Here is a 69,745-nt window from a genome sequence, read left to right as displayed (position 1 = left end):
AGACAGTCTGGATCTTAATAGAATAAGTTATTGCACGCACTGCGCGCGGTGTAGCAGCGACTCGAAACTTGTTAAACATCCTTTCGGTGGGTAGTGTCACCGATGCGCCAAGGTAAACGCGGCGCGGCGTCTATTTTGTGAGAATCGACCGGATGTTATAACGTACGTGCGTGGAATACTCGAGACCAGACGGCCCAAGCTAGACGATATTGCGGTGAAAACGGAATGACTTATGGCCAGAAGAGATGCTTTCCTTTTTTTCTCCACGCCATGTATCATTCGATATTTCGATATTTCGGCGGTACGCATTACCGAGAAAATTCTGGAGTAAATTAATGGACCTACTGCGAATGGCAATTTAAGGATAGAGGGTCTCATTTTTTTTGTTGACTTTGACGCTAGAACCAGCGGCAGCTAAAACATAAAATTTCCCTCAGAAGCATTGAAGCGAAAAAAAAAGCTTTGTATATGAAACGTATCGTTTAATATATTATTATTATATATTAAATATTATTTAATATTATTATTATTCAATATTAATATATTATTATTTTATATATTTTAATTATATAAAAACATATCGTTTTTTTTTGACGACAAAATTTTATTTCATTCAAGAGTTAATACAGTTTTAATCTATAATATAGTTTAACGATAAGGACACTGAATGTCAATATATTTAACTAGAACATAGGTTGTGTTATAATAAGTTAAATTATTGTCACTAGATGGCAATTTAATGTTTATTAAATTTGAAAAAAGAAATGACATTACTTATAAATACCCCTGATCGTTTGAATCTCTAAACATACACTGTTTTACGTGTATAAAAATTATAAACTACTCGTTTCTGACCGCTTTGATGGATCAAATATTGTCAAATATTGTAAAGAGAAAATTCTTTGCCACATATCATCATGTCATCAAAAATATATTATATACCGAATCGTTGTACGAATGATAATTTATAACGGAGATCTTCCTCGACAGACACCATTCCCTACTTACATAATATACGAAAAATATCTTTTGTATACAAATTTTCTGGGTAAGAAAGACAATTTTGTCACAAATATTGTAAAGAAACACCTTCGTATCCTTTCCTTCCGGACAGTTCCAGTACAGTTCCAGTTCGTGGTTCCAAGGACAGTTTAATGAGCCACATGATTGCTCAGGGTTAAAGGATCAAGAGAGGTAAACTGCAAAGGTAGTATAAACTAAGCCAACTTGATTAATGTTCGAGTGCCATCCAATTCATTGAAATTCATTAGAAACGATCTTCCGCTCCATAAACGCGAGAGAATTAAAACACGAGTCACCCACGCTAGAAAATCGAGTATCATTCCATGATTGCACAGGCGGAGAATACGAAACGAGCGGCTTTTCACTATTCGATTGGAGAATTTTATAGTTCGTATTTTTTCTAAATACGACTAAAAGGAAGAGCAAAATCTAAGCGATTTCTTTTTCCAAAAAAACGGGAAAAAGTACGAATGAATAGAGCATGTGCAAAATATTTGTCACTACGAGTGTAGAATCTTACAGTTACTTTCTAAACACAACTAAAAGTGAAATCAAAACAACTGTTTTTTCTAAAAAAAATATTTATGTATATATAATATTAAATATTAATATATTAAATATTAAATATTAATATATATATAGTCTTCAAATTTATATTTAATATTTAATATTATATATATAAATATTTATTATATATATATATATATATATATCAAAAAAAGTAGGAATTAACAGAACATCTATAAATTAAATTAAAAAAAAAAATTAATAAAATTTGTCACAAGGAAAATCTTACAATTACAAGTTCGTTTGTATCTTTTTCAATACGACTAAAAAAAAAAAAAAACCGAAGCAACTGCTTTCTCCGAAAAAGAAATATAAAGGCACTAATTAATAGAGCGTCTGCAAAAATTTATCACAACGAGTGCAAAATCTTAGAGTTACAAGCTTACTAAACACGACTAAAGGTGTTTACCAAAGCAACTGCCTTCTCTAATATATATATATAAAAGTACGAATGAATAAAAATCTACAAAAATTCGCCACACCGAGCAACTAATTTATAACGCGCGCGTCCAAAGAGCGTGTCTGGCTTTTGAACTACATTTTGTTAAAACTCACAGCCATATCGCAGTGAAATTGAAAGCAAAATGGGCGAAAAAGAGGGAAACGACGAGGAGTAAGAGCGAGGGGATAAAAAGGGGGAGGGGGAAAAAAAAGAAAAAAGGAAAGGATAACAAAGAGAGGGTGGCGATTGGCCAGGGGCGTCGAATCGAATAGTTCGAAAATTTCATTGGGGGTTCCTCTGCGGCCGTGCAAACAACGACGAAGCAGGCGGGCCGCTTCCTTTCGCTGGCAAAACGCAATATGCCTGGCAGCCCGGCGCGAACAACTCGCTCGGAGCATGTTCGACAACAGAGATCCAATTTCGGGGCGGCGGCGTAACGCGCGGCACACGCGGCCGATTTCAAAGCCTATCGATCGACGACGAGCGTGTGGGTGGCGACGATTCAATTTTCTCGCCGGCGACACTTCGCGACACGGCTCAATAAAGCGGCAGGGTTAATCGCTGTAATGCGGATTGCGCGCGTTAGCCTGGCACGCGCGTGTTAAACGAGCCCTCACGAACACGCACGCGGCCTCAAATTTCCAACTGCATTGGAAAGCAGCCTTCGCCGCCACTATCATTCTGTCGATCGATTGTCTATCGATTTTTCCTTCCCTCAGCTTTCGAAACGGCCCCGTTTTCAGAGACTCGGCGTGGTGAATTGTGAAAGTGACGGCTGGCGAAATTATCGTTGGAGATGTTTTTCGGGAAACGAGTGGAATACTGCTTTTAATAAATAATTGAAGTAGAAACGACGATAATTCGCAAACAGCAATGTTACAGCAGGGCAGGTTGAAGAACAGTTAAATTACAATCCCATTTCTGAAGTCGAAATTTCAATTTCGACTCGGAGATATTTCGACGTTTTTTCACAGCACGAACGTTAGAACGTTATATAAAACCATCAATAGTATTGTGTTTAAAGCGTCAATTAAGACACGGAACGAACGATCGAGCGATTTGATTGGAAAGGCAGCCAGAAATTGCGGTATTCCGGTCACGTGACGAATGAATTGCCTTGATATTCGCGTCCGCCTAACGTAAACGACTTCGTTGATTTTAATTCGATTCCTCGGACAGGCCGACGGCCAATATCCCGGTTATACGCGATCCGAAATAATTTGAAACTACGCGTGACGTTTTCATCGTCAGTGGCGGCTTCTCCGCCTGTTTCATATTTGCCTCGCCTCGAACAACGAACAAACGAACAACGTCCCGCGCTTATAGCTGCTATCAGGCAATATTTAATTAACGAAATTGACGGTCGAAAAGGTCGAACAAGTCTGTCAAACATTTGCACGTCAATATTCGCGCGAAACATATTGACGGAACAATGAAATCTACTCCAGCCGGAGGATATTAACAAATAGAACGTCGTGTCCCCTCGTTGAAACCAGATCTGTCCCAACGAACAGATACAACGGACCGTTCATTAGCAAATTGACACAAGATACACGTGATAATCGCGGTTTAATTTCTACGCGCGACACGAGCCCAACGTTCGTCAGGAGAGAACGATCGTCAGGTCGATCGAGTCAAAGAATCGAAAGGCAAACGAGACTGTAGGAGTGCTTGACGTTCAAATATTATACACGAGATCCGCCTGCGAATGTTCAAACGAACCTCAACTTTGGTACTTTAGACGTTGTTAACGACATTGTTAACGACTATCTCGAAGAACTCTTTGCTCTGTGTGAACTTAGTAACTGCTGGTCATGACGATCGTAACGTTAAATCGGTCCAAGGCCAGTTGGCACGTTTCTCAACCGGGATTACTGCTTTCGTTAAAGGATCACCCTGACTGAGGATACGTCTTACTCAGGCTTACTCCGAGACGCGTAACTTTCGATTTGAATGGCCCGCTTCCGCCTTGAATGCCCTTCGACGAACGGTCGATCTCTCGGAAAATTGAGATTATCGTTTCGGTGGTTGGCCTGTTGGCTCTTTGTAAACTCGAAACCGTTTCTCCCTCGGTTGCAAGAAGCTGTGGAAAATTTACCAGGATCACCGAGAAATTGCTTTGCTACTTTCGTTATTAATAGCTTTTAGTTAGCGAATAGTTTACCAATTTGACGAGAATTATGATCAGGAAATCAGAATCTTGGACTGCTTCTCTCAAACACTAGTCAGTTTTACCATAAATGAGTGTCGTATCGATCTTTTCTTGCGTTGTGTATTCTATTATGATTTAGTGACAAATTTCGATACACTGATCCGGATTTCAAGCTACTAAAAGAGATTATCATTGAAGATATGATAAATAGTAAACATCTTCATTTAAATTTTCAAGGTCATGTTCTTAACATATATAAATGTATTTTTCACCAGCTACACCATACAATAAAAAGACTATATATCGTTATACGAAGAAAACATCAGTAATCTTGAAAAGTCCTTGGAAAAAATATTCTTACCAGTTATTGGCCCTTCTATGCTATATTTTTGTGTCATCACAATTCGAAAAAATATTTAGGTAGTCTCACTTAAATCTTGTAAAGAAACAATTTTAAAACAGATAAAGTTGATCTCCGTTTAAAAAATCCGACCAATTTGAACCAACGTAATAATTATTACTGATTATTACTAAAAAGAATATATATAGTTATACGAAAAAAACATCAGTAATCTTAAAAAGTCCTTGGAAAAAATATTCTTATCAGTTATTGGCCCTTCTGTGCTATATTTTTGTGTCATCACAATTCGAAAAGATATTTAGGTAGTCTCACTTAAATCTTGTAAAGAAACAATTTTAAAACAAATAAAGTTGATCTCCGTTTAAAAAATCCGACCAATTTGAACCAACGTAATAATTATTACCGATTATTACTAAAAAGAATATAGTTATACGAAGAAAACATCAGTAATCTTGGAAAAAATATTCTTACCAGTTATTGGCCTTTCTATACTATATTTTTGTGTCATCACAATTCGAAAAGATATTTAGGTGGCCTACTTAAATCCTGTATAAGAGATGTAAAGAAACAATTTTAAAACAGATAAAGTTGATCTCCGTTTAAAAAATCCGACCAATTTGAACTAACGTAATAATTATTACTAATCAATAAATAATCGAATCACTATTTGTTAATTTGCAATATTATACTCTCGTATAACGATTCGGATCGTGAACAAACGCGAGCGCATTGTACTGATAATGTTAATACCACAGATCAGTATTAGAGACCTCGACTCTATCGAGGAAAGGGGGACGATTTTCCCGAAATGAATATCATATCCCCCCGACGAGATATATACATATATATCTTACATCTTCATCGTTCAATTCCGAGATACAAGCGCAAGTTGAACGAGGGAACTTTTATTTGTTCAATCATATTATGCCCCACGAATCGAACGACGTCGATTTCCTCGTAATCGTTTCCCGCGCAACGACAGCCCGATCTTTCGGTGCTCGAAAGGAAAAAGTTACAGGCACACCGCGACAGACACGCCGATTCCCTCGACGATACAATTGTCCGGAGGATCGCCGAGGGATCCTCTTATCATTTTCTCATTTACAAAAGGCCGCTACGACGAGGTCTCTCGATGCTCGATGTCAAAGAGAAAACGGACAACGAAATGACTAATTGACCCCGTGGATCAAGGTAAATTTTCCCGAGCGACTATAGCTTTTTGCAGTTAGAACGTTCGCCTCTGAAACGGCAGGAATTATTACGTGAATCTCCGCCTCGAATTAACCGGAGAGACACGTTCGAGAACGTTTGCCCGGGAAGTGAAATCTGAGAAAGCGAAATAATTTCACCGTCGGTGAAAGTCGCTTCGCCATTTTTCGCACGTCGCCGTTTCAACTTTCAACTCGCTGCGAGAGAGTATTTTTCAACCTGAGATTACGTCGAAATCGTCGATGAATCCATAAAACCACGTGTCCAAAAAGCATCGGCGATTGATGCTTTTAAAGGAGATGTCGGCATCTTTTTCGTTTTTTTGTTTTTTTTTTTTTTTTTTTTTCTTTTGTCCCCTTTCTCACCGGGTACTTAAACTCGATGATTCAAAACGATGGTTTCCATCGGAGAGGAAAGTTCTTGGGAATTCGAAGCTTCGAACAGGGATTAAAGTTTTCGAGGATATTAACCCAGATATGCCTATCACGCTTCCAATGGTACTTTGGATTTATTTCCCGATTTCTCAGCGTACGCCAAGTCCAACGTCGTCCCCTTAAATGATGGATAGATGAATCTTCGAGAAAGCAACGGGACAGCAATGAAAAGCTTGATTAACGCGTTTGAGTCAGAACTTGACGATGTTTACAGAGACATGTTTTTAAAAAGATATTATTTGAAAGTTAAGTACGGTAATGAAATTTAAATTAAACCCTCGAATCCTAAAATTTTACATTCTCTGAATCTTTCAATTTCAAGTCACAAAGAGATTTTCAAACGACTGAAAATTATAATTCGATGAAAAGTTATTCAAAAAACATGCAACAATTGAAATTAATGGCTTTGTCGTGAAGGATTTCGTGAAGAAAAAATCCGAGTTGATTAATTTCTACTTAAATTGAGTTAAGCGCTGCGAAATGAGAACGAGATTGAGGAAACATCTTTTTAAAAAGAATCCTATTCGAAACGATAATAAAATTTAAATTTAATTAATCCTAGAGTTTTAGGTTATCTCGATCTAAAATTGTTTCAATTTGAGTTTATAAAGGGATTCTCAAGAGAATTTCAAACGACTGGAAAATATAATTCGACGAAAGAACACGCGACAATTGAAATTAATGGCTTGCCATAAAAAAATTCGACTATAATCAAGTTAATTGATTTCTATTTAAATTGAAACAACGTTCTGGACCCATATTCATTAGCTCCGTCGCACGTGCATACCAGGACAAATATTTAATTCTCCACCAATAGCTGAATCCGTGAGAGGCAATCAAAATCATGGCACGTACAGTACATATCGTTAATTTGTCAAAGGTTCCATCTCGAATTTAGTCAAACTTCACGTGGGAACGTTCCGCGTTGCAAAGCGAAGATCGGGCAAAAAGCGAAAGAGATATCTATTTTAGACGTTTCTGGATCGACCACTTAGCGATCCTTCGTTGGCCAATCCTTCTTATTAACAATGGCGCGTGCTCCAAACAAGCCAAGAAGTTCTTAAGTCAAAGAGAATCCAGAGTTTAAAGCGGTTTATTCTCGAGGCAACTTCGAGGCAATCTTTAGCTTAATAATTAGCACGATAATAGTACAATTTGAAGTTAATCTCACTGGCAAGAATAAAAATAAGACTCCACCTTTTATCGTTGTTTAAATCTTTGATGCAAATACAAGTCTCGAAAGATTAAGAAGGAGAAATTGGAATGAAGTTTGCACAGTGTATTTTTACGAATTTAAAAAATAAAATATTTTGTAAAATGTACGTCTATTTATTCTCTGCACTTTCGTTTCTTTGGTCGTGTTAGACTAGAACTCTTTTCAACGCTAACGAGTCACTTTTTCTTCTTTGATACAAATTTGATACAAAATTGATCGTACTAAATTGAAGCTTGTTTCAACATTAACGAGTCATCTTTTCTCCCATTTCTTTGATACGAGTTTCATACTCTAGTCGTGCTAGACTAGAGCTCTCTTTAACATTAAAGAATTTTTCTTTGACAAAATTTACACACCGTCCAACACTTGCTACGTGAATGCAGAAAATACCGAAACCTAAGAAGTAAATACAGATTAAACCAAAACATCGCTCTAACCTGCCAGAAACAACAAAAAAACGTTATCAACTACCTGAAGAAGACCCAATTACTAAACCAGATATAAAGAGAAAATTCCAGCACGTCCCAAAAGACGTTCTCGTAGTCGATGCGACTCTAAACCCCCATATAAAAAAAAAAAAAAGGGAAAAAGAAAAAATTTATACTCTAGTCGTGCTAGATTGGACCTCTTTTTAATATAATAACGAATCATCTTTCTTTCCACTTTTTCGATACAAATTTCATCGTGCCAGACTAGCTATGCTCTTCCTAACATTAACGAGTCACCGTTCCTTCCATACAAATTTTACACTTTACTCGCACGTCGATCAGACCCCTTTCTAACATCAAGGAGCCGTGCTTTCCTCGATACGAATTTTACACTTTAGTACTAATCGAATCGACCAACATTGACGTTAATTAAAACGTTAACGTTTTCTTCGATCGGTTGTCACTCTCGTGTTTCCCCGGCGACTGTCCGTCACGAACGGGATCAACTGGACAAGTGCGTATCGCGGTAGAATCAAAGACTACGCAAACAAACGTGCGCAGCACGTGGTAATTCGCGCGTCACTTATCGGTGACGTGCTTCCCTGCAGCACGTGGGAATCACGGTCGGACACACACGCTTTATGCGGCCGCGACTCCACACAGGAAAGGATAACATTGCAACGCAGAACCACGGACGCTTCCGGCGACCGGCTGCCGCATAACGGCGTCATTGATCAACGATGCGCGTTTCATTTGGCCCCGATAGACGAACGCGAAATTCCCCACGTTGGAAGTCACACTCGTTCGCGTTTATTATGCAGCAGGCTGCGACTCGATCCATTCAGGTGCGAATCGAGTGGAATTGCGGTCGAGCGTCGGTCGGAAGGCGTTCGTGCATACTATTCACGCGATTACCTATTAATCGGCCCCCCCCCCTTGAAATTGAAAAATTCCCTCGCCTCTTTCTCTAAAACAGAAGATTTACATTATTGGAAAAATTAGAAATTCTTGATTGGTTGAAATGACAAGGTGATTAGTTAACTCTATCTCTTTGCTTGTAAATCTAGCAGATGAATGATGCCTGGCAATGAAAATGAATCTGGCAGTTTTAGTTTGGATAGCTGAAGCTATATGTACCAGAATTAGAAAGAGAACCGGAGAGTTATTTTATCAATAACAATGTTTTAACGGATCATTGTGTTGAATTTAAGAGAAGGAGAATTTGGGAAACATTATTATAAAAATAAGCGCGAGGAAACACGTTATCAAACAGACAAATTCTGAAGCTAAACAAGTTTCGACCGACAAAGAAATTGGCAAACAATGCCGATGGAACATAATGTTATGCGATTCTGAGAGCGATTAGATTTTAGTTGAAGTTACTCTGTATATAAAATGAAAAAAATTTACGTTCCTGTTACGTTTTGAAATGAAATAAAATGCATATTATTTCCTACTGTATATTGTTATAAATTTCACGATTATACGATCGTCTTTTCAATGCGAATTGAATTGATTGAAACATCGTTGCTCTACGATTCACTTAGCCAAAGCTAATAAGAAGGTGAGTCTTGTCGTTTGGGGGAAAAAAAAAGTATTGCACTCTGTCGTTTAACGTCGGAAGGAAGGAAGGAAGGAAGATTTCTCGCGGAGAAGACAGGCAAATCTGAAAGTCTGATGACAGGACAGGGGGAACGGGGGCTAAAGAAGAAGTTGCTAAATTGCGAATCATTGTAGTGAGTTTTTGCGTTACTTTTCCAGAGTATCTCGCCTTAAAAAAAAAAAAAAAAAAAAAAGGAAGAAAGATTATGTCGTCGCAGCTGAGCGTTGAGCAAACGCGTGCGAGAAATAAGACGAAGCCCCTGAAAATCTGAAGGCACGACGGCGGAGAGGAAAGAGCAAGGGTCGCAGGCGTTTTCAAACTACCGGGACACGAGCTTTGCCAATTTGCATTCTTCACGGTTGTTAAAATCTCTGCCGCTCTGTTCTCTATTTTCTTTGCCTCTCTTCCTCCTAAACGAGCGAGATTTAACGCGACAAGCAACGATTAAAATCCGGGGCTACAAAGTGTACAAAAGAGCAGACGATAGAGAACAAACTTCGAACTTTTTGGAACGTTTGAAAGCGAATTTTTTTTTTTTACTGTAATTTCTCAGTTGTCCTTCCCCCCCCCCCCCCCCCAAAAAAAAAGAAAAAAAGAAAAAACGATTGACCTGTTTAGAGTTCAGATCGGAGGGAACGATAATACTCTCCGTAGTACGATAATAGGACGGCAATAGGAGACATTCTGCACATTCCGTACGCGCTTACGTCGCGCCGCGAGATTGTATCAGTATAAAAACTTAGCTCTTGTAATGTGTCAATAGATGTAGCACTTCTCGTCTTTTGCATAACTCCCAGTGAGAAACAAGAATTTTGTTTATTTCTACATCGGCGAAGACGATGACAATGATAAATTATTATAAATTTAAGCTGATACAACTTCGTGAGAAAAAAGTTCATGTAACAATCTTATTTTGAAGCGTGAAGTTTTTACTTTGACAATGTTTGTTCTGTATGTGTTCACATTGGACACGTTCATCTCGGAAATTGTGAAAATTCAGACGTGTGCAAAAAAGGTTGAAAATTTCTTTCGTGATTAAGTGTATCACGGTCTTGAAGATTGAAATTTTCTCTTTGCAACGAGACCTTGAAACATGCTGTACGATTTCTCCTCGTCATTTTATTAAACTTGGAACATTAGGGTTAGAAACGACGAAAACGTTAGGAACTTCCTAACTGTAATGTTCGACGTTTAATAATAAAATCGGTGAAAAAGGAATCGTACAACAAAGAATCATTCTAGAAGAGAGACTTCAATCTTAAAAACGACGATGGATCTAGTTGCAAAGGAATTTCTTTATGTGTTTACTCGCTACACGATGTAAACTCATTTTCGAAAAGCACGACTTCGAAAAAACGAAATCGTTACGATTTCTTTTATTTCTATACAAAGTCACGTCACGATTTACAGTTTACGTTTCATCGTCATTATTACGCGTCACAGTTTCATCATCATTATACGCTTCACTGTACATTCAAGCATTACCAATACTGTAATTACAACGCAGCAGCAATGAAATTTGAAAATGTTACACGCCGTCCCTATTTCCAACGGTGATTCCGTTCCCGACGAAATTTTCAAAAGCCCGCACAGAGTTACAAGAAGTTCCGCCACCGTGCGAAGATGCGCATACGTCTTCTTTAAGGAAATGCAACGAAAACTTGGCCCGAATAAATTGTGATTAAGCAGCCTTTTAAGCGACGAAGTTCAACCGGCTCCGTTCGCGGCGAGTGGATCTTTTTTCCTGCTCGCGGCGTTACTTTAACGCGAAATATGCGAGAAAGTTATGAAAATAGGCGGAGATTGTGGCTCGGCGAAAGTGGCTCGGTCCGCGTTACAACGAGAGAAAAAGATTCCTCGCTCTCGTACCAACGATCCCTTGATGCACGCATCACAGTGTAATTAATTACTTAGCTCGGCCACTAATTAAAAAGTTTTCTTTCTTGGCTGCAGCCACGTCACCGTCTCTGGATCCTTTGACGAGCTCGATGCGTCGGCAACGTCCCAACTTTTCGTTCTCGTTCCTGTTTGTTACAAAATTTACAATATCTCTTCGAGAGAAGGAAGAAAAGTTGGCGAAATCGACATTCCGCGTCCTTCAGAAGGAACTTCTGAACGGGAGACGTAACAAAGAGAGCGAAACTCTGGATAATATCGAATTAACGCCAATCACTCGCTCGATCCTTCGGGGATCCGAAATTTCAGCAGGCCTCTCCGATGCTCTTGTCTCTGACTGACAACTCGCGTAGAATCTGGAAATTTGACTATCAAAATCCCTAAAAGTTCGTACACTCGACGGCCAATAACTCCATCGGAGTCCTTCGAAACTCCGTCGTCGAAACTTCCATCTCGCGTGGGAAGTTTGCCGCGCAGGGGGAGGGAAGGGAAAAATCGAAACTTAAGAAAGGAAATGAGGGAGGAAGGGCGAGGTGGACGAAGGAGTCCCCGAAGGAGAGACTCGTGCAGACCACGCGAACCTACTCGAAACTCAATTTTCCTTATGCGCTTTGTAGCTTCCTCCGGTGAATAAGGCAACCCCTTAGGAGACGGAATCACGCGCAGCGCGAATTCCTTGCGCCCGTACAAACGAACAAAATGGTAACAAGAGGTGAACGCCTGTAATATCGGTAGCACGCCCATGAAAACACGAAGGTGGTATCCGAGGTGGTTCGTTCAGCGCAGCGTCGCCGTGAAATTAACCGGTCTGACGTGATTGGCCCACGCCCTGACGTTCTTTCTAAGAAATAACAAACGTTCTCGTAATTGTAAATTACAATTACGTGAAAGAACGAACACAAAGAGAAATGAAAAATGAAAATTGCTGGTGCTCGATGCCTCGAAAGAAGAAGGAGAAAAATACGAGTCACATTGAAATCATTGACAGAGAATTATCCGACACTGTTTTCACCGACAATATTTCATAGACTCCAGATTTGCCCGACAACAGTTTTAGCCGACGACAATATTAATATATGATAATGATACTGACTGATGACATTATTATGATATTTGTTATTACTTACATTATTATGTATTATTATTATATATATACATTATTACATATCATGGTTAAGTTTAGTTATATTTTATTTTTAGTTTATAATATATTCTGCAATAACAGAACCATCATTTTCTGGATATGGCCGAGACACTTTTGTATAATTAACTATTTTCATTAACAATAAGAATGATTATAACTCTATTCGATATACTAGTAGCAACAAGGACCATAGCCGAACGCAAATTGAGGCAACGTCTGTGGCTATATGCAATTGTTTAATGTCGTTGTCGGTCAATATCATTGTCGATAAAAACTGTTGTCGAGCAAAGTCACTGTCGAGCAAATCTGCAATCGACCAAACATTGTCGGTGAAAACAACGTCGGAGAAATCTGTATCGATTTCGATGGGACCCGAAAAATACTGTTAAAAGAATAATCGATTCTTATGACGGCAAAGGAACGTGCAGCCAGCAAAAGTAGAAAAGGATTATAATTACGCTCTTCGACGTTGGCTGGGAGAGACGGTGACAGCTCTTTTTTCTTCGTTCCTTTTCCCCTGGCACGTCAACCTGGAAGTCTTCTTTACTACCACGGCAACGAGGCATTCCGCAGCAAGACACCGTTGTCTAATTCCTATTGGGAGAGAATCATCCTCTGGAGACAAAGGAGCCGCGGATGATGATGTGTCTGACCGATCGTTCGGTAGGATAATCTGGCTACCATTCTCAGAAATGAGAAATCCTCGACGAGGAACGAGAATTCAGTGGCAGATTTGGAATTGGAAATAGTCTCAGTGGAGTCATAGCCTCCTCATTTTTTATTCTTCCCAACTTTCGTGATCTCGTATTCCTACGACGGTTCGTCCGATTCGTAGATCTTGCGTTCGCGCAAGAAAAAAGCTCGAGAATCATTGGAATTGTTGAAAGTAGAGTTGGCTATGGAAGAAGAAAAACTGAAACGAATTGACTTGCATCGAACTGACGCACGATCGAGTGTTTGAACTAGTAAATCTCGATTGTATCAACAAGGGAGTAATAGACAAGGGAGTAATAGACAGTAGTAACAGACGGTACTTGCCCAGACAGCTGCAAGATGCGTACTAATGGCCTTGTTGCCGCCAGCACGCGCTTCGACTCTAAGTAGTATAGACCTGACTTAGTCAGACGCAGGACTTCAGAATAGCTCCTTGGTCGATTAATCAGGCCTACGATAACAATTAGCTATTGCGCGTTCACGAGATAGAGTTCCGTCTTGACACACGTGCAACAGCTCTGTACAGTCGCTAAAAGAACAGCGCTCTGTATATATTACTCGCCGCGCTTGTCGAAAGAATTTCCAAGAAATTCATCTTCCCGCGATTGAGGAACAAGTACCACTTGGGAGAAAGGAACGATATTAACGCGTTAAATATTTATCGAGTTAGCTCGACTTGCCGCATACTCATTGGTTCGGCTGAGCCACCAAGATGATAAATCGGCTTGCCGATGGATGAGCGTTCGTCACGTAAATAATGTTTCGCAACACGTCGGTGGACGCTCGAGGCGTCTTACGCATGCCTCGAAAAATTGCGATCTTTTTCAAAAACTCTTTGAAACTCTGTCGATAAACTCTGTCGAGGTCGAGGGTGGTAGAAATGGATCATCCCGAGGCGAACGAAGCGGCAGGAAATTCTCAGGAGAGTCTCTCCTGCCCGCGGAGTCGTCGCAAATCGTGTTTCTTTATTGGCACTCCGAGGACTTCAACTGATCGTCATTCCGCGCGAACGCGTTCGTGATTACGCTGAGACGTCCTCGGGGGAAGGAAACTGCTTTTTATTCCCCCACAGTTTTCGTAGAAACCAATGAGCCTCGCTTTACCGTCTTTTCTAGAAAAGTATATTCCCCGTACGCTTGATCGTACGAAGGGGGGGGGGGGGTAAAATATTAATCCTTCGATAAAATCCTACGACGACGAATCGACGTAAAAAAAGAAGCTCCCGAGAATTCTACGATAACCCGATGAAAAGTCAAAGTACCATCCCACTTTTTTGCCGCGCGAGAGAAAGAAAAGAAGAAGAAAACCTTCCCTCAGTAACGTATCTCACGGTTGATAAAACATCGCGTATTACCATGTGAAGTTTGATCGATCTTCCACCGGTAACCTTCGGCGTAGCCGACTTTTTAATAACTCTCAGCCGGTCCATTTGCCCTCTGTACGTCGCGCCGCACGAGAGGATCTATCTTGAACGGTCGAAAGACCGGAGGGGAAGAGAAGACGAGGATAAAAAGGTCGGGAAAAGAATCCGTAACCCGCAACGTCGTTCAGCGAGGATAGAGGCCCTCGAAGGTTTTATTGGCTCTGCTCGTCAAGCACCTGTCAGTCGCTCAAACACGGGTCGTAATTACGAGCACGCCTCATCGAGATCTTCCCTTCTGAAACAGATCTTGTCTCCGTTCTTTCTCTCTTTCGCCATTTCCCCTTCCGACTGAAGGCTGAAAGACTCCGTAGCCCCGTAGTCGAGATCGCTTTCAAACTGCGATCGCTATCGTCGACCTCTATTTTCATCGTCAGACAAGTGCTTCTAAATTTTTCCAATATTTCATTACGTTTCACTTTGAAATTTACCGTTCATTACCCGCCTTCGCCTCTTGCTCGGCCGCGCCGCACGACTTTATCGGATAGATACTCTCTCCTTCTCCTCTTTTCATCGGCGAACCGTCCGCTTTAAGTCGTCGAGTGTCGTGCGTTCGATCCGATCGCTTATTACCGTACTTCGCCTCGCCGCGAGGATGATCGCTTTTGTTCGTCGCCCGTCGCTTTCCGTGAATTTGTTTAGAGGAAGAGATCCGAAGGGCTCCTCAAAGGGCTTCTCTCTGTTTTACTCGTCGTGACTCGTGCTTCGATACAGAACGATACTTCAGTCATTTCTTGAAATTACCTCGCGTACGCATCGCTGTTCCTCTCCGTTCGATTCGAAGCAACGTAACAAATAGCTATTTATTCTTGTTATTTCGTGAACGGGGCCCACCGTTATAACGCGATTTAATGTAATGTAATGCAGCATTTGGTTACAATTTATTTATACAATCTCCATGACGTTGAGTCGGATCCGGCCGGGAAATCGCGTTTCGATCATTTTTCAAGCGGGACTCTAAAAGTCCAGCCTATAAACGAGGGATGTCTGTTCGCAGCAACATAAATTCGGCTATTATCGAAAATCCCTCCGGCGTATTCGCATGGCCTGTGATCGGGTCGCATATGCTCGCGGATATACAGAACGCGTGCATCGCGATGCACCGGACGCATCCCCAAAAAGAAACGCTTTGTATCGTTTGACGTTTACAATCCTCCGGCTGTAATCACGTTAAACGACAACGACAGCTTCTCGTGCGTTCTTCAGCCCTCGAAATTGATATATTATTACGATAACGGCAACACCTCGTCTGCTTCAATGTCTGTCAACACATCGAATTCGTACGGATTAAAGAGTTAAAGGATCGAGGTGATCTACCATCCGAATGAAAAGTGCATTCACCAGGTGAAACTTTACAGCGAGAGTAAATATTATTTATTTAAAATATACACAAGGATGGAGAAAACTCTTTGAATTTACCGCACGCTCCGTTTAACCTCTTGCGCGGGAATCGCGTACCACGCAATTTTTTTCCCCAAATTGCAACATTTCCTCAACTTTAAGTATATTTAAGTGTAACCCAGGCAAAATAAATGATGATTTATTACTTCATAATCATTTCTATCCAGTGATGCCATACCGACGAGTTCAAAAGAAGAAGAAAACGACGAATTATTGTACCGCGGTTCGGTCACTCGTTATGGTCCGCAAGTGGTTAACCTCTTGCGCTCGAATCACGTGCCACGCGACTTTTTGTCCCAAAATTGCAACATTTCCTCAGCTTTAAGTATATTTAAGTGTAACCCAGGCGAAACAAATGATGATTTATTACTTCATAATCATTTCTATCAAGTGATATAATACCGACGAGTTCAAAAGAAGAAGAAAACGACGAATTATTGTACCGCGGTTCGGTCACTCGTTACGGTCCGCGAACCAGTTGCCAGCGCAAGGGTTTGAAACTGCCGGGGGGGAAAAAAAAAAAGAAGAAGAAGAAGAAAGAAAGAAAGATTTAAAGCGCGTTTTCAGCAAAAATACCTCGCGTTGGCGCTGATTCTGGTAAACAGGAAAACGCGTGAACGCGAGAATTTCGATGAGATTTCGCCACGCTCCGCGAGAGAGTTCAGCCGCCTTTCCGTGTAATATCCGGCCGAAGTTTCGCCGAAACGCTTAATAATTTCGCGATAGCGCATCGCGATGTGTCGGCCAGCGACGACGGTCGAGAAGTTTTCGCCCCACCGGTAATGCATACCGGGGAAGCAAAGAAGCCGCGGGGAAACTTTCCTGCCCGGCGATTGCCCCGGAGAACAATTTTTATCCCGCGTCTCTCCGGCTGCGGGACACGGTCTGCTCGGTCTCCAGCCACATAAATTATCAACAGTTTCGTACGTATAATCTGTTTACAAGGCTGGCTCGCCTTGTACCGGTAACGACCGGCATTTTTAAACCGTCTCCAGCCGGTTCTTTGTCTCCTGTCCCGCGTTTCGAACGCTCGCAGCGATCTCCGGGCACGATAAAGGACGACACGAGTCGAACAACGCCCAGTGGCTCTCGATGGCCACCGGTTAGATCAGCGACGTTGCCGTTAATTACTGTGCGCAAGTTCGCAAAATATACTGTCACCTACAGTGGGGTGCAAAATTGAGAAAAATATTTTTTATTGTTAAACAAAGTATAAAAACATGAAAATAAACTTGACTGATCTGATTCTTTTATAGTTTTAGAAAACTGAAGCTATTTTTGTAACTTTTAAAACTAGGTTTCTTCCTGATTGAAAAAAATTAATAAACATAGATTCATATATACGCATATGCACATATATATTGTGGGGGTGTAGAACGGGAGATGGTGTTGGCCCATTGCACAAACTTTCGGGGATTATGAATCAATGTATGTATAAAGAACATTTGCCAAATTGTATGCAAGATATGCCCTTCGCTAGAAGAAATCGTTTTTCAACATGATCCGGACCCGAAACATACAGCGAAAAGTGTAACTAATTAGCTGACTATTCAACCATTTTCGATCTTAGATTGACCTGCACGAAGCCCCAATCTAAACCCCATCGAAAATCTATGGGGTATATTGAAAAAAAAATTCACGCATACAAATCTCCTAGCTCAGTAATGGAACTACATGTTCGTGTTATAAAACAGTGGAATCAAATGCCATCTGATTTCTGCTCAAGACTGTTTGAAAGTATGCCAAGACGTATTAGAGCTATTATCTAAGCAAATGATTTATGGACAAAATATTAAGGTATGATGAAGCTTGTAAATCTGACTATGAAAAAATTCTGGTGCAAAATTGATTCTACGTTTTTTAATTTTTTCAGCCAGGAAGAAAGTTAAAAGTTAAAAAATAGCTTCAGTTTCCTAAAACTATAAAGAATCAGATCAAGTCAAGTTTATTTTCACGTTTTTATACTTTATTTAACAATAAGAAATATTCTTCTGAAAAATTTTTGTTCTCGATTTTGTATGTATAAACAGTCGGACGCTGAAAGTTGTTGAATTCGCGACGTTTCAATTTTACAAGGCCAAGTGACAGGTGATCGATTGCCCGACGGATTGATTTATTCTTGTCAATTCATCTCGACGAGGAAAGCGCGGGAAATTCGTAAGGAGGATGCGATATCGCGAAAATTAATTTTCCTCCACGATGAGGAAGGTTAATGGTTTGATAAAGCGTTCCTCAAGAAGAGCTAATTACAGCCCGAAGCTACGAAGGTGCAAAAACGGACGCGGGGTGTTTAATGAACAACGAACAATCCAGAAAAGCTATTTATTAAGCAGGGAAATGAGCGTCAAAATTATTTACGTCTCGAGATCTACGCGATACCCGGTTTATTGTTCCGCGGCGGTGTGTATATTCGTGAGTGATGAATCGACTTTGCAATTGCAATGCAGCCAACCGTTCCTGCCCTTCTCTGCCAGATTGCAAGTTGATTTAATTCGCGTTGAACGTTGTTTCCATGCCTCATCGAGATGTTCTCGCATGAAGAAGGGACGTTAAACGTATCACGAACGTATCTCCACCCTGCTCGTGCGAGTCGACGAGAGGAAACGTAACGAAGGGTGCGGTTTAACCCCTCTTGAAATCGAGATTTGACAAAGCACCGGGGTTTCCTTGGTCCCACGAGGTCCGACAGCGCTGTCGTCAGAAGCAGCAGACACTTCACAGCTATCCTCTTAGTTAGCTGCAAAATTAATCGATGATAGTCTCGCGTAACGATACACGGTAATCGACCGCCATCAAATATTCAGTAAACCGAGCCTTTTGCGCCGCGAGGATGAATTTCTGGGTAGATCGGTGTCGTGGGATTTCTGTGCTATCGAACGTTTATCGAGAAGGGTGAATCGAGCGAGATGTTTTGATAAACAACTGTTCGCTTATTAATAGCATGATGTATTTAACGGATCGGCGCTGCTCGACAAGAGATTTAAGCAGGACACTTGAAGATCAGGCTGGAAACGAAATTCAGTGAATCTTCGACAGATATTTCGAAATTATTTAGAAAAGATGTTTTCGCATAAGATCCTGATAATTCCAAAGAGAAACAGGGACCTGTCATTTTCACAGACTTAGCCGGTTCCACCGCTAAAAACCTGGGCTTTCAACGAAAAGCAGTCTTTAGCAGCGAGAACATCCGCACTTTTCCTACCTCGCGGCAGAGCCACGAACCATCCTTAGACTCCGCGGACAGGGCTTACGTTGATTCCACGACGTTCCCATTTCACGTGATTTTTCGACGCTGATTCCCCCTGAGAGCTCTTACACCAGCCGGCACGGCGACGACGACGACGACGAGGTACGCGACGGTCTCCTGCAAGCCTGCAACAGTCGCGAACGATTATCGATCACCATCGAGAGGCGACCGGGAGTATAGATTAGTTTGAAACTCGAATCAATTACACGGAGGACGAGGAGGAGGCGGCGGCTCGGTCGGCCAGCCAAGCTCGGTACACCAAATCTAATTAGTAATGCCGATTTAGCAAACCCTAATTGCGCGCCAACATATCACCCGCAATTTATGCGACGCCCGTGTTATGAATCACTCCCGGTCTGACCCTCCTCTCTCCTCCCTCCCTCCCTCCCACCCTTGGTGTTTTCCTGTCGGCTTGCAAACCGACAACCCTTTCGCTCGCGCGTGTGCACGTTACCTGCGTGCAAGCGCGCCGCCTTTCTCTACGCCGCCGATTTCATATCAATTTCCATACTTATCGCGGCGGCATCGTGACCGCGACTGCACCGCGCTGCGAAATCTCTCGCTGATGGCGTTGGAAGCTGTCGCCGCGCCGATTCGATTAATGCTTCGCATTTCAAGCATGCTGATGCCTGGTATCGTTCGCCTGTGATCCGTTCTCTCGCGATCACGCAGCTCCCGGCAAATGATTAAACTGCATCGCGATCGGGGGAGGGGAATTGCCTCTTGCGGCGGATTCTCTGCGTTTGTGCATTTTCCGGGTTGTTTCCCTGTTGACAACGAGCGAATCATTTCAGAAATATCTTGCTGTTAAATTTTTCGTTGTCATTTTTTTTTTTTTTCTCGCCTAAATGCCAATTTTGCAACTGGCGTAGCAGATACGGTTACTGCTACGTGGTTTGCTTGCACTGCCTGTCGATGTTTATGTATCGTAGCTATGATATCTTTCACTTTGAAATTTATATATTTCTAATTGTTTTTTTTTATCTTTAAGATAAATTCTACTGTTCGAGTTACATTCTACCTTTCACTCTTTCCCATCTGTTTCGTTAAAAAGACTTGTACATCGCCAAAAATGCAAAAAATGTATGAACAATATTCTTAAAACATAAATTTATGTAAAAGAAAAATATTCGTGAAAAATCTGAGCGTCAAGAGGTTAACCCGTACTATCAGGGAAGCAATTCTATTAATTCTGTCCAATTCGTCGTCAAATAACGTGCGAGCCTTCCATCAACGGCCAACGTCCGATGAAGCGTCCGATGGCACAGGTGTTCCGTCGGGCAAACAAATTAATCGTTAAAATCGAATGCGTACGATCAGCGGGCGAAACTAACTCGTCGAAACGAACTGTCATTACCTCAGTCTATTAACACGACCACGCAAACCTTTTAATACCGGCGTTGATTTTCCAATCGTTTTGTTCCACGGTTATAAAAGTCATTAAGCTGTGTATCGAAAAACGGTATTGTAAACGGTTTGAAATTTGCGGGGCTGATGGCACGAGAGAAAGCCGACCGCCAGTCAGAAAAATTTGATCGAAATCTTCATCGAATTTTCCTCCTCCGAGGAGAAAACGATCGCGGGTAGCCCATTTGAACTACAAAATCCTTCGAATTGCGCTCCAACAATTTAGAAATTAACGATCGTCGACCGTATCATTCTAATAACGATCATCATTACACCGGGCCGGTGTTATTATGAAAATTACAGCCCACGATGACCGTTCTATCGTCGACAATTAAATCGCGAGTAATCAAGTTACTTGCACGCGAAACAGGGAAACAACAATCGCCGGGCACGCGGTGGTGCCGGTTAATTTATTTCAATTTATTTGCCAGACGTAATAATCGAGCGGACATCGGAGTCGATCGACTTGCACAGTTACCTGGCGATCGAATGTTAAACGGTCGGCGGTCCACTGACAAATTCAAATTGATGACTGTAACAGGGGCCATTTTTCGGTTTATTAACTTTCGTCGGTTGTTTAATTGAAAGAAGTGATTAATCGACGGCGAAAGCTATCGACGTACGGTTACTGGCAGAAAATGTTGAAAATTTGCTCGTGACTTGGCCACGTGTAATCGAATCCGCGTGTGTAGCTACGTATCGATTTGTCGCGTTATTGGCAGAACGAGGACCGAGACTTCCAATCGGAATAAAGAGGTATAGGGATAGAGGGAGGGGCGGGAGGGGGGAGGTAGGAAAAAAGGATTAAAATTAATCGTTACCGCAACCCAATTTCGGTTTATTAATTTCCTTTCACTAGCCGCTATCCGAGAGAGATGATTAATCGTTTTCCATTCGATGGCTAATTAATTGAAAGCTTTAATCTATCGGTGTCGTGTATCTCGTCGTTAAACGCGTCTCGTTATACGTTAAACCTAGATTGTTATTGCAAATTAGACGATTTATCGACTGAACGTACACCTCCTCGTTGCCTTCGTGCGCGTCGATCGCGATCGAGTCGATCAAAATTACGGATTACCCTCGGCGCCCCCTCCCCTCTCTCACTTAGACCGTCGTTTCCGCGCTGGAAACGAAGAAACAATGAAAGTAACGATAAAAGTTAACGATTCGATTAGATCCGAGAATCGGAACTGTGCCAGGCCGGCTGATTAAATCGCGAACAGACTGAAGTTTGCGTTTGGTAATTGCAAAATGACTTCGTCCCGGCTCTCTCCGCCCGTCTCGACTTCGCGTAATTAGTCGCCCCCGCCGAGTGTCGATAATTCAGTTTCTCGGCTCTTTTAAAATGCCGCCATTTTATCGCAATAGACTCGCTCGGCGCCCAGTTTCCTCCCCCATTCGTTCGACGAATAATATTATTATTTGTAGAAAATCGATGACAATATCTTCCAATTCTTCCGGCGAACACGATGGAATACGCTTTCGATGGAGGAGGGGGAAGGGCAAATCGTGGAAAATACCACTCCGCTTCTCCGGAGAGCTGCCATAATTTCGAATAATCGAAAAGTTCGCCGGCGAAGGGGAAGGGAAGTTCTGGCAACTCAATTCGCCTGGGCGATTCTTCGCCGAACGATTCGTGGCCGGCTCCACGCTTCAGCCGTGAAGGAACTGGCTGCTTGTTTATGCATTCGCAACGCGAATGGGAGCTACGATGTCTGCGCGATGGCATCCGGTCCCGTTGGAATCCACGCGTACGATTAATTCGTTCAAAGACGAGAACGTTGATCCGAAGGAAAAATGGGAGGGATGGCCGACGTTATAACGTCGCCTCCACTTTCACGAGCACGGGGCTAAAACTTTCACGAGCATCGTTGCAAAGTGACAGGAAGTAATTTCGTAGTTTGCAACATTGCTGCAGATCGCTCCAGAGCGTTTCCAGTTGTTCCCGCGAGTTCTCAAACAGTTTCAACAACGTTGAAAAGGACGTTTAATGGAAATTCGTAGAACATTGCGTTGTTCCTCGATCGTCGCTCCTTCTTTGTCTTTTTTTTTTTTTTTTCTTTTTCTCCGGCGGCGGAACGCGCCAAACACACGATTATGATTCTACGTGAGCCGTGTGTGCGGTCCGAGTTTGACGTAGTCTCTCGTCTCATATATCTAACGCGCGCATATCGCGTTGAGCGTATAATCGTCTTACATTAAACTGGGTGTCTGACCACACGCGGTCGTAAACTACTTAACCGCGCGCCTACAGTAGACGCGGCGACATTATCTACGACCGACTCGCTATAACGTTCCCGTTGTTACCTGTTGTCGCACAAATTACTGCAAATGCTTCCGCCCGAAGTAACTTCGAATTTCAATTACATTCGACGTTATTTACAAATAACACTCCAACCTTGGAGCAACGAACAATCGGTATTTAATCGTCGTGCGCGATCAACTTCTCGGACGAGCGATTGACAAACGATCGTAGAAATAACTAGATTAATGCAGCAGATGGATAATTATCAGAATATTCGGGAATTGTTGCGTAAGCGTGGTATCAACCATAGAACTGCAGTCAATTCGGTCACTTTGACGCGAGCCGGCACGACAATGCATCTGAAATTTATGTCACCCATTGGCTTAGCGACTGTTTGACCAACGATGAGCAACGGCTAATTTCGTTAGACGTTCGTGCACGGTTCAAAAGGCTTCCTCAGTGAATATATTCATTGGACAAACTGTGTGCGACATAGCGTTTCTTATTAATATCGGGAGGCCAGTCGTCGTAAAAGGAATAAGGACGACGTTTCGTATCTTCCGTTTCGATTAATTCTAATCTAAACCAATCTTGAACGTTTTTGTTGAAAGATTGAAATCAGCAGGAAATCCCGCTCTGCTGGGACTGCAAATTGAAATCTCAAATGGAAAACACTCGCGTGGACGCGGGTTTTAAATGTAAACCACGGAACGACGCTGTTCACCGCGAAATAAAAGTTGGCATACTTGCGCCAGGCGACTATTTCGTTGCACTTTATTATGTTTCCTTTTTTTCTTTTTTTTTTTTAACTTTAACGATACGTGTACATTTTCTTTTACTTCCCCTCCATAAAGCTGGACGACCGCTTAATGTACGGAAGATATTTAGGACTTTCCGCGCGCGAAGAACGAAATTACAGAGACAGATTGCAGGATTGTTGAAAAAGAAACGCGCGAGAGAAAGCTCGTTCAAAGCAAGAACCGTCGCGCGTCAAACGCAATTTCAACTTTAAGCTCTCTCGTAATTCAAAATCTAATGCTTTTGAAATGATTGTATCTTGATTATTCGTCCAACAAAATTACGTGCAACAGTTGTTTTACTTAAAGCCAGAAATTATTATTTAAATCGTATTTAAAATACTTCAAAATACTTCATTGTATCCAAGATACTTCACACGCTACAAACAAAGTACTCGTTTAGCGCTCTTATCAAATGGTATTAAACTTTCCTTTCTCCGTTCCGTTATTTTTTTATTTCAAGTCGAAGGAACCGTATCCACAACTCACCAATTAACTTTAGTTGATGATTTGGTTTGGAACCCCGCGATGAAGAATAACAAAACAGCGGTGTTTAACAGCGCTGTTTATCCCGGCGATGGGTCTTGAATTCAGCCACAGGCTCGAAGCGAAGTTTCGCCTGAAGATTCTTCGTGCGGAACTTTTGTAGTATCATCGGGCCGTAAAACTTATCGGGGTCGAGTATCTTTCGATGAAACGAGGCTTCCGTCGCAGTTAACAAGAGACAATTCCACGGTGACCACTCCTCGCCGTTTCGAAATCTCGCGAGTCTCAACTCCTCCAGGTTATCGTTGTCAGAGACGGCCGATTTCCCGTGCCAAATGTCGTTCACCAGATGGTAAACGATTTTCGCGTCGATGACAAACGCCGGGCTCGTGTAGCAACGGGCTCTAGCCTCGCGACGTCTGACGTCGCGAAGAAGCGCTCGATAGGGCTCGTAGACGAGCCGAGGCGCCGCTCGAGCTCTCACGTAGAGACAGTAATTGCACGAAGATGAACGGAAGCGTTCCTCGCGTGGAAATTTCTCGACGGGCAATAGCCTGCCGCAGCTCCTGCAGATGGTTTTACAACCAGACCGGAATCCACTCTGGACCATCCTGGAATTCTCCCGCTCGAGGTTACTCAAGGACACCCTTGCCAGCCTCAAAAATGCCATCCTCAGTCCACTCCTCAGCCAATTCAACTTACTCCCCTCCACGTTGCAAGCCAGCAGATCTATCTCCTGGTTCAACAAACGTATCAGTTCGTCGGATTCCCTGCACGTATGAGGCTCGACGTCTTCCCTCAATTTGGACAACGTGTCAATTCGTTCCTTCGCCGTCGTGTCTACCCTCGACAACTGCTCGAACGTGTCCCTGAAGGATCTAGCGCGTTGTACAAGCGGCGTGATCACAACGGTCGACTCCCCGCGACGATCATTTCGCCAGATGACAGGCTTGCATAACTCGTCCAAGAATCTCCTGTACGATTTCTCCTTAATCGCGTATTTGACGGTGGTTTTCGTGGAATCGATGGCTCGCAGCAGCTCGACTTCTTTCGACAAGATTAGACTGCACAACGCGATCCTCGACGACCGGAACAACTGTTCGCTCGCACTCTTCGTCTCGTGGATACGCCAGCGGTCCAGTAGATTGTACAGCAACTCGAACTCCGCCCGAGTATTCGGCGACGTGCGGTTTAGTATCACGAAATCCCGGCTGCGATAGGATCTCGCTACAGGCGCTGGCTGTATTTGCTGCCGGTTCGTGTTCTTAGCACAGGCTGAAACGCCGCCCGACGAGATCGTGGTTTGCCGGCCGCGGTGAGCTCTGCGGGCAACGTCCAATAGACGTTTGAACAGGTGTTCCTCAGGAGATTTTGTTCGTCGCCGGGAGTTTACGCCACGAAGTTGCGATACACCGGCCCGGTGTATACGAGGATGTGTTCTTCGTGGACAGGTTCGATTCGGGAGAATCCAAAGGATTTTGGGGAGCCAGACGGTTTGGGCAAAGTTCGTGGATCGAGGGCTGTAGGGCTGTTGGCGCTAAGCGCGCCAAGTGCCAAAGTGGTACTTCGAAGGTAGTATCGTAAAACCGATGCAAATTGATCGAAGCAATAATAGAAGGGGATTGGAGAGGTTTAAAATTTCTCTCGTATCACGTTAAATTGTCGTAGGTCGCGCGAGAAAGTTTCGGAACAGAGAAATTCTGTGCCCCTGTGCCAGTTTCCCTTTGACCTACTTATGCAACGCGGACAAATTGCGTAACATCGAGTTTTAACTCTCTCCTCGTAACCGATGCCAGGACGATTAATTAATAAAAGCGTCGTGCTCGTCTGTCTCAACTCTAGTCACCAAGAGTATGGGGGGAAAAAACCTCTCCATTCCTCCGTTATCCGAATAGCTATCGTAACTTTCGTCATTTGTTACTTCACCTGTAAAACCTCTGTATCTTTACGACGCTCTCTAGAATCTTCCCATCCGAAGGATCCTCGACTCTTGATTCCCTCTCGTTCGAGGTCTCCTTGAGTCTCTGTTTCTTGAAGTTTCTAAAACTCTGTACGACTCCGTCAACGTTGGAACACGTCTGCACTCCAACGTCACGCTCCGTATTCGTAAACTTGTCGATCGTGAAATTCGTCTGTGCTTTTTGGTCGTTTTCGCGATTGTTTTTGCCAGTCTGCGTGCACGCATTTCGATAAATGGCTCCAGTGAGTTTGTTCCTCCAACCCACCAAGTGTGATCCTGCTTCAGCCTCTGGGGTCTCCATTTGAACTTTGGTTGGTTGTCATCGGTGATACAGCGACACGGTTCATTGGACTAACTACGGAGGGGAAAAAGATAACCGGCGGCTGAAAGCTAGCCTCGGGATAATGGTAATGCGGGCAATAAAGGAAATTACTATGCCAAGGTTTAAAGAAATCACCCAGAGGATTGCATCGCCCGCTCTTTTACAATTCGCCAAACGAGCGTTGTCGGACACCACGACAGGAGAAGCGACTCGAAATTGACTACGCAGATTTAGATAATCGTCCAAGTTGTTTTCGCGAACCGCGTGTCTTCTTACCTCCGCCCTTGTTTTGCACGATAACTATCGTCTAGCTTTTACATTCCTCGATCCTCGTCTCCTCGGAATAATCACCGTTTGTAAGCTTCTTCTCAATTTTAGAGCTAGAGACTGAGAACTTTGGCGAAGGATCCTATCTCTTGTTGTGTTCTTTGACGAGTGATAAGTGAAACCATTGTTACCTAGAAAAAGATACGAGATCAATTATTATAAAATAGTACGAGTATCTTTGTCTCGCTTTTCCTAGAAGTTTTCCACTGATCCCAGGAATGTCAAGAGATTCTTGATTTCTTCATTTTGTCCTCTTTTCTTCAACGTGGAATCATTGTTATCTGAAAAGAGTAACAGTAAAGATATCGGTTCAATCATAAAATTCATGATTGAAAGATCTTCATCTTTAAGTCGCAGCGACGTGTACTCCAATTTCGGTTGCTGTAACTGAGCCTAATCGTAGGATTTACGAATAGGATACACGAAATCCATAATTTAGCAAATGCAATTCGGAATTGTCGGTTACAAGTGCATGGCAAACCAAAGGTCATGTGATGCTGCGTAAACAACGAACAGTGACATTAGAGGCCACGTGGCGCATTGTAAACATAACCACGTGCCATTAGCAGGCCTGTAGCGTAATGTAAATGCACCGGTGTGACATTAGAAATCACGAAGCGCAAACAGCTCTCTGGTGAACCTGGCAGCCCCATAAAGTACTATAAACACGATCGGGCGCCCTATTAAAGCCAGTTTAAACATCCTAACTTTATTGCTTTCGATCGACGGCTATGTACAAAATTTAATTAATGCTGTGAAAAAATTTGACAGAGTTGCGAGCAAATGGTACAATTTTCAAGTTGTACAGCTTCGTTGTGACAACGTCTTCGTCAAAGAAATGGTAAGCATGCTTCAAGCAGCACGGTTGTTTCATTTGTATTTAATTTTTTGAAAGGAATGAAAAACCTTGTTTCCCATTAAGGAATGAAAGGATAATATTCCGTGGCAAGAATAGCTTCCAAGCCATTAGCAAGTTTTGAACATCGTGGTCGGATGTGCTTTCTTGCCTGTTAGTTTTCGGCCTGTAATGGCCCGATAAAAAAATCATAAGCGTGCAAACCTAGGTAACTATGGTAATTGCGCCAAGCAAACGGCGTAAATATTACAGCGTCAATCATCGACGCATGGCGTGTATCGCGTCATAAATTTAGCCATAAATGCGGTTGTTATCGGTGATCGCTTAGTGTAGCATAAATTTCACCGTGAACGAATATGTACTGGCACAAATTCGATCATAAATAAGTGTATTGCCAACGTAAATTTCACTGCGAATAAGTTGATCGATTAGAAAACCGTCGACGAAAGCGCAAACGTATGTAACTCGCGAGGTTCGTCAATATATTACGCGCGATTGGTCAATTAAAACCATAATTAAACCGATGATTTATTTATAAAAATTTAAGCTCTTAGATTGAAGAAATAAATACTAAAAGAACAAATTTCCATTCATTGAATATATTTTATATTTTTGAGTATGAAAATTACTTGAGGAGAAAAATTTAATTTTTTTCTTTCTCACGAATAAAGAAAAATAAAGGAGGATATTTCAATGTATAATGCTTTGACGGTTTTTCAAATTATAAACGTAAGATGATACTTAATTTCTTTTACTATCCTGTCGAAAGTCGGCTAGAGTTTTAGCGTCCGCGAGAAAGAGAGGAATGCATCCTTCAAGATTTTATGGCTGATGGAATATATAATTATTCCGGTGTGCAAGGAAATGCACGGACGAGAATGCGGAGAACCGTAAAACTTGTGCACCAGCGCGCGTTGCACGGTCGATACATTAAATGCATCACGTGTAATTCACTCTTTCAAACAAGAAAAACACACATGCATACGCGTAGTTTATTTCTAGTTTTTTTTTTTTTTTTTTTTTTTTTTTTTTTTTTTGCTCTCCTTATTTCGTCCAACAAAATTTTAACTGAGCCATTACAAAGTGTTAGATCGTTTCTCTATCAGTCCTTATTCTACTTTTTCGTCTCCTTTTCATTTCACTCGCGGAATCTTTTGAAAATCCTGAAATGAAATGACGTTCAAGAAAAAGAACAAATTTAATTTGAAAGTTGATTCAATTCTACGTACATGTGATTGTAACGCGATATAGATTTTCGATTGGACGAGCTGTAATTTAATTAGCATTCGTAAAACGTGGAATAACGCGAAGAATTCATTTTGCACGTGTAAACTGGCTCACCTGCCCCGTGAGCTAAGTGTTTACATTTTGCTTATTAAACGTTCGTGGCCGACTGAACACAGAAATTTAATTTCTGTTTAATTGGATCGCCAGCAGCTGACTACATTTGCACACGAAACATTCATGATTCTGCGAGAAGACGACGAAGTCAAAAATGCATGAATCGCAGCAGTCAAGCAAATGCTAGTAAACATCTTCTTCCGATTATTTTTTTTGTCTCCCGAATTTTGTTCCTTCTTTCTCATCTTTTCTCCAATTTATCAAAATACCGAATTACAATGTACTCTTTGTCGACTTGCTTGTTCGTTGCAAATTCATTTATTTTCGTCGTCTTCCCGACTTGTATCTATTTCAAGAAAATGTCTGGAAAACGTTAACTTCTCTCCGTGTGAAAATTTCGAGCCAAGCAGAAACGTCTGAAAGTATTTCAAGATTGTGAGACCACCAGAGGAAAACTTCCCGTGAATTATTGCGCACGATTTTTCAAAATTTTTCAAGAGAAGCAACGCGCTCGCCTGCGTTATGAATTATTTAACGAAAAAACGAAAACAAGGGTTGCTAAGATACGACACGAACGCAAAAATATTCCAGTAAATCGACCAAAGTGGTGAAGAAATGCAAAAAGGGAATCGCCAATGTAACCGCCTCGTCTAGCTGCGAGCACGCCCGCCCTCGATCCCCGAGTGGATGGTTTTTCATCCCTCTATCGGGATTAACGTTCCTTTTTCCTTCTCGAAATCAAATATAAATAATTCTAAAATAATATTCCAGTACTCAGAAACGAGCGCTGAAATTTCGTTGAAATTTTAAAAGAGTCCCGCATCGACAATGAAACAATATTAATGAGCCAAATCGAACGATGAACACACTTTATAAGTTTAGGAAAAATATTAAAAAAACATAAATATCGTGGAAATATTATTGAATATCTCGATTATTTCAACACTGATGGAAAAAATTGGTAGCAACAAAAGGCGAAAATAAACGAAGCGAATACAAATAAGTAGCAGAAATGATAATTAAAGTCCGGGTTCCACTGGTAATACCAATCGAAAAATGGAGAAATCGATTCGCAAATGTAATTGCAACACGCTGCAATTATCTCAGAGCGCGTGTGTAACAAACGATACTTCCCATTAAAATCAACGTATGATAAATCAGTAATCAATTTTTTAAATTAGCTTCATTGCATATAGACGCATTACAGAAACGTATTTGACTAACTCGTGACGTGCGAATTTTGAAAAATTTTAAAGCGAATGCGTGCAATTCATAAAGAACTGAAGCTTCTTTTCAACCGAACTGATATTGATGTAATCGTAAAGGTTATTACACAACGTTCTAATTTACTTACTTCGTTCTCCTTGTTTTATACGTATAAATTTACCATCTATTCACTAACTATTTATCAGATGCATCTGATCTCGAGATTATTCATCGTTCGTTTTGTCGTGATTTGTCGTCGTCGCCGAGAAATTTATCGTCGTTCGTCCCGTTCAGCAATAAATTGGCCAACGACGCAAAGTGTTGCGACGCGTACACTAACGACCAAGAGGCGAAACGACGGCAGTAGCAACGGCGTGCCTTGAAATAACGCGTGCTATTAGATTTATCGAAACGACATCGTATCACAGGAAAAGAAACGAGAAACCAGTTCCGGAAACTGTCAGACAGAAAGGAAAGAACGGTGCTTTTAATGCGCCGCAATCCATATAAGAGACTTCTGCACCACCTGAAAGGTCAAAGCCTTAAATCCAGCGTTGCCAATGGCAACTTGCTTGGTCGATTGGTCAAAAGCACTTTCTACTCCATTATTTTCCGATTTTATATATCTCATATGCCAAAAATCCTATTGATCGCGTTCTTGCGCCAAATGCAACAAATGAAATTTAAATGAAGATCGTCAATCTTGTACAAAAAGAAAGAGGTAATTATTCTTTGTAAGAACGAATTGAATGCATTCAAGTAGAAAGTGACATTGTAATTTGAAAGAATAAAATATTTACGAATAAGTAAATAGAAAATTATGCAAGGCAAGATGCATCACGTGAAGAGGTAATCATCCACTTTGATCGCTGGTTTGTATATCGCTTTGTCCTCAACTTTATGAAACTTTTCTCGAAACTCCTTCTCGAACTGTCTCAGATGCCTGCAATGAATTCAATCAATACGTTATTTTACTCTCGAAACTGTATGCGTACGTACTTAAATTGGTTTTTCGCCAACTGATGAAACAACAGGATCTTCTCGATAAGTGGCTTCGAATATACGTCCGCGAGATTCTTGATCCTGCAATGAACGTCAGCCTCCTCCTCGGTCAAAAGCATGCAATTCCACGGTGACCATTCCTCGTTCACGTCGTATCGAACGATTCGCAATAGAAACAGATCTCTGTTTTCGCTAACGACCGACTGGCCATGCCAAATATTGTTCACCAAATGGTACATGTCCTGCTTTTGCATCATAAACGCAATGGCCGAGGGCGATCTTCTTTTTATTTCCTCGCGGCGCACACAGTCTAATAGAAATACGCAAGGATCGTAGTTCACATGTCTGATATTTCGTTCACGCAGCCAAGTACACCCTTAAACCAGTAAAAGAAGATTTAAGACACGTTGTTTCATTTGAATATTTCGATAAAAATGCCAAACTAGATCAATCAGTACCAACGCAAGTAGATAGCCTTTTCATCCTTCCGTGAGTAGTGAATCGACGAATAGGAAGCAATTTCAAACAACTGTGACATAATTTCGTCATAGGTTCAATCGGTTCTCGCAATTTTTCATCGTCTACGTTCTTACAAAAGTCTCTATCGTTGTTCGCGCAACAGCACGAGTGTGATGTCCGTAAAAACTTCAAGTAACTGTCTACATCGTCAAAGAGAAGAAAGGAAGAAGTTTTATTAGCAATTCTTCTGCCAACTTGCAGCGTCCAAGCCAAAATCTCCTATATTATGTTTTTTCTTACAAACTATCCTTTCCCGGAAGTAGCCCAGCGACATGCCTTTCATCTCTCTTGCCAAGTAGGTCAGCTCCTCGTCCAATAATCGTATCAGATGAAACGCAGACACGCAGTTGTGCATCGCCAATGATTTCTTCAGCATCGTGAGCATCTCTATACGTTCCCCGCGAGTGACATTATAATTCATTAACGAATCGTAAATCATCTTCAATTCCCTTGCCTTCTGGTTTCGCATCGTGTCCATTTTCAATAGCTTGTTCTTGTAACCATTCCACAAAATAGGCTTACAATTCACCGTAACAAATTTCACGAGTTTCTGCTTCCTGTAGCTTTTTCTCAACGCCTGTCTTTTCTCGTCGATTACGTTCAACATTTCTATGGTTTTCTCCAAGGTTCTACAATTTTCTGCGCATCTCGCGGGTCTAAAGAAACGTAGCTTCGCACATTCGAGGTGATCGCGTCTCCATTTTTCGACCAAATCATATAGCAAATCGAAATCTAGCCGAGTTTTGGGATTGATTCTTCGAAGGATCTCCTGTTGATGCCTCTTCCTGAAACGTGAATCGAACAAATACACTTTCGAGCAATTGAATGCATTTTATATGTTTTAGATGTTACATACCTGTATAACATTATCTTTTCTGCTTCGTACAACTTACAGCCTTTGACCAACTCTCGATATTGCCTCGCGTATTCTTTGATATACTTCAGTAATTTGTATACTCTATAGTTCCTTTGGATAATTCGTGCCTTTCCGTCGTAATCCAATCGTTTCATCATTTCTTCGTATGTTTCATAGGGTTTTGATGTTATATATTTGTCCGATTCACTCGATATAAAACAATCTGATCTAAACGAAAAAAAAAAAAATATAAATTAATGAAGAAGAATGATAAAAGCAATTTACGATTAACAAAACAAAATTCGTAGGTGGACAAATGATCCGTAATACTAAAATTGCAAGGATCTTTTTTAATCTAAATACAAGAAAACCATGTGTACCGCCACATTTGTGTTGGATGATCGCATGGTGTTTGCGTACATACATCTGACCAAGAAATATATTGCACTTCTTTGCTGCACTTTTCTATATCTGGCTTTTTTGGTGGGTCTGTTTGCGATTCGGCATTTAAATACTCTGTTTGGGTAAATTTGTGCTTCCATCCTCCCAAATAAGGTTTCTTTATTCTTCGATCTTCCACTTCCATGGAACCACAGCAAACCATTTTGAAAGTTTTTACATATTAATAAATCAGAATGTTTTAAATAAAAAATATTCGCATAATTGTAACAATTTGGTTTGAGGCAATAATAGGTTAAGCATTGAACATAGGTTCAAATTAAACAAATCTTGTATTCATTTTTTTATTAATTTACATATATATATATATGTATAACATAATGTATAATGTCATTTATTAAATATACAACTATTTCAGATTATCATTTTTATTAGACATACATCACTTTCTCACATAAATTTTGTAATTTACAAGTATTTTATCTTTCAATCATTAATTTTACATGGAAATTCAATGTTTCAGTTTAGTGTTGCAATATTCTTTTGTTTCTATACAATACAGAATTTAATAATATATAAATCATGTTTTCCTAAAATGTATGGAATATAATATTTGTAGACATAAACAACTTAGATCTCGTTTGATTAATGAACTTACGAATTATTATAAAAAAGATTGTTATCAGAACGTGTATTACATAGCTGAAGCTTGCAATATATATTCAAAATGTTGCAGACGTCACTAACAAGAACTGTTAACAATTTCATTGATAAGATGTGTTACTATACAACATTTCGAGACTATACATCCTATACTTCTGTTATTTACATTTCATAATGATCTGTAAATTTCACAAACCTCATCTTCAAACGATCGTCGCATTCACTCTTAACATCCACATGAACTTACTTAAAGCATACGATTTATGATAAACTATATACAAATATAATTTTCATTTTTTATAGAAATTTATGCACAAAATATGTACGATAAATAATATATATCTGTACAATGAAGGATGTACTGTTAATAAAAGAAAAAAAGAGAGATTGTATTAAACATTGAAGATTGTATTAGACAAAAAAAAGATATCCAAAGTCAACAACACAAAAATATTTTTTGCACGTTTAAAGCTAGAATAAATAATATGTAATTTATAATATGAAATCATGGCCATTGCAAATAATTTAGATCAATTTTATCAATGGGAAATGTTGATGACATGAGAAATCAAATACTGGAGGTTCTTTGGAATCCTTTTTATGCCCATCAGCGAGTAACTTTAGAACCACAAAATTTGTTTTCGCCACTTTCAATAAATCATTGATCTGTAAATTAAACGATAAAATGTGTAAGACATGTTTAATAGAAACATAGAAATCAAAAGTATTTATTAAGTATTATTTAAAAATATTTACCTCATTCACAGTACTAGCGTTCGGTAAATAAAGAGACAATGCTCGTTCTAACATATTTCTAGCTTGATGAAAATGACGGCAACCGGCTAAGTACAGCATTTCACTAGTAACCTTTTCCTAGGAAAATAGAAGTTAAGAAAAAATGCTGCTAAAAGAAAAGAAAAAGGGGATCACTATACTCACGTTTCTTTTATGCATCTGTGCATTTGTCATATCTAGGAATTCTTGATAATGTACCGGAGGTGGAGTCAGTAACGAAGAAAACGGCAATAACCTGTGTTCATATCGAACTCGTTCTGAATCAAATGGCGACTCAGGAAGTAATATTTTACCATCCATACGGAAACCAACTAAAGCCTTTGAAATAAATTTTATATATGAAATAAAATCATTTTAGAAATAATTTTTTACAAGAAACCAAAGATATCATTTACTTTGTAATACCCTCCACATATATTTTGCATTGCTTGATACATTAATATTTCTAAATTATATGGCCTTGATGTTGATTTTTTCTTCTTATTTCTCGCACTTTTCTTACTGCCTCTACCTTTATGTGTATCATTATGTACATCTTGTTCCATTAAGAATGTATTGGCCCTTGTAATAGCTGATACAAGCCATCCATAGAGAAATTCATATAGGTACCAGAATATATAGTGATATTCATGCACCGAATATAATTCCAATTCAAAGCCACTTAACAAATACATGACCATAACTCGTAACGTATGATACAAAATCCACGTCCCAAAACAAGCTAAATGTGATCTAGGTGTATCACTTTTCAGTGACAAGGCATGTAAGAATCCATCAACTCTTTCAGCCTGCCAAAATTACAAATATATGTCAGTTTGAAGTTATAAAATGTTCAAATATAAAATATAAATTAATCTTTAGAACTTACTTCATCCTGTAATATCGCAAAATCGTCTAATAAGTGTGCTAATTTATCTCTCTGTCTTGCCCTATTATGGCCAGTAAGTTGTAGTAAACTACCAAAGAGGCCTACACAATGAGATAAGAAACTATCAACATATTCCTTAGCTTGATGATTTTGGAGTAACGTGCTCTTTGGCATTAGTACTGGAGGCGCTATGAAATTCCGCGCTGCATCTTTCAAAACATCAGCAAAATTTTGGACACCAAATACCCGATTTGTTGTAGGTAAATAAACTATTTGCAACATTGATCGGGATAATATACATGGACTTTGTCGTGAAAATTCTAAAAAAAAGTCCTAAAAAGAAATCAGTGTACTTGGAATTTATATCAAAAATTTCTAGTAACCTATAGATTTTTTCTTACCAGAGCTGCATGAAACCCATTCTGATTAGTGATCATAGTAACTGTTCGAAATCTATTCAACAACTCATCTAAATACTTTAAAGCTTCTATTCTTGGTTTTATTTTTGTATACCGTGGAAATGTTGGTGGTAATAATCTTTGATTTACCATAGGGTCAAACCCCATAATATTTGGATAATTTGCTACAATCATTACATAATACTTGATTTATACAGGTAAGCCATGAATTTTGAAAAACTTACATATTTCATCAGCTTTCTCTCCACTGTTTACTGTTTTAATCATTATTTGAATCATGTAAGAACATCTTGATAACAATGTATGACACTCATTTAAATTTTGTTGCAGTTGTTCTTTTTTTCCCATTAATGATAAAATTTGATAAAATATCTTAGTAAATCTAATTCTGGCATAGAGTGCTAATCTATCACCATACTGAAAGAAATAATAATGATTTCAATAATTTATATCTTTAATCGTTTTAAAAAAATCCAACATATTTTTAAACATACACCTACTTCTTTCTCAGATACTACATGAATTGGTTTTATTCTACTTTTCCTAGGTAATTCATCTTCTACTTCTTTCAACATGGATATGATTTTTTGTTCTGTAATATCCTGTTGCAATCTATAACCATAAGTGACACTCTGGAAATCTTCTTCCTCAAAAACTAATGCTTTATTTATGCAATCTTTAATTATTTCAATTATCTTATATACAGCATAACAAAAGGTTCTCAGAGGTTTATCCACTATTAGACTGGGCTGATGAAGATATAAGTTAGTGAAAACCGTTTGGGCCAAACTGTGACCTTCAAGCCAAGACACTATGCACGCATAAGTTGAATCTATTATTCCTATAACTTCTGACTGAGTCAAATTGTCCAATTTCAATAGACAAGAGTCAACAGCTTGTGTAAAAGTACATGGTTTGTTGTTGCCTCTATTACATAGCATGCCAACATCCATTTTTGGATCCATCATTTCAATTGCAGACATGGCTTCAAATAATCCAAACAATTCATCTCGCAACAGTTCACCCAATTCCAGCTCTAAATAAACATAACAATAAAATATTTTCCATTGTATAAAATATTATTTTAGTCAATCATTATAAGTCAGAGTTCCAGTAAATAATGATACTTGAATGCCAACAATATTTTATTAAACAAAAGTATAAGATTATTTGAATAAAACGAGTTATATGCAAATTAAAATTAAATCGTCTCAATTACAATAAGACAAAAAATATAAGGGAGGAAAAAGAAATAAAAAGAGAACTTGCAAAGCAAGCATTTCCAAAGAAAATAAGTTTTTAAATAAGCACCTGTAATGGCATCGAAAAATTCTTGGGTAATATCCACCCAATTGTAAGTAACTTGGTCGAATCTGTAATGTAAATAGATGTAAAAATTAAAAAATATCACCGAAAGTTACATATTATGTTATACGTTAGGTTATTTTTCCAAAGCTTAATTGTAAACTTAATATTCTTATTTCAATATTTTCATGTAATTACAAGTTGATTATCAGTGATTTTTCATATTATACTTAATCTATCACAACTCACTGTGATTCTTTATCTTCGCCCATGTCAACCAAATTCTGTTCTTCTACCATGGTCGCCATTCTTACGGACTGACCTGTCACATTTAACGGCACTGCCAACAGTAGAAGACTATATCAAAAGTTAACCCCGGCTTCCTTATGTTATGTCAAAGCAGTCATTCACAGAATATTTAGATTATTGAAAACGTCTAAAACCATGAATTATTTTACATTTATCAGTTAAAATATATTTAAAAGAGTCATACCTAGATATACAATGAAAAATACCATTCAGATAAAATGGTTTTAAGAACACTTATATTCAAATATATTTTAAATTTATGACAATTTCGGTTGACCAAAGCGACCTTCACAAAATCAAAGTTATGATAGTAAATTAATGTTTCTCCTTGTATTTATTTACTTTAATTAATTTTATTCCAAATGGATGATAACGTATGGAGAAATAAAATTCAATATGTTTTAAATATATTCTCTGGCAATTTATGCGAATACTGATATATTATTTTCAGAAACTTTTACATGAACTAAAAATATTTTGACAAATGCAACTCGAATTACAACAATTTCATATCTTGTTACGATCAATGAGACCTGATTTGGAAAAGATTATAGACAATTTTACTTCGTTAAAGAATAAATAATTTTTGATTAAATTTTAGTAAATGAAAATATTTCTTCTATGTGAATGATTAAAATTCATTTAAAGTAATTTTAATATAAATATTTATATTAAAGTAATTTAATTTTATATATATATATGTCAAAATCTATATCATATTCTATGATTTTGGTCTTATAGATAGTCCTTGGACAAAAATAATTGTTAAAGTAACAAGTATGGTTAGTGCTGTATAATGCTATAAAAAGTTTATTCGCTGTTACCGTCGAAATATTGTCATTGTACAAAATTTTCTTGTTAACACAAAATTCCAAATTTTACGGAATCTACGAATTCAATTAATTATAAATTTTTATAGGCTACAATAAGTTAAATTTAATTTCTTTATTTAAGTAGGCCATTAGTGTCGTTTTTAACATCACAATATTAAAGTCCCTAGGGTGATATTGCTCTGAATGAGTTACATAAGAACTACCCTTAACAATCTTTTTGCATTTTCTACAGGTGTGTTACATATTTCAGCGTAGTCGTGCATTTTCTGCTGAATTATACAGCATACATATTCTAGGCATATATATGTACCTGTATACATATATATTATGTTAAATACGTATGTATCTTCGCTTACGAGCCAGCATTGGCTTGATTCCAAGAATATTTTACAAATTTTGAGTTGCTCGAAGTTTGCTCAATAAAAAAAAAAAAAAGAAAAAAAAGAAAAAATTGCATGAATCTCTTACATTTGATCTATTTTATCTTTGACAAGAATTCATTAAAATTTGGACATCATGGGGATTATATTATCAAGATTTCGTGTAAGTCACAATTAGTGCATAAATAATATTAATACTGTATTACTAAATAATATTAATACTGTAAGGTTAAAACTCTGTCGTACTATATATATATATATATATTTTTACTACGCATTTGAGAATAATTTAGATATTATAATATTTTTTGATAAATGTTAGCTTCTAACACATAATATATTTTTTTATATTTAAATATGACGGAATGAAGCATTTCTTCATATGTGATAAAATTTTTAGGTTAGGCGCGAAAATAAGAAAGTTTTGAACAGTTTATTAAAAAATAACACACACACACATATATATATATATTATTAACCAACATGTATTATTTAAATATATTATTTTACTAATACAAACCCTTAAACATTTATAACCTTTAATTTTTGTAGTTCAGCTTAAAATATCAAATGATTAATTAACATTGGCTTGTAATTTATGCATAACTCTCGTAGAATACGAAATCATTATTCAATGATATAAAATTCAAATGATTTTAGTTTTACTATTCTGAACCAAAAAAACACATATTGTCTGTAATTATTTTTTAAAGTATTATGAAATCCTCAAAAAATGTATCATTTATTTTATATTGTATAACAAAATTACATAATACTACATAAAAGTAGTAATATTATAAAACTTGAAATATAAATTATAATTTAATGTGTTTTATGTGTACTTATTTATAAACTTTCACATTAATTATTCATTGCATGAGTATGCTTTGTTCATAATGCTGAATTAATTTGAATTTAGTAATAGAACTTTGGTTTCTTTTAAAATACATTTATATATAAATAAGTGCATTGAAAAAAGGGGAAGAAGAATATTATACATAAAAATATTCTTGTTTTTATTAGTAATGTATTTAGGTTAAAACATAAGTTATTTTTATATTTCAGAGAAAGAAAACAACAATTGAAATTTTGGAGGATCTTGATTCGGTAAATTATTTACATATACATTTTCACATATATTTATATGAATAATTTATGTTAGAAATTTCTTTTTTGACAGAAAATTAAAGAGATAGAAAGATATGGATATAGTACGGAACAAAGACATAAAAAAATTGTTGGAACTCTTATATTGTATAGTGTAATACTTTATATCATAACAGCATTCATTTTTTATTTCTATTTCTTCCCTGCATCACTATATGACCAAATATTCTATATCATTCCGCTGTTAATTTTTCCAATTTTGTAAGTAATTTGATATTGCATTCTTTTATTAAATTATTATTGTTTGTATATAATTATTGTAATGATACATCTTATTGTCACAGAATATTGCTTACAAAAAAGATGGTAACATGGTATTATAAATGTAAAATTTCTAAAAATCAAGACAAATTAAGTACTATGCAATCTGAGAAAAAAAAAATTTTAGATGAAGTTACAGAGACTGAAACATATAAAAAAGCTAAAGAAATTCTGTTAAAGTTTGCTCCTGATCAATTAAGAATGACGCCAGTAAGTAGATCTATGATGTAATAATTTTTTTTTATTTTAATTACACAGTATTTTTTTATTCATATTTTTTTAAAATTGAATTATTTTTTTCATTTTTCAGTTGTCCCCACAGGTTTGTATCTTGCACAATAAAATATGAAGAAATAATTTAAATAATCCGTTTTTTCTTAATAATAAAATATTAGAGAAAAATTTGAACAGAAAAAAGATTTTAAAATTTTGGTAAAAACTTTTAGTAAAAAATTTTAGTAAAAAAAAACTTTTATTTTAGCCAATTTTTAAAGTGTCATCATCAACAGAAACTCCTCAACGAACTAGTACACCTCACCATATAATATCTCCAGTATCTCCTCCTGGAGAACTGAGAAAACGTATAGTAACAAATCAGTATCAACCACTGAATGTACAAAGTGGTGTACTTGCTAACACTGGCCTTGTCCCAGTTGGCAGAGCTCCCACTCAAAATCCATCAAATACTTCATTTCAGAGTGGTATTAGATCAGTTAATACTCCATTCAGGGATTATCGTTAGTATTTTTGCTACTACTAATTTTCATTTCTTTATTTAATTCATATATTACATATTTTATTATTAATTTAATAATAAAAAGTCTAATACTTTGTTATTAAAGTTTTATTGAAGAAATAAATATAGGAGACACATACAAAAAAATAAATTAAGGAATTAATAAATGTATCATAGGAACTCCTTTACCACGTCCAGTATTACCGCGGCAAAGGACTTATTTGGATCGGTTGATTGACTATCTCGTCGGAGATGGTCCATCGAATCGATATGCTTTAGTATGCCGAAATTGTGAATCACACAATGGAATGGCTCTCAAAGAGGAATTTGAATATTTTGGTAAACATTTGTCTTAATCTGCCAAAAAGAGTTAAGTATAAAGATTTAATTATGATACTAAATATTCAAAATATATGTATTTTTATTTTGTAGGATTCAGATGTTGTTATTGCAACTTTTGGAATCGTGCGAGGAAACAGAAACCATCTGCTCCAAAACTAATGTATAATGTTGGGCATAATAGTCCATCTTTAAATACTTCTGAATATTTATCACCTGATACAAATACAGAGCATTTGAAAGATAGACAAACGGAATCAATAAGTGCATCAGATTCAGGTTTGAAACATAAATTATTTAGCAGTTAAGAAAACAATTGAAATCAATTCAAAATAAAATTTTTAGATTCAGAGATTGAAATGGTTGAACGACCGACAGAAGTTTTGGAAGAGACTGAACATGTTACGGAATCAGTTAGAAATGCATGTGGTAAATAATATTACTGTTAATCACTTATTTTAATACTTTTTTAATATTGTAAATAATGAATATTATTTTAATATTATAAATAATTACAGTCCTTCATGAACCAGGTAGTGTAGAACAGGATAATATTGAACCCGAAAAGAAAGAAGTTCATAACTGTGAAGAGAGCGCTGAAGAAATGGATATCGATGAATCTTCGTCTTAAAAATATTATTTATTTTTAAATAATTTGTAACTTTTTGTTACGAAATGTTAGATGTTAACAAAATATATTTTAATGTAATTTACGACATAAAACTTTATTAAATCTTGATTTTTGGATTCATGAAAAATTCTCCTTATGTTTATACTTATTTTGTACTCCTCATTATTTAAAATATTAAAACATTTATGTTATTAAGGCTTTTCAAAGTTTTGGAGAGGAAAGAACAATCCATTAAAGAATGGAATATGGATAATTTTTCTAAAGTACTTTTTTCCTCTTTTTTTTTTTTTCTTTTTTTTCTTTTTTTAAATTAAGGACCATATTGACGAGATGCATAGAACGAAGAACAATCTTGCAGTATAGAATTCGAATCCCTGCTATCACTCCTGAAATTTTTATGTATTGCATAGACTTAAATTATAAATTTAAAAATAAAGAAAAGTTTAGTTGAAAAACAAAATAAGTGTATCGGCGGGAAGCAGAGAATGACTTTGGACAGAAAATTACTAAAATAGTTACTAAAAGAGAATAAAAGCACTAAACTATATGTTTTTATATTAAACAAATCTTTTTAAATATTAAGTAAATATATAATTCTATATTCTATTTTTATCTGTGAAATAATGATAAAAAAGATAGTTTAATAGATATATAATAAAAATGGATATATTTTATTATTATTCGCACAAAATGATTTTAGGAACACGTACATTTAAATTTGAATTTATGACAATTTCAGTTGAACAAAGAGGAATTTGTCGAGGGGAATGCACAATATTAATTGATGTTTTGAAGTGTTTACTGTGTATTTATTTGTATAAATTGTATTTTAAATGGATGATAAGGTATGCTAAAAATAGAGTCTTGTTATATCTTAAATAACTTCTTTATATGAATATTGATGCGTCATTTTCAGGAACTTTTGAACGAGTTGAAAGTACTTCGACAAATGCAAATTCAGCTGCAACAATTTTATACATTGTTACGTTTAATGAGAGTTGATTTGGAAAAGATTATAGATAATTTCACTTCATTGAATCATAAGTAACTTTTTGTTTTCGTTAATATATATTATTAATATCTTGCTAAAATATATAATTATAAATATTCCTTCTAGGTAAATGAATAAAAATATTTGTGAATATATATATTTGCACTCAATATATTTAAATAAATTTATAAAATGGACAAAGAGATATCAGAAACGTCATCCTCATCATCTTTGCGAAGAAAATCTATTTTGGCACAGAATTCATTACAACCTAATCTAGTGGAAAACAATGATGAAGCTGAAAAATTGGCTAGACGTTATGAAATAAATGCTACAACATCAATAGAAAATAACACAAGCAATAAACGGAGATCTTTGGGGCTTGGGTGTTTAGCTCAAATGTCGGCACATGAAATAAAAGATCATATTATTGAATGTATAAAACTTAATACTGAAAACAAGATTAATGTGAAAAATGCATTTAAACTTGAAATAATTGACTTTATGTCTTATATGATAAAAAAACAAGATGCTAACATATGTAATCTGCAAACAGCTAGTACATCTTTAGATGTAAGCTCAAAAATCTATGGTTTTCGTGTAGATGGAGTTCATACAGAAATAATGAAGATGGTTGGTGGAATAGATAAACAGTATGATAATGGTCCAACTGATGAAACAAATGAACAATTAGATATTGAGCTACAGAATCAGATAAACGATGCACAAAGGAAAAGGAGAAAAAAGAAAAATAAACAGAAAATTTTTAGTATAGCAGAAAATTTAAAAGGAACTGTAGAAATTATGAAACCTTCTTGGATAATGGAGAATAAGGATTCACAAACTGCAGATGAATTGTATCAAGTAATGCTATCAAACCATGCAAATTCAAAATATTCTTTACAATTGTATAATGATGTTATTATGGATATTGTAGAACATAAAGTAAATCAAAAAAGCACAAAAGTGACTATCTCACAGATAGAAGATTTTTCTAATCTAGAAATATGTTCACCTTTAACTAATTTTAATTTTCAAGACTGGAATGAAGGTATTGACAAAGAAGAAAAAGAAAATGAAAACACAAAATCAAAGGATAATGATGAAGGTGGATTTCAATTTGATTTAGATGCTAGCTTACCATCTGAGAATGAAGTGTTTCATGATGATTTGAATTATTTGGATATCCAAGACAGTGTAGAAAATATAACAAAATGTGTTAAAATAGAAAAACCACCAGAAAAAGTTGTAGATTTATGTAAAGTTTTATCTAATGTCAATGTGAATAAACCATCTGAATATTCGTTTCTTCAGAAAAGTTCGAGTATACACTGGGCTGGTCCATCTCACTGGAAAATGAGCAATTTTACAAAAGTAAACTTTACTTCTGGAAGTAAAATTATTGCTGCCTGCCCACAGAAGCCGGGTAGAAAAAAAAAAGAAATAGAAATATGTTATGACGATAGTATAAGAGCAGAAATATTATCAAAATTTATAATAAATAAAGTTTCGAAGTTTGAAATTGTCAATGTAGACTGGAATGAAGAGAAACTTACGTTGCCACGAGACATGCATTATAATATTACAAGTGCCAGTAAATTGTACCTTCATGAATTAATACATATAAATATAAAAAAGCAAGATCAATTAGATGCCACTCATATATCAGATATAGAAAATTATAATTATGACAATGAAAATGATATATCAAATTATTGTCCTGACATTCCTAATGAAGACTATGCAAGTGAAGCTAATAATGAACCTGACCATAATAAAGTTGAAGACAATGAAATAGCAACACAAATGATTTTTTCTGGAGATAATTTAGTAGCTATTCCTAAATTAACCAATAAAATATCTATTACATATAGCACACATGCTAAAACAATTGATATGAGACAATTAAAAAAATCCATTTGGAAAAGCCTAACTAAATGTAATAATACAGAAATTACAAAAAATGAAGAAGAAAAAGAGAAAATAATAGAAAATAAAAGTTTTAATGAAATTTATAAAGTATTGCCAAATCTATTAACAAAAACTAATATAGAAGCTCTGAGTTTTCCTATTTCTTTTGTATCCTTGCTACATTTAGCAAATGAGAAAACATTAAAATTACAAGCTGTTCCAGATATGTCTGATCTTATTATAGAAGCAAATTAAATAGATTTGTGCTATGATAGAACAATATCAAGTTCTTTATTTAAGTGGAAATAATGTTTTATACATTATAATGAAGTTATATAATGTATTGAAATTTTATTAATTTCTATTTTTGCCTAATTCATTTTGTAATTACATTGACATATATATAATCGATATTGTATTTTTGTATAAGTTAATAATTAACATAAAAATTATAGACAAAATGTATGGGAAAATTAGCAATACTAGGAAAATACAATTTTGTTTGTCATATATATAATTTTTTAAAGCTACTCGATTGTTTTTTACTCGTTTAAATTAGTCTATATTTTAAACCAGTAACCTAAGTATTTTCTGAATTTTATCGTCTATTTTTCTTTAATCTTTGATAGTATTAAAAAATTATCGTCAATGATTCCTTTAAAACAGATATTTGAATATGATTGGAAAACAACGATATTTTTTAAAATCTATCAAAAAATACATTTCACGCCGCTTTTACAGAAATATTTCAAATATGCCAGTTGATGATAAAAAATCAAAATATGCAAAAGATAAAATAAAGGAGATAAAATCAAAAAAGGAATCTAATGTTAACAATAAACCTCAGTTCAAAAATTACAATTGCTTTCTGCCAGATTATGAAGGTGACATAAAAGTTTGTATGATTGGGGGAGGCGAGTCATTGATATACGCTGCCGTTCTTTTAAAACAATTTCGTCTTATAAAACGAATACATGTGGTGGACGCAAATGATTCATTGGCTAATGCAATTTTAGATATTAGTCACATTGATACATCGTCTCGTATAAAACATTTTAAAAGAAAACATTTAAAAGAAGCTCTTAAAGAAGTATGTATTTATTTATTAAACAATGAAAAAATGAGCACAGCCTTGACTACATAATATTAATACGCAGAAATCGATATTATTTACAGATAAATATTATTGCATTGATGGATGAAACAAATCCCAATATTGAGTTAAACCCTACAGCACAATTTAAAGCTGCATCGTCATACGTAAGCGAGATGGCTGAACAAATGGCACAATTGAGTTCAGAATCTTTGGTAGCCGTTTTTACTCGACCAGTAACGGCTACACTGCCCATGGTATCAGAAATTTACAAACTTGCTGGATGGTGGGATCCGGACAGAATTATTGGTTCCATTGCATGTGATCGCATGCGAATGGAGGCATTAACCGCAAATCTACTAGATTTAAATCCTGCATTCTTATCAGTTCCTATGGTTGGCGGAGCAGATTTGAACACTATTGTTCCCCTTTTATCTTGTGCTTCTCCGATAAATCAGTTTACTAATGTATGAAACTATAATCATTTATATTAAACTGTTGGTACTTAAGGAGAAGAATTTTTTTCTACTTTTTAATGCATTAAAAATTTATGTAGGTGCAACAGGAAATGTTGTTACGATCATTACGTAGCGCAGATAGAAAAATGAAAAATATTGAATTCAAAGGTTCAGTGCTATCTGATGGAGCAGCAGCTGCCAAATTAATCCTCGCGCTTGCCGAAGGACTTAGCGGCTATAAGAATGTTATTTCTTCTGTTTATGCACGATCAAACGTTTTGCCGGGATGTCGATACTTCACTACCGAATTGCAATTCGGTCAAGGCGGTATACAAAAAAATTTTGGACTACCTAAAATGTCAGCTACGGAGGTAGTACTTTTGGAACAAGCAATTCCTTCTATTAATAAATATATTGCAATGGGGTTGAAAGCAATTCACACTAATAGATATATCACACTGAAAATTGTATAAATTGAGTTCTTTCATTGAGTGACTTCATACCTTTTAATAACATGGATAATTTGATAAAAGAGATGCCTAAATATTTACTATTTACTATTTGTTATTTGTATTTAACAAAAATAACAGAAATGATTATTATATGCTTAAGTATAATATGTCAGTAGATATATATATGTAGAAATGAAACAATGTTAACATATATGTTTATTTCATTGTATTTCTTGTTTATCAATGCGTGAGTTGAGCCACATTGTATAGTCTGTAAGACAGTTGCGCGTTTCAGTTTCGTTCGTAGTTTCAAACAGAACATGTCGCGACTGGTTAATATCCGATAGAAACAAACATGAAATGACAATGAACGTAATTTAATACGATTTTTTTTACTCAATTAACTTATTCGACAAAAAGTGACAAGTGAAAAGAATTTCAATATCAACTGAGTTGTTAATATATTATTTTCGCTTTATATGAATATTCTGCGTGCCGGAATAATCTTTTTTTAAAGGTCATGACAAATCAGTTAGTATTACCATCGAGAATATGACTCTTATAAATACTGAAACTATAAATATCGAAGCAAAGCTCAAAGTAATTTAAATTTGGCACCAACGGTTGATTAAAATGGGAATCTACAGCTTTCTGTTATCAAGATTTGGCGTAAGCTAGTATTACTATTTACATAAACAATATTAAATTTTTATAAATATATTGTTTTATAAACAATATTATAATGTAAAAATTTATAATCTGAAAATTTGTATAGTTCAAGATTTCCAACTTAATTGAATAAAATTCATAATATTGAATTTGTCTGAATGTTTAATGAACATTGACTTGTAATAAATATACATACATATGTGGAATTGTCATACAATACAAAATTATTATTCAGTAACTTTTTTTATATTTCAAATTGTTTAAATTGTAAATGCTGAAATAGTAAAGACGAACTACATTTTTTAATTATTAATATACGAGATTCTTTTTTTGTTAAAAAGATGTTTTTTATACTTTTCAGATAATAAAAATTGCTATATATAAAAATACATTATACTTTGAAAGAAAAATTATAATTTAGTATATTAAGTGTGTAGTTATTTATAAATTTTCATATTAATTATTGATTTACAAATATTCTTTACTATGGTGAATTTATTTGAATTCATTTAAAATTCATTTTTTTTCAAAGTACATTTGTATGTAAATATATGTAATAAAAAGTGAAAATCAATTATATATATAATGTAGTGCTTGTAAAATATTATAAATACTTATAGAAAATCAATAAATTATATACAAGCTGTTATGTTAACATTTATAAATTTTTATATTTTAGAAAAAAAAAACAACATATGAAATATTGGAGGATCTTGATGCGGTAAATTATTTACATATATTTTTTCACTTATATTTATGTTAGTTATGTAACTTATGTTAGAAATTTCTTCTATAACAGAAAATTAAAGAGATAGAAAAATATGGATATAGTACAGAACAAAGACATAAAAGAATTGTTGGAATCCTTATATTATATAGCGTGTTATTTTATATCATAACAGCATTTGTTTTTTATTTCTACTTCTTCCAAGCATCACTATATGATCGAATATTCTACATCATTCCGTTGTTAATTTTTCCAATTTTGTAAGTAATTTGATATTGCATTCTTTTATTAAATTATTGTTGTTTGTGTATAATTATTGTAATGATACATTTTATTGTCACAGAATATTGCTTACAAAAAAGATGGTAACATGGTATTATAAATATAAAATTTCTAAAAATCAAGACAAATTAATTACCATGCAATCTGAGAAAAAAAAAATTTTAGATGAAGTTACAGAGACTGAAACATATAAAAAGGCTAAAGAAATTCTGTTAAAGTTTGCTCCTGATCAACTAACTATAATGTCTTCAGTAGGTAGATTAAATATATTATTTTAATTATACAATATATTTTTTAATTTATATTTTTTTAAATAAATTCTCTTTTTTCACTTTTCAGCTGTCCCCACAGGTCTGTATTTTGAAGAATAAAATATATAAAAATAATTTGAATGAGAAAGTAATGTATCAACTAAAAAAAACTTTCATTTTAGCCTAAAAATCTTCAACAGTCTACTACTTCGAAATCTCTCATGTCTCCCGCTGGAGAATTGAGAAAACGTGCGATAATGAATCAGAATCAAACACTAATTGTGCAAAATAATATACCTACTGACACTAACGTTCCATGTGATACTCTTGTTTGTAATTCACCAAATATTCATTTACAGAGTGCTGGTAGATCAGTTAATACTCCAAACAAAGATTGTAGTTAGTATCTTGTGGATTACAATTAGTCTTCTTATTTTTTTCGTCGTTTGTATGTTATTTTTCTTTGCTGTATGAATCTTATAATAGAATCTCCAGTACCTCATTTACCAGTACTACCACGTCCAATATTACCTAAAAAAAGAACTGGTTTGGATCGATTAATTGATTATCTTGTTGGAGATGGTCCATCAAATCGATATGCATTAATTTGTCAAAGTTGTAACTCGCATAATGGAATGGCTCTCAAAGAAGAATTTGAATATTTTGGTAAATATTACCATTATAATTTACCAAAAAGAATTAATTATAATGATTTGATTACGACACTAAATATATGTATTTTTATTTTGTAGAATTCAAATGTAGTTATTGCAACTTTTTGAATCATGCGAGAAAACAAAAACCGTGTGCTCCGAAACTAATGTATAATGTTGGGCATAATAGTCCATCTTTAAATACTTCTGAATATTTATCACCTGATACAAATACAGAGCATTTGAAAGATAGACAAACGGAATCAATAAGTGCATCAGATTCAGGTTTGAATATGAACAAAAATAATAAGACTGATAAAAAAAAAAAATATTAATTGTTTGGAATTAAAGAAAATAATTGAAGTTAATTAAAAATAATTTTTAGATTTAAATATCGAAGCTGTTAAACAATCGGTAGAAACATTGATAAAGACTGAACATGTTAGTGATTCAATCGAAAATACATGTAGTAAGAAATATTACCCTTAACTATACGTTATATTCTTTTGCAATATTTATATTATTATAAATAATTTATATTATTATAAATAATTGTAATTGTAAATGAACCAGCAGGTAATGTGGACCCGAATACTGCGGAAAAGAAAGAGAAAGAAGTTCAAAATTATGAAAAGAATGAAAAAATGGACGTTGATGAATGTCTATCTTAAAAACAATATATTCAATATAAAACTGTTATAAAATAGTCAGACTACAATTTACAGAACAAATGTGTACTATAGTTGCCATTGTAGCATATTTAAAGATATATAGATATACGTGTAAATGAATTACAATAAATTTTTTTACATATTCCAACATATTCTTACATTCTTACAATAAATTCTTTTGTATATTTTTAAATGTTTATTTGTATTGAATATTCCTGAAAGTATTTTGTAAATAAATTCCGTAAAACAATGTTTTCTCTGTTGGCTCGGGCAGCCAATTGTGGATGCTGATTTAATAAAATATTCGTTCGCATGTTGCGTTCTTAAAAGTATAAAACTAGGCTCATTGAGGCACACGTGTGAATTGGTCTTAGTCACATGGTAAAAATAGTGCTCGCTCGTTGACGGATTATCGTTCGAGGTAAATCTAACGATTTTTTCGGCATCGTTGTGTAGTGATAGTAAAAGAGCGCGAATATCGGGAAACAAATAACAAACATATCTTTTTATGTAAATCATATTGCCTGTAATGATTTATTTTCAACGATGAATATGCAAAATATTTGTGCTTCAACGATCTTCATGCGCGAAGTTCATCACGCTTCATAACGATCTATAACAGTTGTATAAGAACGCGGAAAGATTGGAAATGTTATTAAAATGTTACTCCTGATTATTGGAAAACAGTTAAACTTGTCACAATAATTAAATATAAATAACGGAAATTGTCGATCATAGGTTTGCAAGTATTTTTCGCCTATCTTCACTGGGCGCCATAACAGCGTCCATTTGTCTGTTAGAATTATTGTGTGGATAAGTGTTTATCCTCGTCATTCAGTTATTTTGTATTTATTATTATTTATTAATAACTTGTAGTTTGCTCATCAATTTCATCGTTATTTTATTCTCGTATCTTATCGCTCGTATTCATTGAAAATCGTAGTATGATCGAGGATATATTAGGTGGGGCAGAATTTGTTAACCCGGTATAATACACGTGCGGTCGATTTTTATAGAATGATTGTTTTAGCAAAAAAAAAAAAAAAAAAAAAAAAGAAAATTAAGTTAAATGTATAGATTTGTTAATATCTTAAAAAATTAAAGTTTTTACAAAAGGAACGAATGTCAATTATTTTGCAGTTGTGTTGTAAATTTGTTTCAGTTGTAATGTGTAATGAAAACTGGTAAATATGCATCAGTAGTATCTAACATGATTATTCATTCCAGATTAAGAAATATGCCAGAATTAACTGAACTTGATAAAGCTGCAAGTTCTGAACCTGCTAAGGTTGAAGCAACAGGAGCAGGATCAGGAACTGATACAGATTCAGATGATACTATTCCAGAATTGGACGATGCAGGGGCTGGTGGTACTGTCGGTTTTCCAGGGACGACTGTCACTGGTCTTCCCATTGATATGGTTTCGAAAGCAAAACAAAGTCGAGGAGAGAAAAAGGCCAGGAAGCTTATGAGCAAATTGGGACTGAAGCCTGTATGTTGAATAAATGCTATTGTTACATACTATTGTTATATAATTTTATAACAAATAAATACTTTGGATTCTTTTGTACAGGTGCAAGGTGTTAATAGAGTAACTATCCGTAAATCAAAGAATATTCTTTTTGTAATCAATAAGCCAGATGTGTTGAAGAATCCAGCCTCAGATACTTATATAGTGTTTGGCGAAGCCAAGGTAAAATTTAGAAAATCTACATTGAAGTAGTATATTAAAAATTTAATATGATGCTTTTTTTGTGTTTTACGTATTGTGAAAAGTGTAGAAAATGGAGTTTAGCAAATTGATATATTCAATAACTGTACTTTCTTTCAAACATTCGTAATTATTTAAATAATTGTTTTATAGATTGAGGATCTCAGCCAACAGGCTCAGGTAGCAGCAGCTGAGAAGTTTAAAGAGCCACCAGTTATTCCAGCAACTGAAGCTGGTGGTAGTACAACGGTAAGATACTGTATCTGATCGCTATACAATAGTAAAACATATGTGTTCTTTTAGCTTTATTTTTTGACTTTGTATTTTTAAAGGTTGTCGCTCCAATACAAGAAGAATCAGAAGAAGAAGTAGACGAAACGGGAGTCGAAGAAAAAGACATTGATTTAGTAATGTGTCAAGCCAACGTTTCCCGAGGGAAGGCCATTAAAGCTCTTAAAAATAATCAGAATGATATCGTTAACGCTATTATGGTAAGTTTTCAAATAGACTTACAAAGTTTTATAGAATAATATTATATGATGATTTTGACAATGGTTTCGCGTTTATATCAGATATAAAATGCTGTTGAAAATCTTGGCAGACTGATTAAATTTTTGCATAAAAAGAAATTATTCGGTATGTATAATTCGATTACTTATGTTTTTCTTCTTTCCTGTTTCAGGAATTAACAATGTGATGAAGCTACTTAGCGATAGAGTGTGCTACGTCGTAGCTATCATTGTGACATCATTTTATTTTATCATCTACATCAACAAGAAAAATCATCCTTTTTTTTCTCTCATTGAAAGGATCAAGCTCGAATATTAAGAGGCTAGATTTCGTATGGAGACCATGACTTGCCTCGAAGAAATCCACATGTATATACATAATTCATACGTAAAAAATAAATATACTAAGGACACTATGTTGCTTGCGTGTTATTCCACAAATTTATACTCTTATCGTTACATAATACTAATCGATGTTTGAAAAACAAGAGACGCAATGTTAAGCAGAGTCCTAAAATACCGACTCAGTGAAACATGACGATAAAGAAGATTTATTTTATTTTACCAACATGGGATAAATATGCTATCGTTTAAAAGGTGCATGTGAATGTAAATAGATAGCAGCACAAAACATTTTCCGCGAATTACAAATATTCAAAATTCCCTTTTGAATAATCTTCTTCAATTAATTCAAACTACACGATGAGAAAAAATGTACAATGTACAATGGATCTGGTGCAAAAATTAAATACAGCGTGTCAAAACAGGTATTTTATATAAAAGAATTGCCAATGTCTTTCATAAAAATTCTTCCATCGATATTTCAATGATATAATTCTGCTTAATTTTTTCTTAGAAAGCCTTATTTCATTCACACATCACTGTTTCATCAGTCGGCGATAGTCGGGATGATAGCCATTCGTAGCGATGGCTATGCTCGACGAAAGTTTTATAAGCCGTTTCGCGCACGTGTCGCGACGCGCATCGGCGAGGGTTGGAAAAAAACCGCGATATTAAAGCGTAGACGGGTGCCATCCTCTCTATCCGGTAGAGAATCCGCTAATATTTGAGATTTCGGTCTCGTATATGACGCCAGCCACGGTGACATCTGGCACGGATCTTAAGACGCTTTATTGCCGGCAAGAAACGTTCGCAATATTGTCACGTAATAAAGGAACACCGGGAGGGGAACACCTGCGGGACACGAGTAATCGAATTTCCATTCGGTACGCCATTGAATCTTTCCACTATTGCGTAAAACGGTTATAGATCGTCTCATAAGAAAAGCACGCTTCACGAAAAATGGCGATCCTCTAGCAACTTTGAATTGAACTTTTTGTCTTACGTTGGCTACAGTTTGAAGGTTGAAACATTTCAAATGGGAAGCAAAGAAATTTCGACAATAAATTAATATTCCTGAATTGTGAAATTTTCTTCCGTAATATTCTTCTGTAGGAAAGAAAAGAGGAAACGATGAATCTTTCTTTTGGGAGTGGAAAGACGGAGCACAGCGAGTGGAATAAAAAAAAAAAAAAAAGAAAAAGAAAAGAGAAGAAAAAAATAACGAAGGAGGAAAAAGAAGATGGGGATGGAAAGGAGGAAGGGTGAAAGTGGTTGGCAACCGATCCGTCTCCGGCACGTCTGATTGTTCCCTTAACGATCGGCTGACAGCGAAGACGTATGTCGGTGCCATCAGATAATGCGACCGGCGTTGATGTGTACGCGGCCCGTCGTACGCGTAAGCGTTTTGTAAACGCTTCGTACGTCTTCGTTCGGTGTTCGTTCGGCGACATCTTCATAACGTCCTGGACAAAGAGACCATCATGCCTCATAAGCGTCGTATTTCAACGATTCAAAAATCCTTTTCTTATTCCTTTAAGCTACTCGATCATAGTTGAATAACATGTAATCATTGCGCAACAACTTCGTTTCAGAGAAAGGAATGATAGAAGTTTAACAAGACGATCTGTTGCTCTGTTATAAAATGATTACCTATATTTTCTCGATTTCTAAGTTTGCCCTTAACTTCATACCTTGTACTGGGGATCGAAGGTTCAAACGATATGGATCCGGCGGTTCGAAGCACTGGTTGCTGGAGCGGATAGCGATTTGATGAAGCGTAACGATCCCGACGAAGTGGAAAAATCGCCGACAGCGGGCCTGTTTTATAACGAGTTCTAGCCAATCACTTTTAAAGTACGGGCCGTTGTGCGATTGTCCTGGCGTAGTTCATCTAAAAAGTGCTGAAATCAAAACCGACCGATACCAACCGTTTTTAGAAGACACTGAGCAAAACAGACTCGCTGGCCCAGCGACCAGAAACAATAACAACGAATGATCGTGACACAATAGTCGCGATGAAACGTGACGTACTAGTTAAGACTTTTTGCCAGTATGAAAAAGCGGACGAACCGTTGTTCTTGGTCAGAAATAACCAGAAATAGGACAATAAATTCCCTCACTCTGACAAGAAACTCGTACATCGTCCTTTGTCTAGAACATTTTAGAAGAAGGTTGTGTGTACATAATTTAACTACAAAGAGCTCTGCTAGTATTAACACTTTGCGCTTGTTTTATATACTGTCTTGATCATACGCCGATATCCGCAGCTTCGGCGGATCCTCGGCTGTACATCCCCTAATTGGTCTTGTTGCGGAGGCCATCTTTCACCCGGGGCGTAATTGCGACTCGATTTGCATAAAAAGTAACTACCCAGTACCCGGCACCCGGGGTTACGACTCTATCCAAGCAAATTAGAAGTTGTTCAAAAAGTTAGCGCGGATCTAATTATCAAACGCAGAGGCTAAATGGAGGAGGATCTAAATACATATCTCTTTTACTCGTTAATACGCTGAAAGTGAAAAGCAGAGAAAAAAAGAAACAAATTTTTTAGAACGGAGTTGGAGAGCTTCCCTCTCGTTTTTTTTTGTTTCGCGAAATTTTCACATTATCGGTTGTATTTTTCAACGTTTCCTTTGTTCCCCGTACAAAAAGTACTTACTTACTCATAGCTTAAAGATGGTAATTTTGTTAAATAATCGTCTCGACAGATCGAGAAAATTACACGTGTATTGTACAATTATGGAACGTGTATTTGTATAATTATATTTAGGAGAAAGTAATTGGAAAACTGTAAATGAATCTTCTATCGTGCGACAATCCCAATCGAAAGAAGCACTCTTACAATCTTAGAGAACAATTCACGATTTTCGTGAATCGGTTCTAGATTCTTCCTAGTCGATCTGAACCATTCGCGAGAGCAGAGAAATCATTTACCCACCGCGTGTAATTCACTCGAGAATAATTGAAAATAATTGAATATAATTGAATACAATAAACGATGTCTAATTTTAACTACAAAGCAATTGTTTGCAGTTCCATTTCGAGATGGAACGAGCGAAAAGAACAAGTAGAAAGATGTTCAACAGATATACTACCCCGTGGAGTTTGAGATTACCGAAACGTTGCACGTGAGACCATAGTGGAAATGGTTAGACGCGAAACGGTCTGGTATCGACAGTCTTCAAACATCCTGCTCAATGATCCTCCAAAGCAATTTCGAATTTTTCCAGATGCTGATAGATATTCCACGGTCTGCAGTTAGCTTGCCTAAAACGCCGCACGCGAATTCATTTGCCAGAGAGCAGGGTTTCAGCCGGTTCAACTTTCCGTTCGTGTTCACGCGGCATCGTCGCGTTTAACGAGCCGTTGACGAGTCGTATGAACACGTTTCCCTTCGATGAGCGTGCACCACGCGTTCCTCCGCTGGTCCCGGCGCTGGCGTGCGAGTTTGACGCGCCACTTTTAAAACGGATTGACGCGCGTCGGTTTCCCGCTAATGGGCCAGTTTGCATAAACGCACGGGCACATAAAGCACAGGTTTGCATAAAGCCAATTTGACGGGTCGTTTCGCGCAAACCGACGAGCTGCCACCGCGTTCGCTTCTTTGCCGGTGTAGGCAAAGTTCTGTATGACAGAACGAAGCGAAGTCGGAGAGATGGAAAATTGAAAATTGTTTTCAAATTAACCGGTCTTCACGGGATCGAGTGGCTGTGTCCAAATGGATCGGAAAGAAAAATTCTAATACGAGGTACGAGATGCAAGATGGACTAGAAGTCACACGAATGAACAGAACAAATTAGTTCTCTGCGTTTTCTCTTTGTTTCCAATAAACGTCCTTCCTGGGGAAGAAAGAAATAAACTGTTTCCTACTCTCTCTTTCGAGATTCTACTCCGATGTCTCTGGCAACTTGATTGACAAACCGTAATCACACGTGACGAATACACAAGTAGATACAAGCAGAATGCAACGAATCACGAGTATATCGGGCGAAAGCGCAAGTTACGAACTCTCGAAGGAAGAAATTTGAACGACGGGCATGGGGGGTGAGAGAAGAGAAGAAAAGATCCATCGAGCCATGTGGCAGGCGCAAACGGTGTGAGTAATGGCGTCGACCAATCGCTTCCAGCTCTTAAAACACGAACGCACCTCTTATCCGGCTCTTCCTCTCTCCTCTTTCTCACCCTCTTTCTCCGTTTCACCGACGAGACGCGTATAATAACCGGCGAGCTATCATCAATGGAAATCATTATCATCGATCGATCGATCGATCGTCTTCGTCTCTCTCCCCACTTTGTACCTTTTCTTCTTCTTTCCTCTCGTTTCCCTCTCCTTCTTACCGATACACGATAACAGGGATGAAACAGGAGAACGAGCACAGACATACACACACGCACACACACACAATAAAGAGTTTAATGACGAAATTATACTCTGACGGCGTAACCTCGGTGCTCCATGAAGACGTAATATTTTTCGATCGGTACGAAACGATTGTTTTACGGCCATTGGGTACCCTCCGAGGGACTCCGTGATTTCGCGGCCACGAAAAACGGACGAGCACGCGTGCACGCGTTGGCCGATTTTCTGCGCGTTTGCTCGCCCTCGCTGGCTCCGACCCTCTGGGCCAGAGGCCCGGGCCCGCTCGAATTAAGCAATGAAATTATCGTTGGCCCGCTGCGCCACCGCCTCGCCCCGATATTTACTGCACCTCGGAAACGCTCGATAAATATTAATACCGGCCCCGAACAGAGATTGAAACCGTCGCCAACGATCGCGTTGCTTCTCATTCCTTCTTTCTGCCGCTCGCTTCGTACCCTGCTGTCAGTTCCTCAGTTCTGTGCCACATATTGCGGATGAAGGCGAGATCGGTTTGCTTTGTGATCGCGAGCACAGTTTCTACATTTTTGTGGAATTTTGTCCCCCTCTGGGCGAAATTTTGCAACTTTCTGCATAAACATTGACGTGGAATTATTGAAAAAGTATCATTCTTAAATTGTTAAAAGACACGTAACTAAAACAGAGTTAGAAAAAAATAAACGAAAAAAATATAAATATAAATATAATAAAATATAATTTTACAATTAATTTTATTATATTATAAAATGTAAATATAGTAAAAATAAACGAAAAAAAATAATGAATTAGAACAGAATTAGAAATAAATAACAGATCTAGAAATCTCTCTACAAAATAAAAATATATACACTAAAATAAAAAATATATACAACAATAATAACATATAAATATATAAAATAAAAATATATACAACAAATATATACACTAAAATAAAAATATATACAACAAATATATACACTAAAATAAAAATATATACAACAATATATATACAATATATAAAAATATATACACTATCTCCAGAATCAATTCAATATCTTCAAGAAGCTGAAATATAATTCACAAGTTAAATTCAGATATTGCAAAGTTCTAGAACCATAAATCCATATCGTAGAGATCTAGTAATCGAGAAAACATGGAAGAAAGTTCGATGGTCGTGCTATAGTTAAACGGGACTTTAGTTTGTATTCCATTTGTCTGAATGTGAACTTGAAAATAATGGAGAGGATCAGTGAGCCCCCCAGTTATTTACAAACTGTTTGTATTCCAGTGGTAAATGGAGTTCTATCATACATGGAAAATATCGAACAATGCTTATAAAGTGGTGGTTATGATATAAACTGTGAAAAAATACATCATCGTAATTACTGTGGATTACATCGAAGCGTCGGGAACAAATTGGATTTTTCGACGAAGGTCTCACGGTCTAAACTTTTCACTTGAGAGTCTCTCACAATTTGAAATGCATTACCGCTGAGGTGTATGTACATATGTAGTTAGTTGGACCGAGAACATTTCGTTGCGCTTAATTCGATCGTTACACGCGAACGTACCATTGCCGCGGTCTTAATTGCATTATTGGATAAAGTTCTTTGCGAAAACGAGGACAACTGGTCGGTATAAGGAGGTAAGAGGCACCGCTAGGGTTTCTCACAAATGGCTGCCAACCAAAGTACAATGCGAGTACCATGATCGCACTTTCTTAATAACAAGAGTTTGACTTTTTAACAACAAGACTTTCTTAATAACAAGAGTACTTTACACATCAGTTTTTCAACTTCTTTCGTTCTTCAACTTCGTTATGCTCCTCGAATTCTCATATCCAAATTTCACAAGTGAACCGATACTTTTTTGGAAGAAAACAATTGTCCTCACAGCCTGAAAAGAATTTCTTCTAGATTTCTGGATTCTTCAGAAATCTAGGCACGATTTGAGTTTAGAGCGGCTCAAAGAATCCAACGGAGCTGAAAGAAAAAAGTTATTAAAAAGATACGTATGTTACGCTCCTCGAATTCTTACGTACATCCAAATCATCCGCAGGTGAGATTTTTTTAACCTCGAAAGAAAATAATTATTCTCACAGCCGACGAAGATTTCTCACAATTACAGAATTTCTTCTAGATTTCTGGATTCCTCAGATTCCTAGCCATTTTCAGTTTAGAATGACTCGGAGACTCCGAGAGACGTGACACGATTGTGTGCGTCTGAAAAAGGAAATTCGAAACGCGAAGCAGGTTTGCAGGAAAAAAAGAAGGAAAAATAATAAACATAATAATAAAAATAAAAATAATAAAGGTGGAGACTCCAGGACATAATGTAACAACGCTTCGAACAAACTGACCGGTGGCCGGATCGAACTCGTCAAAAATCTGTCGGTAAGCAGCCGTTTCCTGGCGAATGAACGAGCCGCTGAAACCGCAAACGGCCGTCAGAAATATCGGTTTCCGTTCCCCATCGGTAGATTTCCCAAACGTTGCCCGAAGAAATATCCCGGATCCGTCGGTCGACTGGCAGTAATGTCTTCGAATGGGCGTGGAATTAACGAGCCAGTGCGAATGGCCTGTGCTCGAACGATTCGAACGGTGGTGGCTCGGTTCTTGCCCGGATTATCCGAGAAACAGCCGTTTTCGCGGCGCAATATGGCGACGTCGCGCAAGAGCAAGAACCTCCGCCAGGTCAGCAGAAATCGCCCGCCGCTCCATCTCGATATCGCAACGTTGTCCTCCGCTATCGAGAATTTCTTCTTTCCGCACGGCGTTCATCCACGAGCTGGATGATCGATGATCCTGGAATCAAGAAAATTGCCACGATTATCTTCTTCTGCTTGTCCACTTCCGTTCGTCGTTGCGATACGAATTCTTCGGCTCGAGAAACTCGCGACGAAATTATTACCGTCGAAGACACGCGGACGATTATCTCTCTCAGGGATTACACAGAGTCCCCTCTTTTATTTTTCGAACGTTACTTTCGCATCGTACGACGCATGTAACTGGACGTTTCTCAAGTATGTCTAGTAAATTTTTTTGAAGTTTTCTCGAACAGGGCAACACCGTTTATTAAAATCTTGTTTTATTGCCGATTATCAGCTACATCGAAGAAGAACAAAATTTGTTACAAATGACAGACGTTAATCGAGAGTAGGTATTTTCTACTGGCGGAAGAACGAACGAAAAATTTCTAGATCCTAATTCGACGGTTTAACTAATTCTTGCGCTGGAATGACGAGAATTGCCACGTACGTTGAGAATTCTTTGCTCCAAAATTGCTCCATATTTCCTCAGTTTCAAGCACACTTAAATATAACCCAGCAAAATAAATAATAAATTTATTACTTCCCAGTAATTTCTATCCAGTGATATTAATCCAGCCCCGAGAACAAGAAGAATTTAAAAAGAAAGCGACGAATTATCTTGGTCACTTGTTATGGTCCGTGAATCAGTTGCCGGCGCAAGGTGTTAAAGAGAGCTTAAAGATCAAGCTGACGATCGGTCGGACGAAATCTGACGATCGTTGGATTCGTCACGTTTGCGTGGCGTTCCCTTTCGAAAATTTTAGGGTCACAGGGGAAGTGAAAACCGGCGTGCAAGCTCGCCGAGCAAACTCTTCGGCGTGACGAACGGCCGAGTCACAATATTGAAGGACGTTGGGACCGACGTCTCGCGATCGTCTCGAGGCTCCTCCTCGGTGTGCTACCTGAGAGGAACGCGCGGCTCTTTCAAATGTGCCGCGTGACGAATCGCTCGAGTATCAGTTTACCAGATTCGATATTTTCTTCGTTGAATATCGCCTTCGTGTTCGTTCGGTTCGCAAGATTTTCTTTCAGATTAGGCGAAACGACGGGTTCCACGTTTGCTGGAACCGGGGATCGTAAATTAGCGGAAAGACGAGACGATTATCTCCGGATGGAAATATGGTTCGCGATAGTTTCCGCCTTTTTTTTTTTTTCTTTTTTTTTCTTCGCCGTTGACAGTGAAGTGACTGGATAAACTCGTTCGTGGGTTGTGGCAAGAGGCACAATGCGTTCATAAATATCGCGGGGCAAGTGTCGAACTTTCCCGGGGGCTTCGCCGCCATTACGACGCTCGCCGAGTGGCCTCCAGCGACAGGGGGGGTAATTGTAGCACCGAAGCCTCGGACGACATCGGCAATCAAGATCGATATCGACGTATCAATTTGAAGTTTCGGCCGAAAACTTTCGTCGTTTTTAAAATCGTAAATATACCATCGAACGCGAGGGAATTTTTTTTAACGAAATTATCATTTTTACGATTCTTGTTCTTGATCGAAGAAACTTAATGATGATATATGATGATTCCTCGTTATTTATATCTATACATGGACGTAAAGTAAATATTCTTGTTTCGGATATTTCAATCTTTCAATTTTATTTAATTCTGATAATGCTGATACATTATTATTGAATTATTGAATTAAATAGAGTTGAAAGATTAAAATATTCGCGCAAGATAAGTCTGTAGTTTCCATGGACGAACTTTTTAGAAGCAAATAGCTGAAACTAGGTATCTATTCTTCGTGGTTGTCAATTTAGTACGATGTATCGTCTGGAAAGGAAATAAAATATTGACTGATGATTCGTTTCTCTCTTATTATGATACAGGCCGGGGCTGAAAGTAGCAAAGGGGTTGAAAGTAACTTGAGTTTAAAAATGCATTACATAGGCATAGTTACACGATGAAAAATTACAACTGAAATAGGCACTTTCGAGCACATTCTCAGTACTTGCCTTGCTTTCAAGGAAGAAAAAGGAACGCCAAGTACGGCCTCTTTGCAATCAGAGGGGATACAATATTATACAGTCCACCGAAAGAACATGAATCGCCGATTTCTGCAATTGCTGTCGCAAAGTTCAAAGAATGTAAGAATAAATATAATACACAAAGATATATAAAATGGTAATACTTCTGTAGATGCATAAGAACCGATATTTTCACACAGGCACGACAATTTTAATTAGACACGAAAATTTCGTTCCTCTCTCAATGACAATTCCTCCGAATCTTCGCCAAGTGACTGAAGAGTCTACTCTACGCAAGAGTATCTCAGATTCTCACAGGTGGTTCACTTCCCTTTGAGAGGATAGGATAAAGGTACTTCTCCATTTCAGAGTAAAAACTGTCGCTAGTATACTACTCTCGAGAGTATTTCTCGCGAATGGATGCTGCTTCCGAGAGCATCGCTCAACTGTTTGTGAAAGAAATGGAGAATACTCTCGCGAGAAATTCTGAAATGGAGAAGTATCTTAAGTCGTAGGTTTCGGCAACTCACCCCCTAGACGAGAGTAGACGAGTGAAATCTCGGTGGTGTTGTCGAAGGGGGAAAAAAAGAAAAAAGAAAGAAAAGGAAAAAGGCCACGCGATCCGGCCGAGTGGAGCGGCGAGCGCGAGACGGCCGAAGAAGGTAATACGGTCGAGGAGCAAAAGGGACCGAAAGACATCGTCCGTCGAGTAATTACATGCCCCGGGAGAGGCCGGCAATGGGGATCCGAGGAACCCGCGCGGTTAGAAGTAGGTGGTTAAGGGTTTAGGTGTGCCGCGGTCTCCGCCAAGCTGAGCGCAAGGGGGGTGAGGATGGGGGAGGGGGGAGCAGAAAGGTCGAGAGAGGCAGACGAAGAGGAGACAGTACAGAGGAAAGGAGATAATAGGTTAGAAAGAGAGGGGGAGAGAGAAGGGAAAAGAGAGAAGCTTTACCTCTATATAGGCTGCCGTGACGTGCCCGTGGTGGGATAGCCGGCGCGAGAGCACTATATTACATCATTGGCGGCCATTTTGGACCACCCAAGTCGCTGTCAGAGCATAAAAAATATGAAGTTCTTTTAGGGCCGCCTTTTTTCCGTGCCGCCAGCGGCGCGGCTCTGCCGGATCGTACCGTAACGCAGAAAGGCGGCGCGAACGTCCGAGAGAGAGAAAGCAAGAGAGAGAGAGAGAGAGAGAGAACCAAAGAGAGAGAAAGAGAGAGAGAGATCACGGAGAAAAGAGGACATGGAGGAGATTGCTGGAACGAGGAGAGAACGAGAGTAGAGTCAGCTGGAACGAACGCTGGATGAAAAAGGAAGGGAGGACGAAGAGGTGGTGAAGAGGCTCGCCAGGGAGCCTTTTCTTTTTTATTGGAGAGACAAAGAGGCGAGTGTAAGGAGCCGAGTAGCGTTGTTTAGAATACCAGAGAAGGGAAAACGAGGTGGGGGAGGGGCGGCTTCGAGGGAAAGATTTAGAAATTGAAGAAACGCGTGGGAAGAAAGTGGTAATAGAGGGAGAATCGCGCCGGCCGAGAGGATGAAGAGGGTCCCGTGGCTTACCGCTTTCGAAGGATGAACCGACGAGATGTCGATAAAAAAGGAGAAGAACATCGACGACGAAACTATTGTATCACGTTCTCCTGGTAAACGTGGGAAAACGGCGTAAGCGTGGAACGAAAACGTGGCGATTTCCACGGTGAACGATCAATTTCCGTGTAGTGGATGGTTAATCTTAATTTTCTGCTCGTAGAGCATTCGCGATAACTCAACTCGGCTATCGCCGTGCGAGAAACATGTAACTTGTCGACTATGATAGACGATAGAGCAGAGGACGAACGAAAGAGAATCGCAGGCCAGGCAAGGACGAAGAAGGGATAGAAGAGGGCATAATTGGATAGGTGAAAGGAGAGAAAGGGTGAAGGAGGGTGGAGAACGAGGGACGAAGGTGGTGAGAGGTTGCAGGCTGTGTTCGCAACGTAAAGGAAAGATATACTTATGTAGTTAAGCCGGGGTTAGATCGCTTCGTCCGCCATCGCTTCGCCCGGCGCACTTTTTTAAGCTCTACGATTACTTATCCTTTCCGTTCTCTTCCGCTTCAGCGTGATGAATCGCAACTATCCTTCCTCGCGTCGCGCGAACGCCCTGCAATTTAACGTAGCGAGCGATCATTAAAAATCCACCATCGGAAAAGTCATTGTTCCGTTTGATCTGAAGGCTCGCTAAATCCCCCGCGATTTATTTTCGCGTGTGTTTGAAACTGTCTTCAAACGTCTTGCAAAAGAGGAGGACGAAACGAACGTATTACGATTTATATTTATATTTGTGCGAACGAAGCTTTCATTAGCCCGGTAATCGCCCGGTATATCGATTGCGTCAGCACACGCAGATGAGATTGAGCTTGCAGACTGACAGAGGTAACGTTTTCAATCGCAACTCCCACACCGAAGGCGGTAACGAGCCATCAAGTCTGCTTGGTAATCGAATGCCAACTGCGGCCTCGTGTTTGCTCTAACGCCTTCGCGAGAAACATGAAGCTAACTAATCGCCCATCTACGTTCACCGAGGAAACAGCCGCTTTCACTTCTAAATTTATACATATTTGTCGTCATTTGTTGAAGTTGTTCGTTCCTTTTCATTTTGCTTTGTTTCTTTTTCTTTTTCTTTTTTTCCTTTTTATTTTCGCTCGGTTCAAAGATCTCATCTGCGAAATTAATCGAGCACGCGATCAAAAGGATAAACTAAATTGAAATTCAAGTTTTCACTTTACGTCGTTGCAATTTTCTTCGACGTTTAAAGGAAAGACTTGCTCGAACTCAGAAATTTATTCAGTTTCTCGAAAATCTTTCCCGGAGGTTCCTTCTCGGAGGGACTTCCTAGATGAAGATAAGTCACGCGATTATCGTAACTTCGCCGTGATGTTCCGCCACAGCGAGCCACACGGAGGAGGAATAGAGGGAACGATCATTTTCAAGGCAATGACTCAAGGCCGGCTGGTTAAACGTAATATCTCTTAAAACTCGGCGCAAAGATTAAACGCCAGCGCAATTAATCACCATCGGCGGTTAAGCCTCTCGCGAGAATCGATTTATCGCGTGCGCAAAACTCGCGTTCCTGGTGGCTGAATTTATTATTGATAAACAAAGTGAGTAAACTAAAACTAAGTTCGTTGTTCCCGATCTTGAGAGATCGAACGTACGAGTTCCAAAGATCCAATCTCGTTAATTACCTACGTGATTGTTCAAATGGATTAGCTTCAAAATGCAAGAAATGTGTATCTTTAACCACACGTACGTAGAGCGTGTGTGTGTGTGTGTAATATATTCTGGATCGCTTAATTTGATTAATGGCCACGCGTCGTCCATTCACGTTGAAGATCTTCAGAGCAACGTGGAGAGTACTTGCACACCGATCTTCGTTATATTTATTCATTACCCGACGTTCGTTTGAATATTAAGTGCTATTCTCACATTGAGTCGATACTCACGACGCTATACCTCGTTAATTGCAATCTTTCGTTCGAGCATCTCCTTGTAGGAAACTAGTCTAACGTGTCTCCGACTTTCCTCTGGAGGCCTTTAATTACGATCCAACTTAATTCCTTACCGACGTTTGTTTCAACACACCCAGAATACTCTGACTGTGAGTCTAAACACGTCGATTTAAGTAACCGACCTCGCCCAATAGGACGTTCTAAAATGGACACTTGGTCTTCGTAACCAAGCTTCGTTTACCGAACAAATAATTAACGTAAACACAACGCGAGTACATCAGTAAGATCTGTAGATAACAGCTCTGTCTTTCATCGGAATTTCGTAGTAGTCTAGCAACAAGTTCTAACGACAGTAGTTTCATGACTTTTTAATCAGACCGCGCACGCGGAATCGCACAGTAGCGACAGTCGGTCTACTAGTGTCTTCCTTATCTACTTAAACAGACGCGCCGATTAAATCTGCTCTTGACTGTTGCTCAGTCAAGAAACGTTCAATCAGAAGGAATTCTCTTACAACTGGAAGGAATATTACAATTATAATCTTGTCCTCTCTTATAAAACATGCATGCTCAGTCAGGAAATAGACACCTCTCGTTCGAACAGAATTCAAATGTCTTACAATATCTTCTTAAAAAAAAAAAAAAAAGAAAAAAAAAAAGAAATGGTTCGATAAAGAACCAGCCACGCTATTTAAATTCGAATAATTCGACGTTTCCTACGATCTGTCGATCTTTCACAAAGTGACGGACGAAATGATCACTCGTTGTGCGATCAGTTTAGAAGTGAAACGCGGTTGAACATCGGGCTAATATCGAAACGGACGATGGACGAACGACGAAAAGGAGCGAAGAGAAGAGGAAGCTGAAATATAAATTTATCGGCGGAGCGTGTTTGGTAGGCGTTGGAAGTGACGTAGCCCCGCGCGGCCAATTTATTCCGGCGCGGTGAAGGGAGAACGCGAGAAGACGAAGCTGCAGAGCCGCGATCAAGTCATTCCATTATCTGAATTGAGTGCTGCTCGTGGGTACCTGCAATCAGTTCTTTTTTTCCCCACCTCGAGAGCTTCGCCTGTGCCTTGTGTATCCTCTCGTCACGCCCTCGAGATCTCCGCACCGAAATGAACGTGCCCGGCCAGTGAGAAAGGAGAGTCAAAAGGGTTGCTCGCGGTGCAGCTGCACTTTGGATATTACGGGTAATAAACGACCACTCTTGTAAACGTTCGTTTTTGTTGCTTAGGACGACATTTGAGATATTTGTCGGCTCTTGTAAGTGAGGAAGCCAATGGCATTGTTTCGTGCTTTGATTGATGGGTATATTTGTTTGATGAAACAGATATTCACTCAGCGAATGAATTTATTTGGAAATGCGATTGTAACGATTTGTAAAAGTATATTTAAATTGAGGAATATTAATTGAAATTTTACAGACAGAACAATTATCAATAATTATCAAATAATTTCATTAAGTTGTAGTATAACTATACAGTCAACTTATACGCGTGCACGTTAAGCGTGTCAAAGTAGCGTGTGAGAGTAGTATATGTATGTATATGTATGTATGTGTGTGTGAGAGGACTCACTTTGCATATATTATACGGTACGTACACGAAGAAAGTCTTACAAAGAATGAAGCTAGTGAACAATAAACACGTGTCTCTAAACTCAGAAATTCAATTCAGACGACATTAAAAAGTAAAACCCCCAAGAACTAATATTCCACTGTCCCAAATTACAACATTAATATAACATGCAACACACAACTGGAATATATTTGTAACGATGCCGAAAATATTTCTCTTTTTATTCCCTCTGATATCACAGCACTCGACACATCTGCCTTGCGTCTCGTTGTATTTATTTATCCCGCTCTTCAATTTCCCTGAACATCCGTAAACGGTCTCCGTTTTCGTAATTGTTCGACTGATATTAAAGTAATCACGGATTTCCACGGTGCGATAATCGCGACTAATTGCGCAGGTCGGGCCTGGCCGGCTCGTAGCAATTTACGTCGAACTCGGTGCCTCGGCCGCGTATTCCCATTTTTTCTTTTTTTTCTTTTTTTTTTTTCTCCTTCTGGTAAAGATCGGTTCGATCGACGGAAGCGGCGCTCGCTGCGTGAAACAAGGTGGTAGACGAACAGCCACCCCTCGAGCAGCAACGACTCGCCCCGAATTACGGGATCATTAAACCCAATTTGGGATTAAAATATTGCCTGCTAATAAGAATCGCGCCGGCCGCGCATGCAGCTCGCGCATAATTGCATTATTACGCTCTCCCTTTTAGCGGACAAATTGGCCCCTCGATTCTCCCCCTCTCTCCTCCCGATGACCCATCGTCCCCTCTCATTATTTCCTCTCTTCCTTTCATCCAACGTGATTCTCTTCTTCTTTTCCTCTCCGAGCCGATTTCGTGAGAAATTACACGAAAAGCGGGGCAAGCATTCTGTCTTTCTCGGAAAGATAATTTCCTCGGGCCTCGTTCTCGTTGAAAGGTTGAAAGAAACTCGCCACACGGCGAGTGAAAGCTTCTCGGGTGCACTCCTCGTACGGAATTCGTACGCAAGCGAAACAAAATGATGGATAGATTAGACACGGATGGCGCGAGATAGCAGTTTTAAGCAGCATTACGCGTAATTATTTTCTCATTTAGATCGGTCGCGCCGATAGGTCGTCCGAATAACTTATTAATATTATAATTCGAGTACGTCTGTCTGCGTAACGATGACGTGTACACGCTCCTGCGTACACGACGTTAATTAAAATTACACTTAACTAGTCAGCTTTTATCCTCGTTCGTTTATGGTTACGTGGCTTCGTTCTCTCTCTCTCTCTCTCTCTCTCCTTCTTCCGCGTCTCTCCTCACCGAGTCGACTTCACTGTATCGCTGTCTATCGACTCTTTCGTGAGAAATTATGCAAGTCCTTCGCCGGTAATTATTTCGTCGCTTTTTATTCCAGCTACCGTGCGTGCTGTTTCACCTCCCTCTCTTTCCCTTCTCTCTCTTCTCTCTCTCTCTCTCTCTTTTTTTGCCACTTTCCCGCTTCATCTCCCTTTTCCATTTTTCTAGAGTATTTTTTTTTTTTGTTACTTATCTTTTTTTTCTTTTTAGAGTATTTTCCCTGGGCTCCCTTCTTTTATTTTCCCGCGTCTTCTTCGTCGCCGCGTAACGATAACCAGATCCGCGTGAAAATAACCGAGGAGAGGAGATCATCCACCGTGAACGATTTTTCTTCGTCCAGTACGCATCTACAGGGTAGGCTGTAATTTGTGGCGCGAGCAGGGTGTGGAAATATTCTATAATCTCTTTTTTTAAGGCCCTTCTCCATTTGAGAGTTTCTCGCGAGAGTTACTCTCGAGATTTATTTTTTTTTCTCTCAAACAGTTGAGCGATGCTCTCGGACAGTAACTCTCAGAAGCAGTATCCATTTGCGAGAAATATTCGCGACAGTTTCACTCTCAAATGGGAAAGAGCTTTTACGCGAACAGTATCTCGCTTTTCAGGAAAAATTCCTTCGACAATTCCATCGAACGTAGATTACAAGGCTTCGCGTGATTTTTGCCTCGCAAGACACTCGGACTCGATGTTTTCGAACCGTAACGGAAAACGTGGCTCGCGAATAAATTTCGTTCCGTCGTTTTTACCAAGCTGCGCTCGTCACGGCTGTGATATTTGTTAACGGCAGAGTCATTTCTCAGAAAGCAGGAGGACTAGACGAATTTATAATACAAACATTCCGCAACACTCGACGATCATCGATCGACGAATCAAAACTTGCTTGCCCAACTTTGTAATTGCTTTATTCAGATTGGCGGGAAGAAATTCCCGACTGTATACACCTAGGCCAACCATCTAGCCGAGAATATTCTTTCAATCCCGATCCTCCGCCATTATTTATCCTGTAATTGGGTGTAATTGCTCGAGGGGCAATTGTTCGCCGGTTGTTTCGATTGGGTAAGCTGCTAGTTGCTCGTAAATAGCGGCGAGCTATACGGCCGGCCGATCGGTGGCGGCAGGTCGTCATAGAAAATTCTGCCTTTTGCAGCGGCTCGTTGTTGAAATCGCCTGAATCGTTTCCTTTAACGGGCGTGAGCCGCGTTCACGCTGGCGTGCATTAAAATGGCGCGTGTGACCGGGGAAGCCGAACGGGGAACGTTCAACGACGTCTCGAAACCCGTCTGAAACGGCTGAATTATATTTATATATACGATCCGACACGGCCACTTTATCCCCGCGTGGGTTATAAATTTTCTAATTTAAACGAACATCGTCGAGATATCTCCAATGGATTCCGAATAAAATGGTCGCCTGAAAGATAAGAAAACGGAAATTACCGTAGAACGTAGAACGAAATTTGCGTCTTGGTTCAATGCTGGAAAAAAAAAAAAAGAAATGAAAAGAATTCTCAACGAACGATGAGAGTTGAAGCGTCGTTGATGCATCAAGATCCGTACAACCTTTCGATTTACCAAATTGTTACAATTTCCACAACGAACGGCGCAATTGTTACAATCTCTTCCTTCTACGGACTTCAGTCGGAAGGACTGTCGCAAGAAGAAGACTCGTTCTCCTCCAGATGGCCAGCGCCATCAACCATCGGCCAGGAGAACATACGCCGATACGAGCGACGAACGTCGGGGTGGTAGTTTAAACGTTAAGGGCCGAAAGTTTCACGAAAGAGAAAGAGAGTTGGAAAGCTCTGGGGCTGGGAGAAGTCAGGCCCACGATCTAATCTATCGGGGATTT

The 69,745-nt window shown here is 38.0% G+C and overlaps 8 protein-coding genes across 15 annotated transcripts; 4 read left to right on the top strand and 4 right to left on the bottom strand.

Annotated features, from left to right (window-relative positions):
* Positions 1-24,259: 24,259 nt before the first annotated feature.
* LOC122529271 (IQ and ubiquitin-like domain-containing protein) lies at positions 24,260-26,453 on the bottom strand. The gene is made up of 2 exons (XM_043655217.1): positions 26,119-26,453; positions 24,260-25,514 (listed from the first exon to the last, which is right to left on the bottom strand). Exons 1-2 carry the CDS (start codon positions 26,451-26,453, stop codon positions 24,260-24,262), a joined length of 1,590 nt encoding a protein of 529 aa, XP_043511152.1.
* Positions 26,454-31,041: 4,588 nt separating this feature from the next.
* Positions 31,042-33,185, bottom strand: LOC122529245 (IQ and ubiquitin-like domain-containing protein). Its single transcript, XM_043655141.1, has 6 exons — positions 32,962-33,185; positions 32,582-32,809; positions 31,966-32,510; positions 31,665-31,865; positions 31,204-31,582; positions 31,042-31,147 (listed from the first exon to the last, which is right to left on the bottom strand). Exons 1-6 carry the CDS (start codon positions 33,183-33,185, stop codon positions 31,042-31,044), a joined length of 1,683 nt encoding a protein of 560 aa, XP_043511076.1.
* A 207-nt stretch (positions 33,186-33,392) lies between these two features.
* On the bottom strand, positions 33,393-37,563 carry LOC122529208 (N-alpha-acetyltransferase 35, NatC auxiliary subunit). 2 transcript variants are annotated; one of them, XM_043655048.1, is made up of 11 exons: positions 37,524-37,563; positions 37,280-37,370; positions 37,037-37,098; positions 36,226-36,761; positions 35,950-36,142; positions 35,708-35,889; positions 35,307-35,639; positions 34,834-35,226; positions 34,583-34,756; positions 34,400-34,516; positions 33,393-34,309 (listed from the first exon to the last, which is right to left on the bottom strand). In XM_043655048.1, the coding sequence occupies exons 1-11, from the start codon at positions 37,546-37,548 to the stop codon at positions 34,169-34,171; spliced, it is 2,247 nt and encodes a 748-aa protein (XP_043510983.1). In that variant the 5' UTR covers positions 37,549-37,563; the 3' UTR covers positions 33,393-34,168. The 2 variants fall into 2 exon arrangements, with proteins under 2 accessions (XP_043510983.1, XP_043510985.1); XM_043655050.1 differs by having other exon boundaries at positions 34,400-34,510.
* Positions 37,564-38,389: 826 nt separating this feature from the next.
* On the top strand, positions 38,390-41,776 carry LOC122529210 (endoplasmic reticulum junction formation protein lunapark-A). 4 transcript variants are annotated; one of them, XM_043655054.1, is made up of 10 exons: positions 38,390-38,715; positions 39,618-39,659; positions 39,733-39,920; positions 40,004-40,190; positions 40,291-40,302; positions 40,462-40,681; positions 40,894-41,055; positions 41,149-41,334; positions 41,401-41,484; positions 41,565-41,776. In XM_043655054.1, exons 1-10 carry the CDS (start codon positions 38,689-38,691, stop codon positions 41,684-41,686), a joined length of 1,230 nt encoding a protein of 409 aa, XP_043510989.1. In that variant the 5' UTR covers positions 38,390-38,688; the 3' UTR covers positions 41,687-41,776. The 4 variants fall into 4 exon arrangements, with proteins under 4 accessions (XP_043510989.1, XP_043510987.1, XP_043510988.1 ...); XM_043655052.1 differs by having other exon boundaries at positions 40,462-40,717; positions 41,565-41,775; XM_043655053.1 differs by having other exon boundaries at positions 38,392-38,715; positions 40,462-40,717; positions 41,574-41,773.
* A 626-nt stretch (positions 41,777-42,402) lies between these two features.
* Positions 42,403-44,976, top strand: LOC122529209 (condensin complex subunit 2-like). Its single transcript, XM_043655051.1, has 3 exons — positions 42,403-42,531; positions 42,603-42,730; positions 42,804-44,976. The coding sequence occupies exon 3, from the start codon at positions 42,870-42,872 to the stop codon at positions 44,841-44,843; it is 1,974 nt and encodes a 657-aa protein (XP_043510986.1). The 5' UTR covers positions 42,403-42,531; positions 42,603-42,730; positions 42,804-42,869; the 3' UTR covers positions 44,844-44,976.
* An 84-nt stretch (positions 44,977-45,060) lies between these two features.
* On the top strand, positions 45,061-46,649 carry LOC122529211 (probable malate dehydrogenase, mitochondrial). Its single transcript, XM_043655056.1, has 3 exons — positions 45,061-45,678; positions 45,765-46,148; positions 46,238-46,649. The coding sequence occupies exons 1-3, from the start codon at positions 45,265-45,267 to the stop codon at positions 46,610-46,612; spliced, it is 1,173 nt and encodes a 390-aa protein (XP_043510991.1). The 5' UTR covers positions 45,061-45,264; the 3' UTR covers positions 46,613-46,649.
* Positions 46,650-46,869: 220 nt separating this feature from the next.
* Positions 46,870-52,480, top strand: LOC122529212 (nascent polypeptide-associated complex subunit alpha). Of its 4 annotated transcripts, XM_043655060.1 has the most exons (14): positions 46,870-47,260; positions 47,940-47,981; positions 48,060-48,247; positions 48,331-48,520; positions 48,609-48,620; positions 48,703-48,919; positions 49,007-49,186; positions 49,273-49,458; positions 49,559-49,639; positions 51,044-51,336; positions 51,418-51,537; positions 51,709-51,804; positions 51,888-52,046; positions 52,238-52,480. In XM_043655060.1, the coding sequence occupies exons 1-14, from the start codon at positions 47,225-47,227 to the stop codon at positions 52,250-52,252; spliced, it is 1,815 nt and encodes a 604-aa protein (XP_043510995.1). In that variant the 5' UTR covers positions 46,870-47,224; the 3' UTR covers positions 52,253-52,480. The 4 variants fall into 4 exon arrangements, with proteins under 4 accessions (XP_043510995.1, XP_043510992.1, XP_043510993.1 ...); XM_043655057.1 differs by lacking the exons at positions 46,870-47,260; positions 47,940-47,981; positions 48,060-48,247; ... (4 more) ...; positions 49,273-49,458; positions 49,559-49,639 and adding an exon at positions 50,121-50,265 and having other exon boundaries at positions 51,072-51,336; XM_043655058.1 differs by lacking the exons at positions 46,870-47,260; positions 47,940-47,981; positions 48,060-48,247; ... (4 more) ...; positions 49,273-49,458; positions 49,559-49,639 and adding an exon at positions 50,407-50,582 and having other exon boundaries at positions 51,072-51,336.
* A 956-nt stretch (positions 52,481-53,436) lies between these two features.
* Positions 53,437-54,727, bottom strand: LOC122529270. Its single transcript, XM_043655216.1, has 3 exons — positions 54,646-54,727; positions 54,098-54,283; positions 53,437-53,869 (listed from the first exon to the last, which is right to left on the bottom strand). Exons 1-3 carry the CDS (start codon positions 54,725-54,727, stop codon positions 53,757-53,759), a joined length of 381 nt encoding a protein of 126 aa, XP_043511151.1. The 3' UTR covers positions 53,437-53,756.
* Between the last annotated feature and the right edge of the window lie 15,018 nt (positions 54,728-69,745).

The sequence above is a fragment of the Frieseomelitta varia genome, unplaced genomic scaffold, assembly GCF_011392965.1.
Source record: "Frieseomelitta varia isolate USP_RPSP 00005682 unplaced genomic scaffold, Fvar_1.2 scaffold_281, whole genome shotgun sequence".
NCBI lineage: Eukaryota > Metazoa > Arthropoda > Insecta > Hymenoptera > Apidae > Frieseomelitta > Frieseomelitta varia.
Note: the sequence above shows the minus strand (reverse complement) of the source record. Positions and strands in the feature narration are given on the sequence as shown.

Bases quoted from the DNA above. Each gene is read 5' to 3' on its own strand.
- LOC122529270 (XM_043655216.1), bottom strand. From the start codon at position 54,727: ATGGCCTCCGCAACAAGACCAATTAGGGGATGTACAGCCGAGGATCCG. The intron at 54,284-54,645 runs GTATATAAAACA...GAACTACGCCAG, and splicing joins ATCGGCGTATGATCAAGACA to GACAATCGCACAACGGCCCG. The intron at 53,870-54,097 runs GTATGAAGTTAA...CTCTTTGTCCAG, and splicing joins CCTTCGATCCCCAGTACAAG to GACGTTATGAAGATGTCGCC.
- LOC122529212 (XM_043655060.1), top strand. From the start codon at position 47,225: ATGGGAATCTACAGCTTTCTGTTATCAAGATTTGGC. The intron at 47,982-48,059 runs GTAAATTATTTA...CTTCTATAACAG, and splicing joins TATTGGAGGATCTTGATGCG to AAAATTAAAGAGATAGAAAA. The intron at 49,187-49,272 runs GTAAATATTACC...TTTATTTTGTAG, and splicing joins AGAAGAATTTGAATATTTTG to AATTCAAATGTAGTTATTGC.
- LOC122529210 (XM_043655052.1), top strand. From the start codon at position 38,689: ATGGGGATTATATTATCAAGATTTCGT. The intron at 39,660-39,732 runs GTAAATTATTTA...CTTTTTTGACAG, and splicing joins TTTTGGAGGATCTTGATTCG to AAAATTAAAGAGATAGAAAG. The intron at 41,335-41,400 runs GTTTGAAACATA...TAAAATTTTTAG, and splicing joins AATAAGTGCATCAGATTCAG to ATTCAGAGATTGAAATGGTT.
- LOC122529271 (XM_043655217.1), bottom strand. From the start codon at position 26,453: ATGGAGACCCCAGAGGCTGAAGCAGGATCACACTTGGTGGGTTGGAGG. The intron at 25,515-26,118 runs GTGAAGTAACAA...CGTTGCCCGCAG, and splicing joins AAGATACAGAGGTTTTACAG to AGCTCACCGCGGCCGGCAAA.
- LOC122529209 (XM_043655051.1), top strand. From the start codon at position 42,870: ATGGACAAAGAGATATCAGAAACGTCATCCTCATCATCTTTGCGAAGA.
- LOC122529211 (XM_043655056.1), top strand. From the start codon at position 45,265: ATGATTGGAAAACAACGATATTTTTTAAAATCTATCAAAAAATACATT. The intron at 45,679-45,764 runs GTATGTATTTAT...TATTATTTACAG, and splicing joins TAAAAGAAGCTCTTAAAGAA to ATAAATATTATTGCATTGAT. The intron at 46,149-46,237 runs GTATGAAACTAT...AAATTTATGTAG, and splicing joins CGATAAATCAGTTTACTAAT to GTGCAACAGGAAATGTTGTT.
- LOC122529208 (XM_043655048.1), bottom strand. From the start codon at position 37,548: ATGGTATTTTTCATTGTATATCTAG. The intron at 37,099-37,279 runs GTGAGTTGTGAT...TTTACATTACAG, and splicing joins GGCGAAGATAAAGAATCACA to ATTCGACCAAGTTACTTACA. The intron at 34,757-34,833 runs GTAAATGATATC...TTTATTTCAAAG, and splicing joins TATGTGGAGGGTATTACAAA to GCTTTAGTTGGTTTCCGTAT.
- LOC122529245 (XM_043655141.1), bottom strand. From the start codon at position 33,185: ATGGTTTGCTGTGGTTCCATGGAAGTGGAAGATCGAAGAATAAAGAAA. The intron at 32,810-32,961 runs GTACACATGGTT...TTTTTCGTTTAG, and splicing joins CATCCAACACAAATGTGGCG to ATCAGATTGTTTTATATCGA. The intron at 31,583-31,664 runs GTACTGATTGAT...TACTGGTTTAAG, and splicing joins AAGGCTATCTACTTGCGTTG to GGTGTACTTGGCTGCGTGAA.